The 65455-nt window shown below is 37.3% G+C and overlaps 6 protein-coding genes, 1 long non-coding RNA gene and 1 pseudogene across 10 annotated transcripts; 6 read left to right on the top strand and 2 right to left on the bottom strand.

Moving 5' to 3' along the window:
• Positions 1-8550: 8550 nt before the first annotated feature.
• LOC121987913 lies at positions 8551-10802 on the bottom strand. Its single transcript, XR_006113763.1, has 2 exons — positions 10626-10802; positions 8551-9044 (listed from the first exon to the last, which is right to left on the bottom strand). It is a non-coding gene; the product is annotated as an uncharacterized LOC121987913 (long non-coding RNA).
• A 6096-nt stretch (positions 10803-16898) lies between these two features.
• Positions 16899-23044, top strand: LOC121987103 (annotated as a pseudogene).
• A 7060-nt stretch (positions 23045-30104) lies between these two features.
• Positions 30105-30758, top strand: LOC121987101 (pathogenesis-related protein PRB1-3-like). Its single transcript, XM_042541004.1, has one exon. The coding sequence runs from the start codon at positions 30105-30107 to the stop codon at positions 30756-30758; it is 654 nt and encodes a 217-aa protein (XP_042396938.1).
• Positions 30759-31513: 755 nt separating this feature from the next.
• LOC121986224 (60S ribosomal protein L37a-1) lies at positions 31514-33849 on the top strand. Its single transcript, XM_042540089.1, has 5 exons — positions 31514-31648; positions 32099-32138; positions 32219-32307; positions 33406-33488; positions 33569-33849. Exons 1-5 carry the CDS (start codon positions 31646-31648, stop codon positions 33630-33632), a joined length of 279 nt encoding a protein of 92 aa, XP_042396023.1. The 5' UTR covers positions 31514-31645; the 3' UTR covers positions 33633-33849.
• Positions 33850-35550: 1701 nt separating this feature from the next.
• On the top strand, positions 35551-39913 carry LOC121987912 (transcription factor-like protein DPB). The gene is made up of 10 exons (XM_042541615.1): positions 35551-35609; positions 37132-37291; positions 37373-37440; positions 37745-37788; positions 38411-38464; positions 38569-38709; positions 38793-38858; positions 39018-39116; positions 39404-39474; positions 39567-39913. Exons 2-10 carry the CDS (start codon positions 37161-37163, stop codon positions 39709-39711), a joined length of 819 nt encoding a protein of 272 aa, XP_042397549.1. The 5' UTR covers positions 35551-35609; positions 37132-37160; the 3' UTR covers positions 39712-39913.
• A 3849-nt stretch (positions 39914-43762) lies between these two features.
• On the top strand, positions 43763-47979 carry LOC121986223 (ras-related protein RABA1f-like). Its single transcript, XM_042540088.1, has 2 exons — positions 43763-44193; positions 47396-47979. Exons 1-2 carry the CDS (start codon positions 43976-43978, stop codon positions 47820-47822), a joined length of 645 nt encoding a protein of 214 aa, XP_042396022.1. The 5' UTR covers positions 43763-43975; the 3' UTR covers positions 47823-47979.
• A 1591-nt stretch (positions 47980-49570) lies between these two features.
• On the top strand, positions 49571-54406 carry LOC121986221 (auxilin-like protein 1). Of its 4 annotated transcripts, none has more exons than XM_042540083.1 (9): positions 49571-49728; positions 49879-50277; positions 50538-52947; positions 53019-53088; positions 53217-53287; positions 53365-53430; positions 53504-53593; positions 53690-53866; positions 54080-54406. In XM_042540083.1, the coding sequence occupies exons 2-9, from the start codon at positions 49943-49945 to the stop codon at positions 54113-54115; spliced, it is 3255 nt and encodes a 1084-aa protein (XP_042396017.1). In that variant the 5' UTR covers positions 49571-49728; positions 49879-49942; the 3' UTR covers positions 54116-54406. The 4 variants fall into 4 exon arrangements, with proteins under 4 accessions (XP_042396017.1, XP_042396019.1, XP_042396016.1 ...); XM_042540084.1 differs by having other exon boundaries at positions 49580-49728; positions 49825-50277; XM_042540085.1 differs by having other exon boundaries at positions 49576-50277; positions 53220-53287.
• Positions 54407-54541: 135 nt separating this feature from the next.
• LOC121986222 (protein REDUCED WALL ACETYLATION 3-like) lies at positions 54542-60704 on the bottom strand. The gene is made up of 16 exons (XM_042540087.1): positions 60370-60704; positions 59612-59703; positions 58717-58851; positions 58572-58628; positions 58411-58483; positions 57441-57599; positions 56671-56820; positions 56318-56573; positions 56107-56228; positions 55918-56004; positions 55744-55832; positions 55596-55658; positions 55458-55514; positions 55112-55208; positions 54872-55039; positions 54542-54798 (listed from the first exon to the last, which is right to left on the bottom strand). Exons 1-15 carry the CDS (start codon positions 60400-60402, stop codon positions 54875-54877), a joined length of 1635 nt encoding a protein of 544 aa, XP_042396021.1. The 5' UTR covers positions 60403-60704; the 3' UTR covers positions 54542-54798; positions 54872-54874.
• Positions 60705-65455: the final 4751 nt, after the last annotated feature.

Here is a 65455-nt window from a genome sequence, read left to right as displayed (position 1 = left end):
CCTTACAGAGGTTTAAGCAAAGGGATTATCTCTGCTATGGGAGATTCCCTGCAGTCTTGGAGAGATATAGTGATGCTAGTTGGATAGCTGACACTGCCGAGTGTAAAGACGTTACTGGTTATGTCTTTATACTTGGAGGCAGTGCAGTTGCTTGGAGGTCTATTAAACAGACGATTATAACCCGTTCTGCATCTGAGGTAGAATTGTGTGCTTTGGATACCACAGTAACTGAAGTTGATTGGCTTAAGGGTCTTCTTTTTGAAATTCCCTTGATGATGAAGTCAATACCTTCTATTTCAATACACTGTGATAATCAAACAACAATAGCTCAGATTAGAAGTCCCAAGTATAACCAGAAACAGAAGAGACATGTACGAATAAGATTAAAGTCTATTCGTGAGCTAGTGTCTCTTGGAGTGGTGTCATTGGACTTTGTAAGTTCAAAGGACAATATTGCTGATCCACTCACTAAAGGACTTGATTCTGAGAAAATCAAGAGATCCAGTAAGGGAATGAGACTGAGGCCTATCCTGGTTTCACCTATAGCGGCAACCCAACCTATCTGATTGGAGATCCCAAGAAATAGGTTCAATGTTGTATAAACAAGTTATAAGGGTGAACCGTAAGCATCAAATTGATTGAGATGTAATCTCATAGTCTCTTCCCTGGATAGATGCTTGACTGCTAGTAAGGATGAGCTTAGGAGTTCTTAATGAGTTCAAGGTCTTAATGACAGGATGCTCGAAGTACATCCTTGGAGAACTCGCCTATGTAAGTGTAACTGTGTGGCCGCAGTGTGGGGGGTCTAGGCAACTCTCCTTAGCACTTATGAAACAAGATTCGGTGGTATGGCCATAATGCACCAACCCAGAAGGATTCAACCGTCGACCGTGATGAGTTGTTACCAATTGATTTTCACATATAAAAGGTTTAAGTTCAAGACTGAGTTCACTTCAAACTTATGTGAATAAGATTGATGTACTTAGGTAAAAATTCAAACCGGAAGGTATTTTCACTAAAAGCTCATTGCAACCAAGCCTCAGGACAAGTCTCTGTTTTTCGACCAAAATAATTTGAATTAGTGGGGGATTGTTGAGTTTTGAATTTAATTCAAAGTATTTTTCTTGGTTTTAGTTGTTATGGTAATACATATGTGTATGCATTTAGTCCCACATTGCTAAGCCAAGAAGGTTGGAAGAGCTTATATATGGAACCCTTTCATCCTACACACATGCGCGGGCCGAACCCAAATCAGGTGATTTCGGGGGGGGGGGGGGGGGGTTCGAGCCGGAAATCCATAAATCGGGCGCGACGCACGCGAACATCGCGCGCAGGGGGGGGTGAAAATCCCCAGCTCGTGGGCCTCACGCTCAAAGGCGGCCTGATTTGTTTTTGCCAGTCTTTTCGCTGGCGAAAGCAGTAGCATTGGTTCTGTCCGGCGAGTGAAGGAGGGAACTGACGCTTTGGTTCGCTCGCGAACCGTTAGTTCTGTCCCGACGTTTTGGTTCACTCGCGAAGTAGTGCTACTACTTCAGGGTGAAAAATACCTGCGCACTCAAGCAGTATTATTCATTCACTTTCAAGCAGTCTGCTTTCTCTCCTTCCCTCTCTGTGTATGCGTGCACTGTCTTCTTCTTTTCCAGGAGTTTTTCCTTGTCCTGAGGCTTGGTTTCCGCCATCTGAGGTTGAGTCCGAGTGTAACGTTCGTCTTGGAGTGCACCTACGAGCGACGCGAGTGGTTGTCGGATCTTGGAAGAATTTTACCGGAGAGCCTCTGCATCGTGGGCGGCAATAAATTCTCTAAGGATAGTCGGCACACCAACCCTTCAACCGGAAGATACCAATTTCTGAATCTTACTCTTTTATATACCTGTTTATTGCATGCTTACTATTTTGGTACAATTTACTACCGTGCTAGTACTCTCCTATCAAACAACAAAAACTTCGTCTTTGTCGTGTTTAATAATTTATATTTATCAATAAGAAAAAGGTAGATATGCTACCTTGACGACCTGCTAGTGTCGACCCATAGATATGGAAGGAGATAAATACAAATACACCTGTGTTAGGCGCATAGTGGGGCACCTTGTCACTTGCAAGTGCACGCTTGATGAAAAAGATGACAAGTCAAATTATTGCTACTGGAGGCTTTGCCACTTGGCATTTGTTTGGGTAGAATACGAAAGAAAAAGGAAATAATATTAAAATATTTATAAATAATATGGTTTTAAGACATTTTATAATTTATTATTTATTTATTCGAGTAACCATAAAAAATAATACTTTTGTCGGAGAAGACATTGACGATTGAGTGCTATCTAAATATTATCTACCGAAAATTTAATGCCTCAATGCTACCAGCTACTTCTCTTAGAGCTAATATTTACGGTCATGTGTTCAAAATCCTAAAATGTTCCCCACTTTCTTCTCACTAAAAATAAGTGAAGGAATATTTGATAGATACCTTTTAAAATGGGATGTGTAGTTTTAGGTCTAATTTTTCATTTTAAACATTGATTTAGCCCCTCTCCACCCTAGTCAATTTTTATTCGATAAACTCCACCCCAGTCCGAATCCCACCGATAAGCAATAATTCTCACGCTTCCCATCGCGACAGTCCCTCCTTGCCAAGCCACCGAAGCAACATTTATAACTGTCCCTCCTGCTGAGCCAATGATCCCCTCCCCCGTCACCGTAGTCCTCCTGCTGAGGAGATCGTCGTCGCATCCCCCCCCCTCCCCTCCTTGTCTAGGAGATCGTCGTCGCAGTCCCCTCCACTGAGGAGATCGTAAGGCCCACTCCCCCCTTCGCACCGAGGAGATTGTCACTATAGTTTCTCCACCGAAGAGATCGACACCATACCCCCCCCCCCCCCCCCAACCGAGGAGATCGTAACGGCCATTACCCCCTCCTGCTGAGGAGATTGTCGTCACAGTCCCCTCCACCGAGGAGATCATAACGGCCATTGCCCCCCTCCCCACGCCAAGGAGTACGAGTCTTAGAGAGTCGACATCATCATTCTCTTCTTAGTAATCATCTTGACAGCCACTTTAGTGGTGATCCCTGACCCTAATTTGTGTCTATCCGATCAACACTGCCCAGTCTATACCCAGCAAGAAGCAATGCTCCCCACACTCCCCCTTAAAGCAATCCTCCCGCCAAGGCAATAGTTTTTTTCTTTTAGAATTTCGAGATAACAAAAATATCAAAATACCGAATAATTTTGATATGAATGGTATGGAATTTAAACATACTTAAAATTCAGTATCATTCTTTTATGATAGTGCCAGATTTTAAAAACCAACATCACTATAGTGTTATTTATCGCTGTCTATAATGATATCTACTGAAAATTTTATGCCTTCGTGCTACTAGCTACTTTCTTAAGGCTAACAATTGCCCTCATGTGTTTAACATCCCAAAATAATCCCCTTCGCCTTCTCTCTAAAACAGGTGAAATACTATTTGGTAGATACTTTTGAGATGGGATGTGTGGTTTTATGTTAATTTTTTTTCACTTCAAACACTTATTTAATCCTCCTACACCCTAGTTCGTTTCTATCCAATCAACTCCATCCAATTCGAACCCCATTGAGACGCAATGATCCCCACTCTTCCCCTCACCCTCCCCCGCCCGCCTGAGGTAATAGTTATAACCATCCCTCTCGCCTAGATAATGATTTCGAAGCTCTCCCTCGTTGTAGTCCTCCCGATGAAGCAAATTTTTTTTCTTTTATAATTTTGATATATCAAAAATAACAAATAATTTTGATATGAATAATATGAAATTTACACATACCAAAAATTCATTATACCAAAAATTTGGTATAATTATTTAGTTGTGCTCGATTTTGAAATCAACACCACTATAGTGTTATCTACCAAAGACACTGTCGGAAGCTGTTTGGAACGTTATCTATCGAAAGTTACCCTCATGTGTCCAAAATCCCAAAATGTTCATCGTCACTTTCTTCTTCCCTCTAATATAGGTGAAACACTTTGGTGAATACCTCTTGAAATGGGATGTGCGATTTTATGCCTATTTTACTTTTTTCACTTCAAACACTTATTTAATCTCTCTCTATCCCAGTCCATTTCTGGATCAACTCCACCCTAATTTAAACCCCCACCGAGAGGTAATGATCCCCACACTCCCCTTCTAGTAGTCCCACACTCTCCCTTCGAGGCAATAGTTATAACTATCACTTCCGATGAGGCAAAGATCCCCAAGCTCCCTCTCACTGTAGTCCCCCCAATGCACCCCACTCTCCCCCTCACTGTAGTCCCCCCAATGCACCCCACTCTCCCCCTCACTGTAGTCCTCCAAATGCTTCCCATGCTTCCTCCCATACCCCATCAAGGAGATCATCACTGCCCCCCCCACCCAAAAAAAAAAAAATCGAGAAGATTGTTATGCCTCCATACTGAGAAGTACGAGTCTAAGAGGGATGCCAACATCATTCACGTCTTAGTCAACATCTCAGTAGTCACTTTAGAGGTGAACCCCGACCCCAGTCTATGTATATCCTATAAACTCCACGACAATCCGTACCCCACCGAGAGACAATGCTACTCCCTCTCCCCCTCACAACAATTCTTCCGCTGAGGCAATAGTTGTTTTCTTATATAATTTTAGTATTTAAAAAATATTAAATCAAACAATTTTGATATACCAAAAATTTGGTATACCAAAAATTCAGAATAATTCTTTTATAAATTATTTAGTAGTGTTGAATTTTAAAAACTAATACCACTGTGGTGTTATCTACCGAAGATGTTGATGGGAGCTATCTAAAATGCTATCTACCAAAAATTTGATACCTCCACACTACCAACCACTTCTCTTATGGCTAACAGTTACCCTCATGTGCCCAAAATCCCAAAATATTCCCCATCACCTTTTTTTCTCTAAAACAGATGAAGCACTACTTAATGGATACCTTTTGAAATGAGATGTGCAATTTTATGTCTATTTTTCACTTCAAACACTGATTTAACCCCTCCCCTCTCCCCTCCACCTCAATCTGAACCCAATCAAGAGGCAATGATCTCCACACTCCCTCTCGTAACAGTCGCCCTAGCGGAGACAACAATTATAACCATCCCTCCCTCTGAGATACTAATCCCCAAGCTCCCCCCTCCCCATACTGAGGAGATCGTCATTGCTATCCCCTCCGTCAATGAGATCATAATACCCTCCCCGCTGAGGTGTATGAGTCTAAGAGGGTCGACAACATCATTCTTGTATTAGCCACCATCTCGACGCCACTTTAGTAATGATCCCCGACCCTATTCTGTGTCATCGAATCAACTTCACCTCAGTTCGTACCCCATCGAGGCAATAATTCTTTTCTTTTATAATTTTAGTATATCGAGAATACTAAAATACCGAATTATTTTGATATGAACGGTATGAAATTTAACCATACCAAAAATTTGGTATATTGAAGTTTTGGTATACCGAAAATTTGATATAATTCTTTTATAAATTATTTAGTGGTGTGCTAGATTTTGAAAACCAGCAACACTATGGTGTTATCTACGAAAGATGTACCAGAAGCTTTCTAAACGTTATCTATTGAAAATTTGATACCTCCGCGCTGTAGGATAGTAGGCATGTGAGAGAGTGGTGAATCATGTGATTTTAGTCATTTGTCATAATCAAAATTCGAGTTTGATTATCAGTGCTAACCGTACCAATACACACTACCAATTACTTCTATTAGGGCTAAAAATTACCCTTATGTTCGAAATCTTAAAATATTCCCTATCGCCTTCTCTCTAAATAGGTGAAGCACTATTTGATAGATACCTTTTGAAATGGGATGCGAAGTTTTATGTTTAGTTTTTTTTTTCACTTCAAACACTTATTTAATCCCCCTCTACCTCGGGGCTGAATCCTTTGGTCCGCATTTTGCAGATCAGGGAATGGTCCACTTACATGCACTAGTGAGAATTGATGGTCCCCACCTATTTTACAGGTGGAGACCATCAATCCCCACCAATACATGCAAAGAGATCATCCTCTGATCCATAAAAGCGGACTAGACGATCTCAATTGCCTCTACTATATTCTGTTTCTATTCGATCAACTCCACCCCTATCCGAACCCCGCCGAGAGGCAATAATCCCCATGCTCTATCTCATTGTCCCCCTCCTCCACCGAGACAATAATTATAACCATCCCTTTCGCCGAGACAATGATCCCCAAGGTCTGCCTTGCCATAGTCCACCTAATGACCCAAAGCTCTACATGCTCCCCCTCGCCACAGCCCGCCCCCAGTTAAGGAGCTTGTAACACCCCCTCAACTTAAGAGTACGAGTCTAAGAGGGCCAATAGCATCATTCTCATCTTAGTCAGCATTTCAGCATCCATTTTTGCTCTGATTCCCAACCTCTATCCGATAAACTCCACCTAAGTCCTTAGCCACTAAGAGGCAATGATACTCACTCACTCTTAATTTCTCAACCGAGTAATTGTTATTTTAGAGATATCAACTAATTTAGTGTCTCCCTTTGAATTATTGAACTTGAGTTATGTTTAATTAAGATTAATTAAGTTTTAGTCAAAATTTAATTAATTATAATTTACATTCAATTTAAGTTTTTTTATTTTAAATTAATTAAGTTGGTTAAATTGTCCTTACGATCTAAATTTTATTTTAATTTTAAATTTATTAAATTGTTTGAATGATCTGTTTAAAAAGATTATATTTAATATTTAGATTTTTATTAATTTTAAATTTTAAATTATTTAAATTATCTTTCTTTAAAGATTTATCTTTAATGTTTAACTTTTTATTAATTGTTAATTTTGAATTTGCTAGATTTGGTTTTGATTTTATTAAAGTGTTTAATTTATTCTAATATTTTTTTATCTTTTATATTATTAGTTGAATTTATTAAATTAGTTTTATGATTTATCCTTAAGATTTTTTATTAAATTATTTTTATTTTAGATAGAAATTTCTAGATTGATATTATCTAGATTATCAAATATTTTATTAAGAAATTTATTAATTTTATCTATATCTATATTGAGTTTGTCAATTTTAACATTTGAATTTTTAGATCTAAATTATTATTTAAATTTTTAGATGTATTTAAATTCAAATTTTCTTAATTAATTACAACTAAAGTTTTATTAATTATTTTATTTTATTTTATTTTTTTTATTTAATTAAATCTAAATTTCTCAAATTTTATGAATTAATAAAATCTAAATTATTTAATATGTTTACAGGAGTATTTTTATGAATATCTAAATTAGCATGCAGATTTATAGAAATTGTTTCTAAACTATCATGTACATTACTTAAATTACTATTGATAGAGGTATTTTGATAAATATTACTAACTTTAAGTGCGAGCCCTAATTTTATAGGTTTTTTTGTTGGTTGGAACTCACTGTTTGAATTTGACTTTAATTTGATCCTTTAGTTTTAATAGATCCTTATGAAGTTTGGTTAGGTGAGTCCAGAACTTGTAAGCATCTTGGTGTTCTCCAATTCTGCACGTAATTTCGTTAGGTAATAAACTTAAAATTAAACTTATTACCTTTGTGTTTTCTTCTATGTCTTGATTGGATCGCCTTAGTGTTATGCCACAATCGAAGGCATTCATCATTACAAAGCATTCCTTTGATGCTTCCATACTATGTTGTAGTCCATTTCGTATAGAGGTGGTTCATTGACATTTCGCCCGATTATCTCTTTATGCTCCATTTTTCTTGCACAACACAATTAAAAAGAAATTCCAAGACTAGGTCTTGGGATAAGTAGTGTAGGAGAATGATAAGTATAAAAAGAAACTTAATTGGTGTTGCACCAATTTAGAGTATTTTGCAACGTGAAAAGCTTGTCCAAAAGAGATGATTGTACCAACTTAAACTAGGTCGAAAAGCTTAATACCCACTACAAGAAAACAAGGCTTCAGAGACGAAAAATTTCGTTTCTGAAAGTCATTTTTCTGTCTCTAAATAATGTTTGAAACAAAATATTTCGTCTCAAAATTCCGTTATTGAAAGCCCCGTAGCTAATTTTGAGACAGAATTATTCTGTCTCTAATTTCATAAACAGATTGAAAAATCATTTATATATCTGTTTTTAATTTGACCAAATGAAATTAATTTCAAATATAAATCTCGTCTCTAATTTTGTTTTAAATCCATTATTAGTCTGTTTCAAATTATATAACAAATATAACTTTAATCAGTTTATAATTCGTTTGCAATCCTGTTTATAAATTTGTATATAAAATTTGTTTATAATTTTGTTTTAACTCTTGCATTAGTCTGCACAAATTATATATTAAATATAATTTTAATCTATTTATAAATTTATTTATAAATTCATATATATATTTCATTTCTAATTTTGTTTTAAATATGTTATTAACCTATCTCAAGTAATATATCAAAAATAATTTTAATTTGCTTATAAATCTATTTACAAAATTCATATTTAAATTTATCAATAATTTTTTAATATATTATATTTTTATTTTTTTCATCTACATATTATTTTAGTAGAAACAATCACACATTTTAAATAAATTAAAAATATTTAAAACAATTAATTTTTAATCCAAAAATATCACATCATCCAAATATTTATCCAAATATTCATAAAATAATCCCACCTCTTGAATCATCTTACGAACCATCTCCATGAGATTTTCTTCTCTTTGTCTACCTTCCTCCATAAGTTTTTCTTCCCTTTGTCTACCTTCCTCGATAAGTTTATCTTCCCTTTGCCTATTTTCTGTGATACGAGTTCCAATTTGTTTTTGCTTTCAATAATTTCTTTCTCCATCCTCTTGCTAGTAGCACGCATATCTTCAATTTCTTGTGATAGTTCTTTGTTTTTTTCATTGGAGCACATTTCATTGAAAGTTACATTGTATGATCTTCCAAAGTATTGATTGCATCCAAATACATACACCCTTCCCTTATATCGGCCACCCACCACATCCCACCATTATTTGAGATTGAATGATGGATGTGTAGAGTGATCATCAACATTTTGTCGCTCTCTATATTGTTCCTGTACATATTATAATAACTTATATTAGTTTAATAAATATAAAAATAAATAAATGAAATGACAATATGATATTAATAACACTATGCAGTAAACACTAGCAGTAAACCTTACAATCAGCTATGCAATAACAATAAGCAATACATATTACAATACTAATATGTAATGGCAGTAAACAATAGTACAGATTACAAGATGTAAACAGCAGCAACACTAATGTAAACAGCAATAAACACTAGTAGTAAACGTGACAATCAGCCATGCAATAAACACTATGCAGTACATATTACAATACTAATATGTAATGGCAATAAACAGCAGTATATATTACAAGATGTAAACAGCAGCAACACTAATGTAAATAGCAGTAAACACTAGTAGTAAATGTGACAATAAGCTATGCAATAAACACTATGCAGTACATATTACAATACTAATCTGTAATGGCAGTAAATAGCAGTACATATTACAAGATGTAAACAGCAGCAACACCAATGTAAACAACAGTACATAATCTGTAATGGCAATCAACTATGCAATCTAGGTGACTAGATCATAGGGTTACCAACAAAGTGTAACACCAACACCAAAAAACAAAGTAACACCAATAGAACAGAATCAATAGCAGTATAAGAAAAAATACAGTACACCAATACTAATAGCAGGACACCAATAGAAGCAGTACACCAATACTAATAGCAGTAACACCAATGACAGCAATAAAATGTGTAAGGACAAAAATTGAATCAATTTAACTTATATCATAAGATCAAAAATAGAATCAATTTAACTCTCTGCTGATAACTGCCAAAAACAATAGTACACTATGAACCAAGTCATCTTATTATACTTTGTTTCAAACGAAGATCAAAATCAACACAAGAAGATAGAAGCTACTAAGAATTAAATTCCTAGAAAGTGAGTTATCTTTGCAAGATAGAAATCTAGAAATTGATTTTCTTAAGAAGATAGAAGCTTTAAAAGAGGAAATATGTAAATCATTGGTGAACATAAATCATCTTAGGCATACAAAAGATGGAGATGTTATTCTGGATTCTATGAAAGGAACAAAATTTCTTCTCTTTGTAAAGGCAAAGGGAACCAAAGAATATCTTATCTTCTCTTCTTGTTCTTGACAAGTCATATCTTCTATTCTAGAGTAGAATTGAGAAAGAAATGCAAAAGAGTGTCCGAGGTATCAAATCAAATATTAAAGCAGAATTTGTCGAAGCATGCCTCAAAATTTGCTGAAGCAACCGGCATTGCTCACAAATTATCCTATAAAGGATATCAATCTCACAAATTAGAAATTAATTTGTGAGACAATCTCACAAATTTGTGAGAAACAATGTAGGATAGCAATCGGCATGCCTCTTTGCCTCATGCTTCTCTCTGCCGCTTTTCCCTAAACCACATCAATCTCACAAATTTCTGCGATGTGGTCGCTTGCACGTCTAACATGGTTGCCCCCTCAAGTAATTATCTGGTGGCGAAGACATCTACGACAGTGGCCGCTGACAAAAGCAAGGACCTGCGGTGTGGCAGTCTACACAGCAAGAGGAAGAAAAATAAATTAGGAGTTACCTTTTGAGAGAGAGCAACAGAGGCGAGATACACAAAGTCGGCGACGAGCAGCAGAGTCGGCAACGGCGAGATACACGATGCCGGAAAGATATGCGTAGAAGAGTCGGCGAGATGCGAGAAATTAGTCGGCGAGAAAGCAAGAGTCGGCGAGGGAGGTAATGTCGCGAGGGAGTCGGGTTAAACAGGATGTAGCATAGGGTTTATTAAAATAAAATAAAATAAAAATAATTTAATACATTTATTTATGATTTATATTAATTAAAAACAGAATTTATTTTTGTTTAAAAATATATAAACAGATTGGTTGACAAATAAAATTTTGTATCATTCTGTTTAAAATTTGTATTTATTTTTGTTTATAAATATTTATTTTATAAATTTGTTTTTAGTTCGTTTTAAATTCCTTCTTAAATATTTTTTTTATATTATATTTAATTTAAATATAATAGATTAGTAATTCTGTATTAAATTCGTTTTTGATTTACTAAAATTTAAAACATATTTTAATTCTGTTTTAAAAATCTATTTCTGAAACCCTGTTTTCTTGTAGTGACCGAACGAGATTTAAAAAGTAAGAAAACAAAAAAACCCCCCTTTGCTCGATTGATGGTTGCACCAATTTAGAGCAGAACCTCGCTCTGATACCACTTATTAGATCGTTAATACGCTAGGGGGAGGGTTAAATAGCGTTCGTCACTTTTTTGAAAGTCACAAGAATATGCAGCAGAAAAGAACCATAAAAATACAAATGCTAACACAAGTAGTTTTACTTAGTTCGGAGCATTCGATAACTCATATTCCAAGGCCCACACTCGCTAAGTATTTTTGTTGGGCAATCACTATAATCACGAAGTAATTACAGAATTTAGGTACAATTGCAGGAATTAAATTATACAAACACTACAACTTTGAAAACTTGAACGCAAGTTGTCGATGCAACTTTTAGGTATTTCAGAGACCTTTTCGAAGCAGCGCGTGAGTACGAAAGTCGTAATAATTGATGTCCAGAAGCTGTTGGTCGAAACCTCCTTTTATAGCCCCGTCCAGGCGCCTGAACTGTGCTGACGTAGTGAGCTCTCTTTGAAACTTCATCCTCGAAGTTTATCCACCTCCGGGCACCCGGACCCCCACCGGGTGCCTGGGCCGTTGACGTGGGTTCGGTCAGCCGTCGTGCTTCAACTCAGCTTCTAGATGAGTTTTATTGATCTGGGTGCCTGGAGTAGCTTCAAGCGCTCGGATCGCCCGAGTGCCTAGCTAGGCACCAGCCAACCTCATCAAAGCTGGTTCGGGCGCCCGGAGTCCGAGTGTTAGGACCACTCTTTCTCGCCTTTCTCTTTCCTACAAAATGAGTTAGTTTAGACAACCATAATATGTTTATATGTAAAACAAAGTTAGCACATTAAGAATATGATCAATTTATAACTTAGATCCTGTCTTCCCAAGACTAGGATCTAATCATGGTCTCAATTTAGACTTCCCAAATGACTTTAAGCGGGACCACGCCTATAGTCCCACTAAGACTCATTTTCATTAAATCTCCCTCCTCCAGTGACTTATCTTACTTACCATTTGCAGACTTCCTTAATGTCAAGTCCCTTGATCCACCAGGACTTCCTGCCAAATTTTAACCAATTTGGACTTCCTCCTGCCAGATCTCAATCGATCTGGACTTCATGTCAGCTATCAACCTAGCTAGACTTTCTTTTGCCAGATCTCAACCAATCTGGACTTCGTGCCAACTATCAACCTAGTTGGACTTTAGTCTAGTGTTCTGGTCCTCTAGATTCATCAAGTCCTGCACACTTGATAAAAATGTTAAACAAATAATACATCTAACTTCAACCTATTTATCATACATCAAAACTTAATTATCAGTGTAACCTGCACCAACACCCAACTCCCCCGAGCTAGGAAGATATCGCTGGGAGTTGACATACGTCCAAGCCATAACACAGTTAGCCGACCAAAAATATCACATACACAAGCTGCTGTTGGAGGATATTTTGTATATGTTTGAGTTGCGTCATCACCCGGCTGCCCGACCCTTGTGGTGAGCAGTTTTTCCTTTCTTTGTTTTTGGATCTAACTGATTTTTCTCTCCTTGTTTAGCTAAAATGATGTTTAAGGCTCTACTAATTGCATCCACCAAGTTGACTGATGAAGAAGTCGAAACTTGTGAAGCCGCCGAGCTGGAGAGTCACGGATGTTAGAGTGTATACTAAAAGTCTAGCTTTTGTAAATATTTATTTTTGAAATAAAAGAATCACATTGGTCAAATGTCTACATTTATTTGCTAAGTGTAGTTGTTCAATTAATTTATATTGTAGATAACATGGTGTGTGGTGTCACACATAGAAGATCATATTATCAGTTATTTATAAATTATAAATAGATGCTCACGACTAAGATAGAAAGGAACAAACCGTTGGAATAGTCGTAGTGTAATTAGGTATTAGTTTATCTTGACTAATAAATTACACTAGTACACTCTTAGTGTATTGAATAGGACCATTTAAAGTAAGTTCTTTTTGTACTGACTTAATAAAAGAATAAGACCTTAGTTATTATGGAAGTGTGTGCTCTTAACCCTAATATAATAACAAACACATATATTTAGTATTTATTTCTTTGACTTATCAAAGGGTGAGATTTAGCTCGATAAATCAATAGGCTCGATAAGTTGGGAAATGATATTACTTATAGTGTGTGTTGTTGATTATAGAAGGAAACTGTGTCCTAGTCATCTAGGTTGAGAATGTCCCCAAGAGGAGCTCATAAGGATTGTCATGTTAAACCCTGCAGGTGGACTTAGTTCGACATGATGATGAAGTTGAGTGGTACTACTCTTGGACTAAGATATTAATTAAAGCGAGTTGTCAGTAACTCAATTAAATTAATGGACATTCGATATCTTAAACACAGAGAGACTAACACACTCATGATAAGAAGGAGCCCATAATGTAATTTGGGATTGATGCGGTAGTGTAATAATAACTCTCTAGTGGAATGAGTTATTATTGATGAACTTGAGTTGCGTGTTCAGGGCGAACACGGGATACTCGAGTTCATCGGAAGGCCAAAACCAATTTCTCCTCTAGGTCTCTGTCGTAGCCTCATTAATGCCTCAAATCCACTCATGAAAAACCCTTCTTGGTGTCCAAAAGGAGGTCGGCCCATGGCTTGGTGACCAAGCCATAAGGGTCGGCCACTATCTTCTCAAAGAGGGTCGGCCCTTTGCTTGGTGCCCAAGCAAGGAGGGGCCAACCACCATAATCCAAATAAGGAGAGGTGTTTTGAATTTTTAAAATATTCTCTTTGTAGATAACTACAAGTTTTAAAAGAAGGATTTTAAATTTACAAAATTTTCCTTTTTTAACAATCCTCATGGTTTTGAAAAAAAGTAAGGGAGTTTTAAATTTGAAATTTTCTATTTTTGTAACCATGTTAAAAAAGAAAATTTTAGAAGAGAAGTTTTAAATTTTAAAACTTGATTTTAATTTTTAAAACTTTCCTTTTTTAACATCCACATTAGGAAATTAAAAGAGAGCTTGTAAAATTTTATAATAGTTTTGCTTCTTTGCTTATAAATTTTTTACAAAGATTATTTTTCTTCTTTTAAGGGCCGGCCACCCTTGCTTGGTGCCCAAGCAAGGGGTCGACCAATCAATCAATTAAAGGAGAAAAGGAAAAATAAAAGGGGAAAAGGAAAAACAAGAGAAAGATTTTAATTTTTGTAAAAATCTTTCCTTATTTGCCTTGGGCAAGTATTATAAAAGAAGGGGAGAAGAGGCCTCATGATGTCTCAATTCTTATTCTCTTGTTGGAGCTCTCTCTTGTAGCCGACCCTCTCTCTTTCCTTTCCCCTTGCTCTCTTTTGTTCCTTGGTGGTGGTGGTGGTCGAATACTAGAGAAGGAGGAGGAGCTTTTGGGTGGTGTTCATCTTGGAGGATCGTCGCTCACACGACGTCCGAGAGGAGGCGAGGAATACGGCAGAAGATCTCGAGGTTATTAGCATACAAAGAAGAGGTATAACTAGTAATTATTTTCTGCATCATTCTAGTTCTTCTTTATATGAATTCCAAACACAAGAGACATATGATTCTAGAGTTTCGAATTTGTGATTCGAGTTTGTGTTTTTTTTTCCCCGAATTTGTGATTCGATTGTTCTTTTTGGTTAAACCTAGAGTTATATAAGGAAATTAAATATTAGCTTTCCTTAAAAGGCTTTATCTAGGCGGTGGTGGATGATCCCATATCCAAGAAGGACTAGTGCCTCGCCATGCAGTCCTGGAAGCTAATTTTGGAAATTAATATTTAATTGAATTTATAACATAGGTGGATTTGGATCAATAATGTTAAGTATCGTTTGCGATCCAAATCTAAATCATTAAGAACAGATAAGTTAAATTTGGAATCAATAATGTTAAGTTCCATTTGCGATTCCTAATTTAATTTCTAAAGAACACAATAGGTTGTTTAGGAAAGGTTCGACACTCGTACAAAATTTTGTACAGTGGAGCCGGTACGATCTTCCTAGGACCAACCAACAACGGACTCTTGCCAGTCGGACATTCTGAGGAGCAGACCGACGAGGAAGGAGCTAGCAGGGTGGCGGCTGGCAATGTCACCGCTAATATGGAGGAGCTCCCTCCAGAGTGCCCCTCATTAATCCCCATTGCGGTTCCATCGGAGTTCACTTCTGCCAAGCTACTGATCTAGCGCCAGCGTCGTAAAAGGCTCCGAATGGAAGCTTTTGCCCGCTTGGCGACCTTTGTTCCTCAAACTTATGTCGATGCCTCTGCCGTGCGACCTCCATCTGAGTGGGGAGAAAGCTCAACTTATGCTATTCCTAGGAGAGCGATTGGTCTGTCAACTCCTCCATCCTTCGATCAGACGCCTTCCTTATCCGAGTTGTTGTCCGGTGCTATCATTGTACAACCTATTTCTTATCTGCTACCTACGCCGGTTGGCACTGCGACCCCTCTCTCCACCATCCGCTCCACTCCGGTGTAAAAATCCAAGGGTAAGGCTAGCTCAGAGTCAATCGACTCCTGCCCACTCAAACACATTGCGGCCATCCTTAGACTACCCATCAATGAGTGGTGTTATCTCGATCTGGATGAGCCACGCACCCCCGAGCATAAAATCAGAATCCAAGGTCCCTTGGCCAAGAGCTAGGCAGATGCCAGAGCCAGGGCAGCGACCACTCTACCTAATGAGTTGGCTAATTGTTTCAACCAAAATTCCACGAGAGTGAGTTTGTTTGATATTTTAAATGATTATATTTCCCGTTTGGTTTGACCCAACTAATTTTTTCGTATAATAGTTTTGGGTGGAAAGTCTAACTATCTATCAAATGCTGACCTAGTTAAACCATGAGCTTAAATAGGTGCAAATCCCAGTCGGAGATGTGGACGCTTCCCAAGCCTTGATTGAAAGATTAACTGCTAGGGTGACCCAATTAAAGGAGGACTTAGAAAAGTAATTCGAGCATCTCCTGGGATCCGAGCAGGCATGATGATGGAGAAGGACAAAAATCATGATCAAGTCGTCGAGCTGGAGAAGCTAAGGAAGTAGGTCCATAATTTTGAATTAAAGATCAACTTGGCGAATGCTAGGAAGCTCCGGCTATCGAAGACCTGGATATCAAGAACAAGGAGACTCGGTCGAGTCCTAGCGAAGAAGTTGGAGGAAACGGAGACAGCTCTTGTCACGGAGCAAGTGGGTTGTACGGCAGAGCAGGCGAGCCACGAACTCCAGCTCAATGAGTGCCAAAGACTAATTGATGAAAAAGAAGTCGAGCTGCAAATACTAAGGGTCAAGCTAGAGGCCTCAAAGGTCCAACTTACTAAACTCAAGGAGGAGAAGCTCGGTCGGCTGAATGCCCATAGGATGGAGTATATCTGCTCAAGAGATTTCAACCTGTTGTTAATTGACCGGACCACTAAAGTATTCAGTTATAGTATTAATGGAATCCTCAAGCGGAGGGTGACTTAAAATTCTTCTTTTTAAAAATATTATCATTTTTCAATAAATTAAATGTTATCATTGTCGAATTGGCGCCACAAGGCCCATAACACACATGGTTAACAATCTGTCAGATTCTCGCATATGCGTTGCCCGATCTTTCTGCAGACACCATCAAAGATGCTCCCTATAAATTTCCTCCCCATCAATCTCCGCCTCCGCAGAGCAGGAGCACTCCCGGAGCTTCGACGATCCAAGTGAAGTGAAGAAGAAGAAGAACAACAACAACACCGAGAAGAAGCGGCGATGGCTGGATCTGCGGTGACGACGGTATTCGATTTCCACACGACCATCATCGACTGCGACAGCGACGATTGGGTAGTCGCCCAACTGGGGATCAGGGACATCTTCGATTAGCTCTGCCCCACAATGCAGTGGAATCCGCTCATGGTTGGTTCGTCGTCATCGATCCCAACTCTGTTCGTTTAATTTCGTGGTACATTGCGAAAATGTTGAGTTTGAAATTAGATCTGGTTCCTTTGTTTTAATGTCTTTTCCCATGTGCAAATCGATCTCAGGATCGGATGATGGAGGAGCTGCACTCGCAGGGTGTTGACGAGTGGCTCATATTTGGATGAAGGGATGTCATGGAAGAAAAATCTGTTAAGATTTTTCGTAATAAAATTCTGTTAAGATTTTATATAACAGAATTTTGTTACGTTTTTATCAGGTCTGGGGGTTTAGCAGTATTTATAGGGATCATTGTAAACCCATTGTAGATCAGAAAACACAAGAATCATTAGATGTGATTCTCTTGTGTAGAAGAGAATTCTAATAAAGCTTCGGCCGTTTTGTGGAGTAGGCAAGTCGCCGAACCACGGTAACTCTTTTCTTTCTCTTCTTCTTCTCCTTCCTGGTGTTTGCTCTCTTTTGTGCGTCTTTGTCTTGTTGTTCCGCGCGATCTCTTTTCTCTCTTCCTCTTCTTCCGCGGTTCAGAAAGGTTGAGAGGTATTGCCCCCTTCTTTGCACAACAATTGGTATCAGAGCTCCAGGTTTTTGGCAGATTTCTTCAACATGTCGGGGATGACTTCTGCGAAGTTTGATATGGTGAAGTTTGACGGAACCGAAACTTTGGATTATGGCAGAGAAGGGTCAAGGACTTGTTGGTGCAACAAGGCATGGCGAAGGCGCTAGGAGAAAGAAAACCGGAAAGCATGGAGAAATCAGATTAGGAAGAACTTTAGGCGAAGGCAGTGGTTACAATCAGGCTTTGTCTTACGAATGATGTGATGGATCACGTCATGGACGAGGAGTCACCGGTGGCAATTTGGCAAAAGCTGGAAAGACGGTACATGTCAAAATCATTGACAAACAAGTTGTATCTCAAGTAGAAATTATTCGGGCTGAAGATGAGTGAAGGAACCGATCTAAGCCAGCACATCAACGTATTCAACCAGATTGTAAGTGATCTGAAGCGGATTGATGTGAAGATCGAAGACGAAGACAAGGCGTTGATGTTGTTGAATTCTCTACCTTCATCTCCTACGTACGAGAATTTGGTTACTACTTTGATGTGGGGTAAGGAAACTCTTAAATTACAGGAGATTACAAGTGCATTGCTAGGTTTTCACCAAAGGAAGAAAACAAGCGATGAAATTTCTCAGGGAAGACTTGTGGTAAATAGCAACCAAGAAGTAGGAGCAAATCTCGACATGGATAGCAAACAACAAGACTCGTTCTAAGTCGAGAAGGAAGAAGGTGATCACGTGCTACAAATGTGGAGGTAAAGGTCATATCAAGAGAAATTGTCCAGAGATAAAGAAATATGTTGCAGAGAACAAAAGTAGTTCGGCAAAGTCTGCAAACATAGTTGAAGAAGTAAATTCAGAAAGCGGTGATGGAGATATGCTATCAGTTATGTCAAGTTCGGAGCAGCTGACGGATGCATGGATTTTAGACTCTGCATGTTCATATCACATAACTCTAAACAAGGATTGGTTTGACACTTATAGGGCAGTGGATTCTGGTTCAGTGTTGATGGGAAACGATGCATCATGCAAGGTTATCGGCATAGGGAATGTCAGAATCAAGATGTTTGATGGTGTGATCAGAACTTTATGTGATGTCAGATATATACCAGAGCTACGGAAGAACCTGATCTCACTAGGCACACTGGATGATATTAGTTGTAATTACAAATCAGTGAGCGTCGTGATGAAAGTCAGCAAGGGATCTCTGACGGTAATGAAAGGATAAAAGGTAGCAGGAAACATCTACAAGTTGATAGGAACTACAGTTGTAGGTAGAGCCACCTCAGTGGAGTCTGAATCAGACAGTACTGTCTTATGGCATATGCGGCTAGGGCATATGGGTGAATATGGGATGCTAGAACTTCACAAGAGAGATTTATTGAAGGGTGTCAAGACGTGTAAGCTTGAATTCTGCAAATTCTGTGTTCTTTGGAAATAAAGCAAAGTGCAATTCAAGACGACAACAAATAAGACGGAGGGGATTCTAGACTACGTACATACGGATCTCTGAGGACCAGCCAATGTAGCACCACGTGGATGGTACTTGTATTTTGTGAGTTTTACTAATGATTTTTCATGAAAGGTCTGGGTATACTTTATGCGTCACAAGTTAGAAACTTTTACAAAGTTTAAACTGTGGGAAACTGAAGTGGAGAACCAGACCGGAAGAAAGATCAAATTCCTTAGGTCAGACAATGGGACTGAGTACATAGATTCAAAGTTTCAGGAATTTTGTTAGCAACATGGGATAATGAGGCATTTCTCGATTTGCAGGACACCTTAACAGAACGAGGTAATGGAAAGGTTGAACAGGATAATCATTGAGAAGGCTAGATGTCTCAGGTTGAATGCAAGGCTTGCAAAGAATTTCTAGGCAGAAGCGGTTAACATGGCATGTTATCTCATTAATAGATCACCAAGGGCAGTACTAGAAGACAAAGCATCAGAGGAAGTATGGATAGGGAATCAAGTAGATTGCTCTCATCTTTAAGTTTTTGGATGTCCAGCCTATATGCATATATCTAGTGAGGAAAGATCAAAGCTAGATGTGAAGTCAAAGCAGTGCATTTTTCTGGGGTATCAGAAAGGAGTTAAAGGCTTCAAGCTTTGGTATCCTAAGGCAAACAAGGTGGTGATCAACAGAGATGTGGTGTTTGACTAGAAAACTATGTTACAGCGTACTCAGGAAGAAGGAAAAGAAACACCACAAAGCAACATGGAGAAAGATGTTATGCAGGTGGAGCTAGAGACTCATGACCCCGATTATTCTAGTTCAAAGCACACAGAGCATCGCACTATAGCTGGTGGCAGAACGAGGCGAGTCGTAAAACCATCCACTAGATACGGATTCGAAGACTTGGTATCTTATGTGTTTATCACTAGTAGTGGAAACCCTACATTTTTTCAGGAGGCGATACACAACTTTGAGAAGGACAGGTGGACGGGTGCTATGGCAGAGGAGATGGAGTCGTTGCATAAAAACCAAACGTGGGATCTAGTGGAACTTCCTGAAGGAGAGAAAGCTATAGGGTGCAAGTGGATATTCAAGAAGAAAGAAGCAATGTCAGAGGAGAAGAAGTGAAGTTTAAGGCTCGGTTGGTAGCAAAGGGGTATTCACAAAGAAAGGAGATTGACTATGAAGAAATTTTCTCTCCAGTAGTAAAATATACGTTAATTAGACCGTGTTGGCTTTAGTGGCACATCACAATTTGCAGCTGGAGTAAATGGATGTAAAGACGACATTTCTTCATGGAAATTTGGAGGAGCAGATTTTTATGTCACAACCTGAGGGATTTAGTCAGGTCGGACAAGAGCGGTTGGTTTGTAAGTTGAAGAAATCGCTCTATGGATTGAAACAATCTCCTAGGCAATGGTACAAACGTTTTGATTCATACATGATTCAAAACGGATATAGGAGATGTCAGTATGACTGCTGCATATATATGAAGAGCCTTGAAGATGAATCACTGATTTTCTTACTACTATATGTAGATGGCATACTCATTATTACAAAGAAAATGAAAGAGGTTGATAAATTGAAGAGGCTATTGAGTAAGGAATTTGACATGAAAGATTTGGGAGAGGCCAAGAAGATTCTTGGAATGGAGATTCACAGGGATAGAGCTACAGGGATATTATAGTTGTCTCAACGTAGCCATGTGGAGAAGGTGCTGGATAGGTTTAACATGAAGAATGCAAAGTCGGTGAGCACACCCGTGGTGCATCACTTCAAGTTATACAGTACACAGTGTCCAAAGATGGATGACGAGATCCAAGAAATGTTAAAGGTTCCTTGTGCCAGTGCAGTTGGTTGTCTGATGTATGCCATGGTTTGTATGAGACTAGATTTGGCGTAAGCAGTTAGTATGGTAAATAAGTTTCTCTCAAATCCTGGTCGACTACATTGGAATGCAATGAAGTGGATTTTCAGATACTTGAGAAATACAACTGATTATAACATCATGTTCAGTAGACAACTGGAAGATCCTTCAATTGTTGGGTACGTAGATGCAAACTATGCAGGAGATTTAGATAACAGGAGATCTACTAAAGGATACGTATTCACCGTGGCAGGAGGACCTATTTGTTGGAAATCTATGATACAATCTATTGTTGCATTGTCTACTACGGAATCAGAGTACATGGCAGCAGCGAAGGAAGCTTTATGGCTTACAGGGTTGGTCGAGAACTGGGTGTTCGACAAGGTGGAGTCAAGTTGTTATGCGATAGTCAGAGTGCTATCTATTTGGCGAAGAATCAGGTGTATCATGCGAGAACCAAACACATTGATGTGAGGTTTCACAAGATCAGAGAGTTGATTGTTTCCGGGGAAATTCAACTTGAGAAGGTTCACACTGCAGACAATGCTGCAGATATGCTGACAAAGCCAGTGACCACAGAGAAGTTTAAGCATTGCTTGAACTTGATCCATATCTCTAGATGCTAGAGGAAGGAAGCCCAGACTCAGAGATCCAGATGGAGTTTTGTCCAGATATTCGTATTCTTCGAAGGGGTGAATATTCGCCAAGGTGGAGATTGTTGACGAGTGGCTCATATTTGGATGAAGGGATGTCATTGAAGAAAAATCTGTTAAGATTTTTCGTAATAAAATTCTGTTAAGATTTTATATAACAGAATTTTGTTATGTTTTTCATAACAAATTCTGTTACGTTTTTATCGGGTCTGGGGGTTTAGCAGTATTTATAGGGATCATTGTAAACCCATTGTAGATCAGAAAACACAAGAATCATTAGATGTGATTCTCTTGTGTAGAAGAGAATTCTAATAAAGCTTCGGCCGTTTTATGGAGTAGGCAAGTCGCCGAACCACGGTAACTCTTTTCTTTCTCTTCTTCTTCTCCTTCCTGGTGTTTGCTCTCTTTTGTGCGTCTTTGTCTTGTTGTTCCGCGCGATTTCTTTTCTCTCTTCCTCTTCTTCCGCGGTTCAGAAAGGTTGAGAGGTATTGCCCCCTTCTTTGCACAACACAGGGCAAGTCCATTGGAGATATCGCAGTGCCTGGTAGGGTTTTAATTTGTTCTCGCTCATTTTTGATGGAACCCTAGCTAAATAAACAAATGGTACCATTTTTCTGAGAGATTGTCTGGGATCAGGTGTGAGCTCAGGGTGGTGAGAGATGCAAACGTGTTCTTCGTAGAGACAATACTCAAGCACCATGGATTGCTGGAGTGCTTTACAGAAATCAACACAAACCCCAGCTATGTTGACGAGGAGGGGAGGCTAAGGATTCTACCCTTCCATCATTCTACCACTTCATCTCATGGTTGCAAGCTCTGCCCTGCCAATATGTGCAAGGTAACTCTGCTAGTGCCCTTTTTGTGTTAAAGAAACACTTTTCATATTAATTGTGATGATGTTTGCAGTGTGACATTCGTTTCTCTCTTTTCCTGATTCTGATAAGAATGATCTTGTGTTTTCATAGATTTAGAGTTTTGGTTCTTTAAACTCTTGGGGAAGAGTTTATTGTACATAATCATATTTTATATTACAAGAGATTGTTTCCACAACTTGAATCCGTTACAATAACAAATACCTAATTGTCTTAGCCTTTCCCTTCTCATCCTCTTAACTTTCCATCCAAGTAAACCCAACTAAGTTTCAGAATTAGGCAAAGCATATCTACTCGGCTACATTCTTACAGTCATCTCTTCCCGGAATGCAGGGAAAGATCATCGATCGAATCAAATACACCTCTTCTATCAAAGGAAAGAACCGATTCATCTACCTGGGCGATGGCAAAGGTGACTACTGCCCGGGCCTTAAGCTAAATCAAGGGGACTTCTTGATGCCAAGAAAGAACTACCCCCTGTGGGATCTCATACTTAGCAATCACCATCCACTCGAAGCTGAAGTGCATGAATGGAGCAATGCTGAACGGCTGAAGATGAAGTCTTGCTCGGGGTGATGCAAAGAGCTCGAAAATGCAAAAGCTAATAAGCACTCCAAAAATTCTACTTAAAAATGTTAGAATTTTGGGACCATAATTGTAATTATAAATGTCTAATGTCATCAAATTAAATAAGTCATAATTTAATGTGATCAAATTATGATTAAGTAATATGACTTAAGGGTTTAATTGTTATGAATAAATTAATGTGGATACCATGTGCAATTTCTAATTTGTTGAGGGGCCAAATTAGAAATAGGCAAACTTATATTTCTATAAATAAGGGTTATGGTCCCAGTTTGCAGATGACGCTTTTGTTTTGTTTCCTCATCGACAAAACTCTCTGGATACTAATTGTTACCCAAATCGACTGCATACTATGGATTCTGGTACGCTTCTGTAATTTTCTGTCTATCCAGTTTATAATTTCTTAAGAATTTGAATAGAATGCATAAGTTTTGTGTTGATATTTCTCAACCCAATTTATTCTATCAATTGGTATCAGAGCCTTTTATTCCAATTTCTTAGGAAAACTTTTTTATTTTGGGTACAAAGTTTTATCTTTATATAATCTCGATTTTGGTTCATGATATATCATGTTGCGATTTTATTTTATCATCGCGATTTTTTGGCATTGCTCTGTGTCGCAACCGGCTGGGAAAAAAAAAAATTTTTAAACAAACCACGTACATGGAACGTGGAGTGAGGCCACGTTTTGAAACCAGTTATGCCAAACTTCATATTTTGAATTTTGACATTACGAAAAAAAAATAAAATATTGGTGTATTTTTTTCTTACAGAGGGAATTAAAATATAACAGTTGAGTCATATATTTTATCCCATTAATTTGATAATCCATTAAATTTATTATTTGAATAAAATAATTAATTTGAATGGATTATAATAGTTCAGTTAATATCTATTATTTTAATTTCAATTAAATTTAAATTATATGTCGCCAAAGTGACCTCTATTATTTGAATTTAATTTTAATTAAAATATTATTGAAATATTAAATAAAGTATAAATGTATATATTTATGTGAGTATTAATCGGCCCAAAGGAAGATTTGTACTTACAAATTATACATTTACTTGTGATAATAAACACGTAACAATTATAAGGTTTTATCTGTTATAGTTCATGCATATAATAAATCGATCCAAAGATAGGTTTATTATTTGCCATGCATTATTGTTAGTGTTTGATTATTACAGAAAAGAGTACCACTTGCAAATAATATTACTGTCCAAAGACTTGATATTATTGTTGCACTAGGTATCTTTAGATGAGATTTGTCATTTGTTTTTTTTTACTTAATTCAAAATGAGCATGTTATTTATGTTATAATTCTTGTGTTCTCTTTTCAGCAAATGTTGTTACTATTTCTGCTAACTTAAGTTCAGTGTCGATCCTTAATGGTACAAATTTTAAGGATTGGAAGGAGAACATTTTAATTGTTCTTGGCTGCATGGATCTGGATCTTGCGCTTAGGACAGAGCAACCCACTGCTCCTACAGATACTAGTTCCTCTGAACAGAGAACTAAATATGAGAAGTGGGATCGCTCTAACCGCATGAGTCTTATGATCATCAAGCGCGGCATACCTGAGGCTTTTAGGGGCGCGGTGTCTAATAGTGTCACCAAAGCTAAAGAATATCTCGATGAGATTGAAAAGTGTTTTACCAAAAGCGATAAGGCGGAAACAAGCACAATTCTGAAGAGTTTGATTTCCATAAAGTATAAAGGCAAGGGAAATATTCGGGAATATATCATGGAAATGTCCCACCTTGCATCGAAGTTGAAGGCACTTAATCTTGAATTGTCGGATGACATGCTTGTGCATTTAGTGCTTATTTCTCTTCCGAACCAGTTTAGTCAGTTTCAAATCAATTATAACTGTCAAAGGGAGAAATGGACTCTTAATGAGCTCATTTCATACTGTGTTCAAGAGGAAGAGAGGTTGAAGCAAATTAAGGCTGAAAGTGCCTATTTGGCAAGCACCCCTAAATATAAGGGCAACAAAAGAAAGAATGAAGCTACTAAAGGTCCTTATGTGAAGAAACAAAAGCAAGATACAGACAAGAAAGGTTGTTTCTTCTGTAACAAGCCTGATCATGTCAAGAAAGAATGTCCTAAGTACCATGCATGGCGTGTGAAAAAAGGGTACATTTTTCACTTTGGTCTGTTCAGAAGTAAATTTAGCTTCAGTACCTAGAAACACTTGGTGGTTAGACTCTGGTGCTACTACTAACATCAGTGTTTCAATGCAGGGTTGCCTGAGCTACCGAAAGCCAACTGATGCTGAAAGATGCATTTATGTGGGTGATGGCAAGTCGGTTGAGGTGGAAGCAATAGGGCATTTTAGATTGTTGTTAAGCACTGGTTACTATTTAGACTTAATAGATACTTTTGTTGTACCGTCATTTAGACGGAATTTAGTTTCTGTTTCTCATTTGGACAAATTAGGTTACTGTTGTTCATTTGGAAATGGTCAGTTCAGTTTATCTATTAATTCTACTGTTGTTGGAACCGATTCACTTATAATTTATGACAATCTATATATGATTGATATAAATGCTTCTTATATTGAAACCCTGAATGTGGAATCACGTGGTACTAAACGTAAATTTAATAATGAAAATTCAGGTGCCTTATGGCACAAACGTTTAGGACACATCTCTAGAAATAGAGTTGAACGACTTATATTGAATGGAATTTTACACTCCATTGATTTTACAGACTTAAATGTTTGTGTTGAATGCATTAAGGGCAAACAGACCAAAAGAAAGAAAGAGGGTGCATATAGAGCTACAGAAGTATTGGAATTGATACATACAGATGTTTGTGGACCATTTCCAACACCTTCTTGGAATGGTCAACAATATTTTGTATCATTCATTGATGATTATTCTCGATATGCATACCTATTTCTTATTCATGAGAAGGCTCAAACATTGGATGTTTTCAAATCATTTAAGGTTGAAGTTGAGAACCAACTAAACAAAAGAATTAAGAAAGTCAGATCTGATCGTGGTGGTGAATACTACGGTAGATATGACGGTTCAGGTGAGCAACGTCCAGGACCTTTTGCTCAATACCTAGAGGAGTGTGGAATCATCCCACAGTACACCATGCCAGGCTCACCAAGCATGAATGGTGTAGTTGAACGACGTAATAGAACTCTTAAGGAAATGGTAAGGAGTATGATTAGTCATTCAACCTTACCAATGCCACTCTGGGGAGAAGCATTAAAGACAGCAGCTTACATTCTAAATTGAGTACCCACTAAAGCAGCTACTAAAACACCTTTTGAGCTTTGAACAAGGCGAAAGCCAAGTCTCAAACATTTTCATATTTGGGGATGTCCAGCTGAGGCTAGACCATATAGGCCACATGAAAAGAAATTGGACTCCAGAACAGTAAGTAGCTACTTTATTGGATATTCTGAGCGATCACGGGGCTATAAGTTTTATGATCCCAAAGTAAAGACCATCTTTGAGACGGGAACTGCAACGTTCTTTGAAGATATTGAGTTTGGGGGGAAGAATAAAGTAACAGATCTTGTTTTTGAGGAGGAATGTATTCCCACTACTCTTCAAGAGGAAATGATTTATATTCCTATGATTGCTTCTAATAATGATCAGGATTTGAATGCAATACCAGAACAACAAGACATTGTTAATCAACTCCCAGAAGAACAAACTCAACAACCTCAAGAACCAGTGCATGCAGAACAAGTGCCTTTACGAAGGTCCACTAGAGAAAGGAGGAGTGCTATTTCGGATGATTACATAGTACTACTTCAAGAACATGAGGAAAATGATGGTATGGCGGAGGATGATCCAATCAACTTTCGTCAAGCCATGCAAGATTCAAATTCTCAAAAGTGGATTGAGGCAATGAATGAAGAGTATAAGTCAATGCAAGATAATAATGTTTGGGAACTTGTCCTATTACCAGAAGGTGTGAAACTCATTGGTTGTAAGTGGATTTTTAAAATCAAACGGGATTCAAATGGTAATTTGGAAAGGTATAAAGCACGTCTTGTAGCTAAAGGCTATACTCAGAAATATGGGATTGACTTTAAAGAGACCTTTTCTCCAGTTTCAACGAAGGATTCTTTAAGGACAATCATGGCACTTGTCGCACACTTCGATATGGAACTTCATCAGATGGATGTCAAGACAGCTTTTCTCAATAGAGACATTGAGGAAACAATCTATATGGTGCAACCAGAATACTTTGTATTAGGAGATCCAAGGAGTATGGTTTGCAAACTTAAGAAGTCCATCTATGGGTTAAAACAAGCATCTCGTCAATGGTACCACAAATTTCATCAAATAATAATCTCATTTGGTTTTGAGGTAAATATGGTAGATGATTGTGTGTATCATAAGTTCAGTGGGAGTAAGCATATCTTCCTGGTTTTATATGTTGATGACATTTTGCTTGCCACAAACGATATAGGTATGTTGAACGATACCAAGAGATTTCTATCTAGATATTTTGAAATGAAAGATCTTGGTAACGCATCTTTTGTATTAGGAATCCAAATACATCGAGATCGTTCTTGAGGTATTCTTGGATTATCGCAAAAGAACTATATCGATAAGGTGCTTAAAAGATTTGGCATGCAAGATTGCAAACCAGGTAATACCCCAGTCGCTAAAGGAGACAAGTTTAGTCTTAAACAATGCCCTAAAGGAAGCCTCGAGACTCAAGAAATGCAAAAGATTCTCTATGCTTCGGCTGTAGGAAGTCTTATGTATGCTCAAGTTTGTACGCGTCCGGATATTGCGTACATTGTTGGAGTGTTGGGCAGATATTTAAGCAACCCAGGAATGGATCATTGGAAAGCAGCAAAGAGGGTAATGAGATATTTAAAGAGAACTAGTGATTACATGCTCACATATAAGAGGTCAGATACTCTTGAGATAATGGGATATTCTGACTCTGATTTTGCGGGATGTCAAGATAGCATGAGATCCACTTCAGGTTATGTTTTTCTGTTGGCTGGCGGAGCTATCTCTTGGAGAAGTGCTAAACAGGCATTGACAGCTTCTTCCATCATGGCAGCAGAGTTTATAGCATGTTTTGAGGCATCTAATCATGGAATATGGCTGAAAATTTTTGTCACTGGGCTGCGTATTTTGGGAAAGGTTGAAAGACCACTGAAGTTATTTTGTGACAATCGATCAGCTGTATTGTATTCTAACAACAATAGGAGCTCGACAAAATCGAAGCACATCGATATCAAGTTCCTTGTTGTGAAAGAAAGAGTACAAAGTTGACAGATTTCGATAGAACACATAGGCACAAACTCCATGATTGCAGATCCTTTTACAAAGGGTTTACCACCCAATGTCTTCTATGAGCATACCACTCATATGGGTGTTATTCAGTTTGGTGAAATCTAGATCTAGTGGGAGTTTGTACTATATATATGTTTTTTATATATGTTTGGTTATGTTAAAGAAACATATGTATTTGGAGATTATCTGATCAGATATAAAGTTCAATGTTTACTTCATTACACTTTGTATAACTTAAGTTAAAGTTTTGATCTCACTATGGTTATAAGGAGGACCAGTTGAAAATTGACATGAATAGATCACCTTGCATGTAATTTTCATGCCACATATTCATAATTGATCTATGTCATTTGATTATATTGATGTACGTGACCATTGATAGTTTAGTTGTGAAAGATACAACGAAGACTACATTGATCCTATGTCTATATAATTAATGGACGAGATTGTTAAGGAAACCCTACAACTATGATGACAAAAGTTATGAGCTCATTAAGGTTAACATTTATAAGTTTACACATATGGTCCAGTGGGAGATTGTTAGAATTTTGGGACCATAATTGTAATTATAAATGTTTAATGTCATCAAATTAAATAAGTCATAATTTAATGTGATCAAATTATGATTAAGTAATATGACTTAAGGGTTTAATTGTTATGAATAAATTAATGTGGATACCATGTGCAATTTCTAATTTGTTGAGGGGCCAAATTAGAAATAGGCAAACTTATGTTTCTATAAATAAGGGTTATGGTCCCAGTTTGCAGATGACGCTTTTGTTTTGTTTCCTTATCGACAAAACTCTCTGGATACTAAGGAAGATCTGCAAATTGAAGATCTTACCCAAATCGACTGCATACTATGGATTCTGGTACGCTTCTGTAATTTTCTGTCTATCCAGTTTATAATTTCTTAAGAATTTGAATAGAATGCATAAGTTTTGTGTTGATATTTCTCAACCCAATTTATTCTATCAAAAAATAGATAGGATTGAAGATAATATTTTTCTTCCAAAACCTATTAAATTACATGTAATAGGGATGATTTTTTTTTCTTTGCAATTTTTATCCAATAGCAAATCCTCCCACCGTATGAAACCTCTGTCAATAATATCATTATATTATTATATTATTGATAATGCCCGGAGGTAAAATTGAGTTGGCTATTGCAAGATAGAACTTGCGGTAGGGGTTGATTTTTGGTAAAGTCGAATGACCAACTCTCTCCTACAGTATCTAACTGTAGCTTTTCGATTTATCTTCTCGCAAATGATTATGTGGCCGATTGTGTGGAGTAGATAATGATATTACCCGATTCATTTTTTACCAACTACATGACGATTGATTATAAATTAATTTTATAATTTATTTCTCTTCGTATAATTTAGAGACGAACTTTAAAGAACACTTAAGATGACCTTTTACTACAATTATATAAATTTAGAATCCTTTAATAATAGATCAAATATTTGAAATTTAAAATTCAACTATAACATATTATTAAATTTTTTCTCTCAAATAAGTCAAAGATCAATTCTGCACATACCCTAAGAAAAAAAAACCTAAGGTGAGTATAATCACCCTACAATATTTGAAGCGGTCACTTCTAAAATTAACCGTTTAAAGAATTCGATACATGTATTAATGAAGGGATTGGACGGCATTGTCCGTATCGTTGGCATCTCTCTATTCTTAGCTGTTAAAACCGTTAAAAGTGCGCGCCTTCCTTATTTCTCTTCCCCGGGTTTGCGCATGACCCACCGATGGAGCAGAGTCCGTCGCCGTCACGTCTCTCCTTCCTCCTCCTCCTCCTTCTCCTCCCTCTCTCTTTCGCCGTAGAAGTCCCTTCGCCACCGTCATCCGGCAAGGGCAACGCCCCCGTTAATGGCGGCAGAGTCTGCGAGAACTTCACCGTCCCTTTAGTCGGCGGCATCAGCGTTTGCATCACCCCGAAATCTCGGCCCCCTCCGCCCACTCTTTCTTCATATTTCGAGAGGCGCTCGGTGCGGGAATTCCTTCTGGCCCACAATCGGGTGCGGGGGGCGCTGAGGGAGAAGCCGCTGCAGTGGGACCGGAATCTGGCCCGGTTCGCGCGGCGGTGGGCGAACCAGCGGCGACGCAACTGCGACATGGTGCACTCCATGGGCCCCTACGGGGAGAACCTGTTCTGGGGTGGCGCGGGGGCGGATTGGACGGCGGTGCAGGCGGTGGAGGAGTGGGCGAAGGAGGCGGAGGACTACGACCGCGACAGCAACGAATGCGCGCCGGGGAAGATGTGCGGTCACTTCACGCAGCTGGTGTGGAACGAGACCGATAAGGTCGGGTGCGCCCTCGTCAACTGCATCAAAGGAGGCGTCATCATCACCTGTAACTACGACCCGCCGGGAAACTACGTCGGCGAGAGCCCTTTCCAATAATTACATATATGTGTAACAGGGGATGAACCATTAAACCATATGTACTGTACGGATGATCAAAAACTACAAGTTCGTACCTATTAAACCATTCCAGCCATAAACCAGATGCAACATCAATGATTTACCCTGAAAAATCGATGCAAAAACTACCTCAATCTAACATCCATTCGCCAAGGCATAAATTCAAATTCAAGAAGTGTATAATTAAACATCCTATTCCCGCATCAAACTTCGACGTCTCCGGTGTCTTCAGAGATGATGAACTAGCTCTCCTTCTAGTTCAATGATCCGGATGCGGTGGGAACGCTAGGAATCACGTGGCAAATCCATAACTCAATCAGCGCAAAGTCAGGTTAGTCCGATTCAGGGCCGAGCTCAGATCCAATCAGTTCCACCCATAGTCGAGTTCAAATCTAGCCAGCTCGTGAGTCAGTGATCCTATCCGAAAGTTGAGTCACGTACTGGAATGGTGGGAGTGCAAAGGGGATCAGTTCTTCTCCGGTAAAGCAGAGATCGTTCAGATTCAGCGACGCACGTGACTGCCGGAGCGGTGGTGGATCTTATGGTTCATTAACACAGTGAACGAAAGCTCTAGGTGTCGATTTGCGTCTGTTACCGGCCAACTGTAATGGCGTTCGAAGCAATTAATAATTTTAGGCTCAGGTCTACGGCATGGGCCCAAGTTGTAGAACTTAGGCCCCATTATATACGGGGACGGCTGCGATTGATTCACCATGGTTTTCAAACAATCCTCCTCCGTCCGAATTAGGGCTTCGGCTATAAATTCGATCGAAATGGCTGTCTGTCTGCGCTTCGGCTCTTTGGGATTTACCTCATCGTGTTGATCGCCGGAGCAAGGCCGCATCTTAACTACCTGCACCGGCAAGATGGTAAGCGTCTGCCTCTCGGAGTTTGCTTCATTCTGTAGAATCCCTTTGTATCAGTTGAATTTGTTGAGGGATCAAGATGTGGTGGACGGTCCATTTGTATTTTGGTTTGAAGAAAGCAAAACGATTATTTTCGATCGCACTGTATCAGTTCGAAATTTCAAGGAACCATTTTTGAACCTTAATGTCTAGCAGATTTGTTGCACCAGAGTTTCATAGGTTTTGCAAAGTTAGTAGCAAAATGGGGGTTTGTGTTAGAGTAGTGAGTTTACAGCATCCGTCTCTGCCATGGATAGTTAATATTCGGCACATTATTTGCGAGATGCTTGTACGTTTCGTGGCTATGCATTCAAATTCTCATTGGATCTGGTACTGATTTGTGAAATGTTGCTCTCCTTCTTTGACTATATTCCTTCTAGTAACTGTGGTCATTTTTCTCTGATCTAAATACAGACGAAGCGCACCAAGAAGGCTGGAATTGTTGGCAAATACGGTGATCAAATAGTTCAGTAGCTCAATCTATGTTCGCCATGAAGGCTGATTCTGAATTTGTCCTTTTGTCGTGTCTTATAGGTACCAGATATGGTGCAAGTTTGCGAAAGCAAATCAAGAAAATGGAGGTTTCTCAGCATGCCAAGTATTTCTGCGAATTCTGTGGGAAGGTACAATTTCTTGTTTTGATTTTTCTGCTTGATGTGTTAGCTGATGTTGGATATAAATTTGAACTATGTTATATTTGTTGATGCTGTTTTGTGTCAACCGCTGCATATAATTTAAGCATTTAGGTGTTGGATTTTGTTTAGATCATAACTATTTGAATATTTACTCAGCGACGCTATGGATCCAATAAAATTATCAAGTCGGTGTGGCAATTTAGTGTGAATATAAAATTTAAAATATATGGTTATGTTGGTGAAATCTTAATCATATTTCAAGATGCATCATTGAAAATTTGTTTTGATTAATATTTTCTAATTTGTGGTCTCAATCACATAAATATAATGAGCTCAAAGTTGAATTTCCACGACTACCCTAGTACAATATCTAGAAAATTCAAGTGTTGGGTAGGATCAAATAACCCCACTAGCTTCTACCTTACTCTTCTGCACCTGCTACTGAGTAAATTTGAAGCATTGGAATCCAATAGAAATCTTCTATTTTTCATATTTTATAAGCATTGTGTGGATGCTACATTTAGGGTATGCTTGCTTTGTATAAAATGTTTGTGTTTTTTCAGAATTCTTTCTCCATTTTCATCTATGGCATGATGGAAGATCATGGTCAATGAAACCTTTTATTGCACAATGGAAAATTGGATGGGGGGAATGAGTTCAGCTAGAGACAAGTGGAAGTCATTCTTCATGCTTTCATTTGGAGCGGAACAAGTTATTTCCCCCATGCTTTCCCTTGGAGTGTAACTCATTTCCTCATTCTTTTGGGGCTCCTTTGCCAGCCTTTATGAGATGCTCCAGCAGTCCCTTTGTGCTCCTCGCAGCTCATCGGCAAACCCCTTATTCCTTTGGCATCCCTCACAAGTCATTCTGAGTGACCTTTTCTAACTCTGTGTCAAAATTATTTTACCCTCCATGCACCAAACTAACCTAAAATATGTTCCCGTGTAAAAAAATTTGTTGGAAAATATTTTACACTTTTCATTTCTGTAAGTTGTGATACACAAATGGATTGTTTAAGAGATCGACGTCTGATTGTTTAAGAGATCATTTCACTGACTTGGTTAATCACATTTCTCGTTTTGCTAGTTTGCTGTGAAAAGAAAGGCAGTTGGAATCTGGGGCTGCAAGGATTGTGGCAAGGTCAAGGCTGGTGGTGCTTATACATTGAAGTGAGAACAAACGTTCTACCATCGCGCATGGTTTCTTCATTCGTTTCTTTTGCTCACAACTTATTCTTCATTTTGCGCAGCACTGCTAGCGCCGTGACCGTGAGGAGCACTATTCGTCGGTTGAGAGAACAAACTGAAAGCTAAAGGAAGTGAAGAATTGTGCAACTATGCAATTTAAGTTTCAGCTCGGACTAGTTATGAATTTTCCTATTTTTGCAGGCAGAAGTTTTTCGAGGCGTTGTAAGCTAAACTCAAATGTTTTTTCCCTGATGCTTTTTAGGCTTTAAGTCAGACTTTTCGGTTCTCCAGTTTGTTCTTTGTTGGTTTGCAGATTGCATTTTCAGTCTCTGGAATTTACTAACTAATGTGTCCCTGAACAGAAGTAGATTATTATGGAGTTCACAGAAATGATTCCAAAGTTTTCTTTTTTCATTTTTCAGAAGAATGCCGAATTTATAATTTAAAAGAAAACTTTATAAAATATTATTTATGCAAAAGTAACATATTAATGGTAATTTATAAAAGACGGATTTAAAATTTAAAATTATTTATTAAAAGGGGTAATTTTTTTATCATGATTTTTTCATTTTATTCTCTTGAGAAATTTAATTGTTTTTATTATTATTATTATTATTATTTTTTACATTTCCCTCTCTCTTCTCTTTTACTTGTAATATCTTTTCTCTTTTTATTTTTCCTCTCTTTTACACGTCTATTCTTTTAAAAATATTTTAACGTCTCAAGTTGAAATAAATAATGGATAGTATCGTTTCTAGAAACTGAAATTAGTGCGATCGAAACTATCTAGGTGGATTAGTGAGTTTTGATCATTCATTATTTATTAAGACTTTTCGGGATGTTAAAATATAATAAGTAAGAATCCTAAAAATTTTCACTTTGAGCTTGATATATATCATATCAAACCTAATGTGACCCTGATATGAATTACATCAGACCCATCATGGAGAATTTTGACGATTCTTCTTTATTATATTTTAATACACCGAAAAGTTGAAATAAACAATAGATAGCATATTTGAATTCTTTGCAACCAAAAAATTCACATGAACTGAAATGAGTACAATCGAAGCTCTCTAAGTCCATCAGCGAGATCAAAACTCACTGATGGACCTAGAGAACTTTGATTAAAATCTATTAATGGACCTAGAGAGCTCCAATTGTACCCATTTTAGTTCTGTGGATTTATGAGATTTTAAGAAGTTCAGATATGTTATTCATTGTTTATTTCAGCTTCGCATATGATTCCATATCAGGCCCAATGTGGAGAATTTTGACGATTCTTTCTTATTACATTTTAATACATTTGAGAAGTTAAAATAAACAATGGATAACATATTTGAACTCTTTGTAATCCTAAAAATCCACATGAATTGAAATGAGTGTAATCGGAGCTCTCTAGGTCTATCATTGGATTTTGGTCGAAATTCACTTATAGACCTAGAGGGCTATTATTTCATTCATTTCAGTTTCTGTAAATTTATGGGATTGTAAAGAGTTAAACGGTACTATATATTGCTAATTTTGATTTCTTAATAGTGTTAAAATGTTTTTAGAAGAATTGACTTTTATTTTTTAAGTACATGTTATCATTCATGTATGTATAAGAGGAGCATGTATAAGAGTAGAATTGTAAGAGAGATAAAAGAAAAGAAATATTATAAGAGGAAAGAGACTAGAGAAATGAGATAGAAAATAACAAAAAAAAGTAATTAACTTTATCAAGAGATAGAATTAAAAGATACATCCTTTAATGAATAAAAAAATAATATATATCTTTTCATAAATTCAAAAACCTAAATACTTCACTCCTGATATATATCAAATAGAAAAACGACTGCAGAACTCGACGACTACAGAACTCGCGTCCATTCTCCGTACTTCACTCCTTTTCAGTCTCGTGTTTGGGATTCCAACCGACCAAATCCAACGCTTCAAATGATCAAATCCAGCAACGTGCACGGTCAAGATTTCCCCTGGCCAAATCTTATAGTCTTCTTCGCCACTCTAAATTTCGTTTCCCTCCTCCTCTCTTCCTCTCAAAGCAAAAGGAAGGGAAGAAGAAGAAAGAAGAAGCATTTCCTTTCCTCTTCTCCTTCCCTGGTTCGTTTCTCCTCTTCTTGATTTTCTATTAATGCCTCGCTTTAATCCTGTTTTTCCCTTTCAAGTAGCTCGGTCCCGCGATCTCTTGCTTCCCTTTTCCTCCTATTCGCTTTTTCAGAAATCAATTTAGGTTTTTTTTTTTATATCTTGCGGCAAGTTTGATTATTTCTGATTCATCTTGTTGTTTGGATGTTATATTTCCTGTTTGTTTGTTCATGACTTGTGGAACAAGTTCTGAGCAAAACGTTGGTGTTAATTACAGTCGTAATGGTGTCAACGTACAGCTTACATTCGCCCCAATCTGTTCGAGGTAATTGCATGTTAAAGTTGGGTGTCTCTGGCGTGTTCTTCTGTTTCGACAGATGCTGTGTTAAGAGATTAACACGTCTCATTGTAATGTAGTTGGACCATCCAGTGGTCGAGATGTGAATTTTTAGTTTGGGAATGAAATTGGCAACGTTCTTTGAATTGGAGCGAGAAGCTCATTCCATCCTGTAATAGGAGGCGACACCTTTTTAATATATGGATATAATGAACACTGCGCTTCAAACTAATAGACACGGATCATCCTAGTTTTAGCATGTCTTCTTACGCCCATCGTGAGTCAGTGTCATAGATATAATGGATCGCTACAATTGTCCATATGAGATTAATGGGTCAATATACCCTCTCAGCTCTCAAAGGTAGAGGCCTAGCTTTGGTACCATGTTAAGTTAGGGTGGAGCCAATGGATAGTCACTCAAGAGACGGGACATCTTTCTGATAAATGGATGTACTAGATCACCGAACTTATCCATGTGAGATGAATAGATTGGAGCATCTTGGGGTTTCATGACCCTCTATGATGCCATCATGACTCAGAGATACAAATCTAGCTTTGACACTGTTTAGTTGGGGCGAAACCACCCATTTGTTCAGTTGGAAGAATGCTCATTCAATTTTAAAATGATCTCTAATTTGATAGTGGAACAACCCTTCAAATACATAGATCTCAATGATTTGTTGATGTGTGTCTAATCGGTGTGGAGCATCTTAACTTCAACAATATTCTATGTTCTTTGTAATTTGTGATTCATTTTAATGGCAAATGGTAGAGTAGAATCATCCTATACGATTGGGATTTGGGATTCACCTTTGGCTATTTCTTGCTCATAGTTTATTTTTCCTTGTGTGGACTACTTCTTCCCTATCTAATAGAGGAATTTCATTGGAATTCTTATGTGACACCTTACTTTAGTCTCACACGGAGATTTGTTATAAGTTTTATTTGAGTGTGCAATTGTTCACTGACACTTAAGCACTTAGGGTTGGTAATCAGTTATGCTATATTAATGCATCAGTCCTCACATTGACTCTAAATATGTACATAGAGAAAGCTTTACGGAAGGGATTTGTTCTGTTTTTATGGCATTCTATCTTATGTTACCATAACTGCCTTATGCTTTTATAGTAGTACAATTGCATGTAGCATATGTGCTTTCTGTACTGAACCATCAGTGACTGTTCTAAATTGGCAATGCAGTGGCTTAATTCACTGAGAGGTCGTGGCAAATGCATGTGAACCATAGCAGTGAGATTTCTTTAGCAGTTACTGATACAGAGATGAGCACAAATTGCAAGAATACTACAAATCTGGATGACTTGTGTGAGCAAGAAGACAAGAAAATAGAAGCTTCTGTTAGGTTACGACTTCATGTTTTTTTTGATATCTAGATCACATCTGATTAAGGATTAGGAGGCTCATTTTGTTGTCTTATAATCAGTCCTGTTGAAGAAAAGAGAAAAGCACCAAGGATCAAAGGGTGGGGCCTTAGAAAGTTCAGTACAATAGGTAAGGAGGCACAATCTATCTGCTTTTGAGATTCTTCCATCATTTCTATGCCATTTTACATCGATAACTTCTTACCTTGTGCTTAAGTAAGCATTCTTTGTCTTGTATATATTTTGGCATAGTTTACTCAGAAAGTATGTGTGTGTTTATTTGCATGAAATCTCAAATTAAAGTAGTTGGCAGTGTTATAATTATAATTTCAACCCCGAATCTTGCACACATACTTGCAATGCATTCTTGCCAAATCAAATAAGTGATTATATTCATCTACTCATGGCACACTCTAAATTGTCTGATTTTTCAGTGTGTGATAAGGTTAAGGAGAAGGGAAGAACTACTTATAATGAGGTAATGATGAAAACACTATTGATTCTCTTCCTCCAAGCAAGTTATTTTGTATGCTTAAGTGAGAAACCTTCAAGGATTTTTTAAAGAAAATGTAAACATTTTTTGCATTTGAAATGATACTTAATCCTAATTTTGACGTGCAGAAGGCATTGGACACTTCTCTCCATGAAATATTAGTTTTATGATTTATGCATGTTAAAAGAGTTCCTTCACAGAAGTTCCCACATTATTGTTCTATAATCTTGGGAATTTTGCCCTCTGTTAAAGTTGGTTTGGTCCTTTACTAAGTTTTTAGTGCATGCATGGGTACAAAGACTAACCTTTGGCTAAGACTTTTGCATAATATGATCCTCATGGACAGTGAAACATCGAACTATCCACGGTTCATTAGGTTCTTATAGAAGATGAATTCTGTTAAATTGGTATAAATTAGTATAGCTAGTAGTTGCTAGACAGGCAAGAAAATAAAAATGTTTGCTTCTTTCAGCTCCACACAATAGATCTGTCATCTCAATCAAAATGTTGTTAAGGGATGAATGCAACTGTCAAAGTTCAAACATGACACTTTTTATATAACATGAGTTCTATGTACTTTTCAAACTGTTTGTAACTTGTCTGCCAGGTTGCAGATGAAATAATTTGCGACTTATCATCCATGGAGAAAAAGGATACTAAGGTTGTGCTTTATCACAAGAAGCATTCATTTCTAAGCTTTATGAAACTGTGCCATTTTTGTGTGCACTGTAGTGTTAATCTAACCGTTTCTTTTGTGTGGGATAGTTCGATGAGAAAAACATACGAAGGAGAGTTTATGATGCATTTAATGTTTTGATGGCAATTAATGTTATTGCAAAAGACAAAAAGGAGATAATTTGGGTTGGTTTTCCTTGCAATGGACTAGACAAGTTGGCAAAAACTGAGGTTTGCTTTACAGTTTTGCTTATACAGACATAAGATCCAAAAAATATACAATGTTTATGATTCTGATCTACTTATTTGTGCAGGAAAGAAGAAAATTGTTACTTAAGATCCAAGAAAAAGCAAATTCTTTACGAGAGTTGGAGAACAAGGTGCATTTTTCTTTATTTTTGTGCAAAATCGTTATCAAAAGCAAAACCTTCGGGGTTCATGTTTGAGTCAATTTCTAAATATAGCTAACAGATTGAAATTCTCAAAAAGACACCCAAGGTTGTGATATAGCTGATGGTGTACTGTTTTGGTTCTTCAAGTATAGAGATATCAGCAATCTTATACGCCGGAACCAACTGTCACACAAGTTAGGGAGTGCTTCTTCCGACGGAATAGCTCTACCATTTTTGTTGGTTCGGGTATGTTGATTTTTTTTTGTTTCAGGTAGAATGCATTCTTTGTTTTTAATATTACATGGTACTAATATCTCTTAAGCTCGTTGCACAATCACTCTTTATTTTTCATCTTCTTCTTTGAAAGGTTGTTTTAACCTTTTCAACAATTGCACTTCTTTCGGATATTAAAATATGTTAACACTGATCTAGAAATTTAAAGATATGATATTTCTTAGTATCGTTACTTAATGGCTTCACCTTCACTACACCTCTTATATTTATTTAAGCTTGGGTTTTTCTGTGACTGACAGACGAATCCTAAGGCCACAGTAGAGATTGAGATCTCAGAAGACATGCGAATGGTGAATTTCGACTTCCACGGGTAATCTGGTTATCTTCTCAGCTTTTACTGACTCGAGCTCTGCATTTCCTCTCCTAGTTAGCTTTAATGTCTTTGTGTTGTCTTCCTGCTAGAGCACCCTTCCACTTGCATGATACTGATTCAATACTCAAAGCTATGCGATGCGCCAGGTCTTCTGAACAAGATCAAAACTTGGCAGATACTTTGACGGAACAAAAATCTCAGCAGCAGCAGTCTGCATTGGTGCCAAGGGATTAAGACACAGGAAGAAGTTTGGTGAACCGAAGCATCAAAAAGATAGAAGTTTGAGGTGTTATGTCCTTGTCAACCCTTTCATTTTGTAAGAACTTGATGGATGTGTTGGATTTAGTCTCCATTAGGTGGGCTGATATATTAGTAACACACGGATTTGTCATTGTAAACAAACCCATTAAAGTTATCTAATTTGATATTTTAATCATGGATTTGTGGTATTGGATGTGGACTTATGTGTAGAACTTATTAGTTTGTTATCATCAACACTGATGGACTACTATATATATATAGGTGTAGTCGTCTTAGGAGAGGTAATTCTGGTAGCTATCTTATTTTTCTTGTATTTCAGAATTGTCACTTTCGCACCTATAGAAGATTAGACTCTATGGCTAATTAAATTTTAATCTTCAGTTTTTTCCAACGATAATGGAAAGGAGAATGTCTTTGGTTTCAAGCTCGGATTTACAATTTTCTGTTTTTCAGAATTGTCACTCTCGCACCTATAGAAGATTAGGCTCTATGGCTAATTAAATTTTGATCTTCAGCTTTTTCCAACGATAATGGAAAGGAGAATGTCTTTGGATTCAAGCTCGGATTTACAATTTTCTGTTTTAAGATTTTGTTGTTTTTCAGCTTTGCATATTTGTTGCAGATCTCCGACAATATTCCGTGTTGGATCGTTTGAATTGTTTTGTTGATTCATATGCTATAGCGTGATCTTAAAGAGTGTAGAATTGTAGAATCGATGCATTTGGGGCTGATGGCTTTTCACGTTTTTCATAAAACGCAGTGAAATTAAAAACATAGGAAAACAAGCAAGGTTAATAAAGTCAAGTTTTATTTGATTTGAAGCCTGTGACAATTGGTTTGTACTTAAGAGTGTTTTCATTGATCAATCTACTATCAATTTAAATTATTATAAAATATATCTCGATTATAAAATAGATGTAAATATTTAAAAGTTACTGACAATTATAGATCTAAAGATTCTTGACTTTAATTGTCAAAGCAGTGTTTGGGCGTTTGTGTTAAAAGTGATGGTTGAACCCTCCTTTTGTAGCCCACTCCGAGCGCCCCCACTAGGCTGATGTGGTTGCACCTCGTTGAAACTTCATCCTGGAAGCTTATCCATGTCCGAGCACTTGGACCACCTCCGGACACCTAAACCGTTGGCGTGAGTCGACCAGTCGAAGTGTGTCATCGCAGAATGAAGATGAACTTTTATCAATCCGAGCACTCGGACCGTCCAGGTGCCCTCGGCAGCCACCCGGCCGCTCCCTCTTCGTTGCTGACTCGGGTGCCTGAGTAACTCCGGGCGCCTGGACTCCTCTTTTTCAGCCATCAACTTTCTGCAACACAAGGTTAGCAAGCACAAATAATATATAAAGCAAAATAATTTTGACAGTCTCTAGACTGATCGATCTTGACTTTGAGTTTCGCTGAAACTCTAAGTCGAATCAACTCCTATTGTTCTCTCTACGGAGAACGTGTCCTCGCCTACTCACCTCAAGAGAGATTACTTTTTGTCAAATCAGTCCTCCAAACTGTTTGGACTTTTGCTTAGCATCCGAGACCTTAGAACTTTCCACTGGACGTCCGAACCTTGATCAGTCTAGTCTTCCGCTTGATATCCCTAACCCCAGGAGTTTCACCTATTGTCCTCGACCTTAAGATTTCACCTAACGTCCTTAACCTGCCAAAACTTTGCCCAATCTCATGGACCAAGACTTCATTGCCTAACCGCAACTAGGACTCTCTACTTGTCTAATGTCTACTAGCACGAATAATAAATATACGGTAAAATTATTTACAATAAATTTAGGCTACGTTTGGTTGGGTGTAATGTAATTTATCTTGTAATGTAATCAAATTTGTAATGTAATGTAATCTTGATTACATTATTATGTTTGGTAATATAATGTATGTAATATTTGATTACATGGATGATTAAATTCTTTTGTTTGGTATCTATTATTTTTTATAATGAATGTAATTCATATTATTATAAAATGACAAAAATATCCTGCGACTTCTACCGACGACCGTTGCACCTCTGTCGGAGCTTGTGTTCGATGACCGATGTCGGCCAGCCGGCGACCGTCGGCCGGTGATCGGGGAAGACTAGCGTCGGCGGCGCCGCCGTCGGTCGCCGACCGATGGCGGTGATCAGCGACAGGCGACGTCCGGCGGCGCCGCCGTCAGTCGCCGACTGATGGCGGCGATCAGCGACAAGCCGACGGCCGGCGACCGGCGGCGGCCGACGGCCGGCGACCGGCGGCGGCCGACGATCGGCGACCGGCGGCGGCCGACGGCCGGCGACCTGCGGCGCCCGACGGCCGGCGACTTGCGGCGCCCGACGGCCGGCGACCTGCGGCGCCCGACGGCCGACGGGCGGCAACTGGTGAGCGGCGACGGCTGCAGCCGGTGAGCGGGCGACGGTCGGTAGGCTGAATAGGGGTATATTCGGCATTCAATTTTTGGTTAAACAGTGACCTCGTAATGTAATCGGATTACATAATATTTGCTTTGTAATCCAGATTACAAAACTTCACTACCTTTTGTAATCGAGATTATATTACATTACAGGTTTAAAGTTAAAACAAACAAAATAATCAGCCAAAATAATCAGCCTTGTAATGTAATCCTGATTACATTACAAGGTAGATTACACTCTACCAAACGTAGCCTTAATGTGATCGGATCCTCCTCAAGACCTTCACTGATGGAAACTGAGTGCACCAAACTACTGAGTTATTGATAGGGATGAAAACGAGCCGAATCGAGCCGAACAGTATCAGGCTCGAGCTTGGCTCGTTTAAGTTATATTTGGGCTCGAGCTCGAATCAAGCTTTTATCACAAGGCTCGAGCTCGGCTCGTTTCAGAATTATCAGGCTCGCGAACAGTTCGAGCTCGACTCGTTATTAGCTCGATTATCAAAGTTAACGAACCTAACTCGTTAAGCGAGCTCGGACTCGTTTTCGGGCTCGTTTATAGCTCATTTTAAAGCTCGTTTTTTTGCTCATTTTAAGGCTCGTTTTAAAGCTCGTTTTTTGGCTTGTTTTAGAGCTCGTTTTTTTGACTCGCGAACCTATAAACGAACATGTTCGCGAGCTCACGAGCCGAATATCCTTAAGCTCGAGCTCGGCTCGATAAAATTGTCGAGCTCGAAATCGAGCTCGAGCTCGGCTCGATAAGATAAACGAACGAACTCGAATGAACTTTTTACTGAATCGAACTCCAAATAACTCGCGAACCGTTTGATTCATTTACATCCCTAGTTATTGAGTGAAAGAAGATACCAGTGGAAGAAAACTTATACAAAGATTCTCTAGAATTTTAATTTATAGTATTAAAATCTACTCTTAACGTTTTGTTTTATAAAATTGATTGTTTTCTAAATAAATAGATGTATGCAACTCCATTAAATGATTCAAAGTGTTTAAATAATTTTCAATCGCTTTAAAGCAATTAATGTTTAAATTTATTTTATTTTTCTACTTAGAATGCCTTTTAGATTTCAACAAAGCCTTTTGGTAAAATGCACAAAAGTCCTCCAATTGTTTCAATTAATCTCGAGATTTGGAAAATTTAACATTGACAATTATAACATTCTCAATTCCACGTGCATAAAAATTAAATTTACAACAATAGCCAAAGTTAAAATTTGACCCTTGACTTTTTGAATTTTCAAGTTGTCTTTTTAAATTTGAACTCTTTCTATTTGACAATTGAAATCAAATTTGTATTAATTTGAATAGTAATAGAATCACATTTTTCTATATAGAAAAAATAAAGATACTCAATGGGCAAGTTGAAATTAATAATCAACAATTAAATTATATTTTATAATAAAGATATTTTGAAAAGGAAATGAAAAAAGAAGGTTTGTTTTCATTTTTATTATGTGATAAGAATAGAAAATGCATTAATCATTATCTTGTAAAAAAAGGTAAAATTTTATTTTATTTTTAAGTTCAAAATGAGAATAAAGAGCGCCTTATTAATAATTATTTATTAATATTTATTATTTTTCCATTTTAAGCACCAGAAAGGGAAGAAGACGACACGTTACGCTGCCCGCCTCGAAACGTTTCCTTTCGAAACTCCCCCCATTCCTACTCGTTTCCGAGGCCGAGGCGGCGCAGACCCGGGTCTCTCGGGAGCTCCGGTCTCTAATCGCGCTAAAGAGAACTTGGATCTAGTAATCAGGCCGGAGAATTCATCGGCTTCTTCGGCGGTGGTGGTTGTTTCTGTGGCGATCGCGTAATGGAGTACAGGTCGGACGACGACTATGACTACCTCTTCAAGGTGGTGCTCATCGGGGACTCCGGCGTCGGGAAATCCAACCTTCTCTCTCGATTCACTCGCAACGAGTTCAGCCTCGAGTCCAAGGCTACCATCGGGGTCGAGTTCGCCACCCGGAGCATCCGCGTCGAGGATAAGGTCATCAAGGCACAGATTTGGGACACCGCGGGCCAAGAAAGGTTCGATCTTTAAATCCAGCTAGTATTTTTTAGCCGATCGCTCTGTTTTCACTGTTATTTTTCGTCGGTTTGGGATGGCAATGCTTCAGGTCGGATCTAGGACTTGGATTTCTCGTGAAATCTTGTGCACGCTATTTCCATTGTAAACAAAATTAGGTTTTGCTAGATCAGTCCTTATTGCAATTCATGTTGTTGAGCTTGTTGTCAACGTTGAATCGCCTAATCGAATACTTTTTCTCTTGAATCTGCTTCTTTTCAGAATGGTTTAAGAAGGTTAAGCCACCTATGACTGCCGCAGTTGTATAGTATGATAATGATGCGCAACTAAACATGTAGGAGGGCGTACCTATCCTTGTTTTGGATGTTAAAACATCTCTTTCCTTTAGAGGGAAGTAGTTCTTCAGTTCCTATCCTCTCCGAGTTGGATATATTCTAACCTTCATGAGTCATGACAGATGGGTAATCAATGCCCCATATGACTTTGTCGACTTGAATGATTTTGATGCATGTATATGTGGTTCTATGTTTTATCATTGTTGGCCATATGCTGATTCAATTATTATGTTGTGTTCATAAACTAAATATCAGCAGCAGTTTTCTACAGAGACACCTGCTGATCGTTTGTCATGAACTGGACCAGATCCCTAATGTAGGAGATTTTTCAATCATATATCCATTGAGAATCACTATAATGACAACTTTAGGATTACAGCTTTATGTATTATTTGCTTCAACGACCTATAGAAGGATATGGGATGCAAGTCGTGGGGATTTCTCCATTATTTTTCAAAGCTTATAAACTTTTGAAAACTGTCATAGTAAGTAATATCTTCCTTGATAGATGGTCTCGACATTTATAATTGTGTTTAACGTCTATTCATTTTTCCTCTTAGGAAGCCATAACAAGGCTTGACTGTTTAACCTAGATATTTTCCATTTTGTTTTCCTATCTTCCTTTTGTTAATTTCATTCCATAAATATCTCTCATTATTGTAATGCATTCATTCACTTGTAAATTCCCAATATTGTGACCTGACATGGCTTTTGGCCTTTTTATCATAAGCAAGTGTGTTTATTAACATATTTGAGAGTTTTTCATATTAGATACATGTCTATAAAATGGAAGCAATATGCTCAATGAAGACAAAACGTTCATGCAGGTACCCTAATGGGACATCAATCTTGTATTGGTGGGTTAGAAAAAACAAATGAATAAGATGAACGGATAGTTATTATATATTGGAAACTTTCCATTCATTTCTAATGTTTCTAGGTATTTATTTATTTTCCCCCATAGCAATGTATGCATGTATGAGAACCATTCTTACATTATATCAGAAGATTTGTTCATGGTGTTGAGTATGACATAGTTTCCATTTTTACAAAATTAATTTGAGAACTGATGCTGAACAATCATACTTATTTCAAACTAAATTTATAACACTTTAAATTGTAGTATTTGGGGGCTGGAAATGCCGTAAATTCCTTTGACCGTGTATTTGCATCTAGTTATATTGATTTTGATTTGAAGGTTTCTGTCACATTGATGCTAGGAATTATGACTGACTAGTGGCAAGCTTCATTTTTTTCAGTTGGATTCTTCATGTCAGGTTCTCATATATGGATTATTTGGATTTTATGGATGTAGTCATTGATGCTAGGAAGAATGAATGCTTAGTGGTGAACTTTCCTTTATTTCGATCAATTAGGTTCCTCTTGCATTTTAAGAAAGCGTGTTCATTAATGCTTAGCCTGACTTATTTTTGGTTCATCAATGTTAAATAACGATTCCAACTAGAATCTTGCTAGCAGGTCAATATATCTTAAGAGGAGATAGAATGAGAAAGAAGATGGAAAAAAAAGAAGAGCTCCATTTTTCTTTGACAAATAGGCCAGCATACGTCGACGGTTTTCCAGAATTTTTTGTAGACCTCATTTTGATATAAAAAAAATATTTTTTTGTGCAATTCTAAATGTGAAGTTATCTTATTTGTGAAACTTAATACTTGAAGTTCAACATAAGCTCTGTTTTCTTGTGAAATAAGTGAGCAGGGTAGAGAGAGAGAGAGAGAGAGAGAGAGAGAGAGAGAGAGAGGTGAAGAAGACAATATGATTAGAAAAAGAAAGAAGAAAATAGGTGATCCCCTCGCATAGTTAAAAGGAAATTAAAAATTGACTTATATTACAGCAAGAAGGTGATAATCCTCACTCGGGGCCCTTCCAGGACGGCCTCATGCGATCTGGAAGAGAGATAAATCACAAGGGGCTTCGCCCAACACAGTGACCCTTTGCATGGGGTCAAGTGACCTCCGATACATTTTGATACGTTGGGAATCAACGCATGACCTATTGCAACAACACCACATGCAAGTACCAATTGTGCCCGCCTGTGGGGACAAAAAGTGACTTATATTGGTCATGAGAGAGAGAGAGAGAGGTGAAGAAGACAATATGATTAGAGAAAGAAAGAAATTAGGTGATACCTTCGCATGGTTAATAGAAAATTAAAAATTGACTTATATTAGTCCTCTGCCCACTCTTAAGTTCAAAGGATCACAATATGATTAGAGAAAGAAAGAAATTAGGTGATAGCTTCGCATGGTTAAAAGAAAATTAAAAATTGACTTATATTAGTCCTCTGCCCACTCTTTAAGTTCAAAGGATCACAATTTGTTTTAATTCCTTCATCTTCTACTGAAGTGAACAGAACAAATCTTGCATTATTGTCATGTTGAGAATCACCCAACAAACTGTATGCAGGCTATACTACTAGTAATCTTCTGATCACTATAATTATGTTACAGTTTGCTTTGGGTTAATGAGTTCGCTAATTCATCTAATTTTTTATACCACTATAATGTGACCTATGTTTCTTTGATGCAATCATATATACGATTGAGGTTGTATCACTGCTATGTTTATGGTTAAAGATGTCCATGGAGGGCAATGACTACTGCTTAGGAATGTTCAGCTGCATGAATGGCATGATAACATAGAAGTAATCTTTTGCACTCTCCTTACGTATTTCTATACAATCTTGTATTTTTTTTTTCTACAGAAATCTTTTCATAGTTTAACGAAGTTTATTCTCACTATTTGGTGCTACTATCTGGTAGCTAATTAAACTTGTGTATCTTTTCATAATAAAAAACTTTGTATTTCTTCAATTTATGATTCTCTTTTCCTACCTTACCTCTATCAGGTATCGAGCAATCACAAGTGCATATTATCGGGGAGCTGTTGGTGCACTTTTGGTGTATGATGTTACTCGGCACATAACGTTTGAGAACGTGGAGCGTTGGTTGAAAGAGCTCAGGGATCATACTGAATCTAACATTGTGATTATGCTCGTGGGCAACAAAGCGGACTTGCGTCATCTTAGAGCAGTTTCAACCGACGACGCAAAGACTTTTGCTGAAAATGAGAATACTTTCTTCATGGAGACATCGGCTCTTGAGTCTACAAATGTCGATATTGCCTTTACAGAAGTGCTCACTCAGATACACAACGTAACAAGCAGGAAGGCACTCGAAGCAAGCGACGATCAGGCAACATTACCCAAGGGACAAACAATCAACATTGGTGATGATGTATCAGCTATCAAGAAGGCCAGTTGTTGTTCATCTTAAGAAATAGTGGTCTCCGATTCACTTTTCAATTTATTGGCCGAACTACTACTTACTACTTTCATATGCTGTTGTTGTACTAATGATTGTTTTTGTACAAACAAAAAAAAAAAAATCTTCCATATAGCTGGGAGCAATCTGATGATTTTAAAAACTTAAACTTTGTTGTGCTCATAGTTTTTTGTTCTTCCATAATTTATTCACATTTTTTTTTTTTTGCATATTTTCTGATAATTTTGTAAAAAGGTTGCCGACCATATATTCGATTAATATTTTTTTTTTAAAAAAATATTAATCTTTTTTTATTAACATCTGAAAAAAATAGTCAGTAATCCATATTTATCAGCCAAAATAAGGGATTCTTGGCAATTATTTTGTCCGCAATCTTTGTTATCTTTGAACTGCTTTTTTCTTAGTTTGTTTGAGTGTTTAACATGTTCGACCATTAGAGCTGTCAGACGGGTCAATTTGTGACGGAGCAGATCGGTTCGTGATGGATCAATTATTTGGTGGGTCGGGACGGGCCAATCCGTCAACTTGACGGGTTGAAAAATTTTCAATTCAACCCAATCTAAGGCGGGTTACGAGTTTGGTGGACCAATCCGCGGATCCATCCAAATTTTTTAAATTTAAAAAATATTTCATATCTTCACGTTTTACTTTGAAAAAGTTTTATGAATCAAATGTATTCATAAATATGTATTTTAAATATAAATGGACACAAATGAATATTTATGTTGGATGAAAAATATTATTTTTATTTTAAAATTATAATAAAAAAAGATAATAAATTGATATAAAACTTAGTTTATATGTGTTTGACAAGTCAGTTCACAATGAACTTAGATTGATAAAATTCTAATCTATTCTACTTAAATTATTTGACGGGATATATCCATCCAACCCAAATTCATTGTCCCAACTTGAGGAAACAGTCCTAAATTATCATGCAGGTTATAAATTAATTAGTTATTTTAGAAAATTAAATATTAAAATTTTAACGGTAAATTAGAGAAAAATCTCTAATCACAATGTTAACTTTGCATGCAATCCTCATGTCCAAAAAATTTTGTTTCCACTCCCTGCATGCAAAGTATTACTTATATCAACTCCCTCATGCAAATATTGTTACCTAAATTGCCCCTCAGATTTTTTAGGTACAAAAAGTCCAAATTTGAATACAAAAAGTCCAAAAACGAGTATAATTTTTCTTAAAGTCAGCACTTTATATTAAAATCGAGTATATTTTCTATCAAAATTGTCCATCTTATTTTTTAGATATAAAAAATCTAAAAACAAGTATAATTCCTGTTAAATTCAGCACTTTACACTAGAATCCAGTACTTTATATTAGGATCGAGTATATTTTCTATCGAAATTAATCCTCATATTTTTCGGTACAAATAGTCTAAAAATGAAATCGAGTATATTTTGAGGTGAAAAAAAATCGTACTCAATTTGATAGAAAATATACTAGATTCTAATTTAATATACTAAATTTAAGAGGATTTATACTGATTTTTAGATTTTTTATACCTAAAAATATCATTGACAATTAGATAAATATATTTGATTGGAGAGTAAAAATAAAAATTTTTATAGATAAGGACGATAAAGATTTATTTATCAATAAAGACTCCATACAAAATTACCCAAATTTTAATTGGGACGTGACTGCCACAGTGCCACGTCTCATCTTCTTCGGATCTTTCTTCTCTCTCTCAAAAGCATAAAAAGCCAAAGCCATCCAAAGCTGGCTCTTTTCTGTTACGCTCAGCTGATCACTGACCACTGGTCACTGGCCACTGGCCACTCTTATCGCCGGTTGATCTCCTCGCACTTTCCTTAGCTCGCTCACTCGAGGAGGAGCTGGATCATCGCCATTGCTCTCTGCATACTGCAGCAAGAAGTGACATCTTCTTTCCCTTTCTCGATCTTGCTTTCTTCTCCTTATTTCGCTTTTTTCTCGCCCCTCCCGTTCGAAAAATGTGAACTTTTAAAGCAGAATGTGAGAGAACAAAGCTGCAATAGAGCCCTAATTCTTTCGCTTTGGGAGCAGAATGAGAGAGGGCGAAGCTCCAATCAAGCCCTAAATCCAGACACCCTCCTTCCTCTGCGCCTCGATGGACGAACCTCAACGGCGAGGAGGCGGCGGCGGCGAGCTGCTGTCCAAGAAGATCGCTTGCGCCACCTACGCCGACGTCAACCGAGGTACGCCGAGGTACTCTACCCGGCTGGAAGACTACGCCGAGATATTCGGCGATGTCGCTGGTGCCTGCTCCATCCCCTTCCTCGACCTTCCCCCAGCCCTGAGCTGCCGGGTTGCTGATCCGGGCTCCGGGGGCTTTGACTACTCTGAGGTGTTTGGAGGCGTGGATTTCGGAAAGTTTGCTACGCCGTTCGAGGAGTTGGTCGCGGTGGCGCCGACGAGGGAGGATCCATCTTCTTCAGATGGAAGGTAGTAGAACTCATGGAAATTTGCCACTTCAAACTTAATTGATCGCGAGAGATTTGATGCAAACTTCTCATGATGAAATAATCTAGTTATCAGCATTTGTTGAATTCGTAGATTACTAAAGAGTTTACTTTTATTGTTTAGTCTCTTTGAACTTGAAGAACATCGGCTGACTATTTCTATCTGTGTAGTTTGACTTTTGCTGCATCTGTAAGTGTCAAAGTTGTAGGAACTAACTAATGGCGTTTGCGTGCATTCATCAGAAGGACTAAAGGGGAAGCAGCCAACGACCGGCAGGCTATGGGAGAACTTTTCTCGACGAGGCATTCGAATGGAGGCCTAATGGCATCTAGACATTGTGATCCTCTGCCATCAGAATTCAACCATTCAGGATATGTTGCCACAGAGTTCAATTTGTCGAATAAGAAGACTACGAACCGAAAGAAAGAAGGGCAAAGGAATGGAACAGTACAGGCAGAAACTGGGGAACAACAGAAGAAAATTCCAGTCTCAGTTTCGAGCAAGCATTTAAGAAGTTCAGAAAATCACTCGGGAACAGACAATTGTAACTCATGCTCTTCCGGAGGTTCCATATCGAGTGGTGATGCATCTTCCTCTCGCAAAGCGTATTTGACCGTTTGTGACATCAGTCTTAGAACACAACCATTACGAATGCCACCACCATCGAGGCCGCCTCCGAGGTTAGTTGAGAAAGAGGGATATCCTAAAGCAAGAATATTTTCAAATCTCAAAGGTAGTTTGGATGGAGAAGGTCTTCGTGTGGATGAAGAGGTCGAGAAGGGGAATTCTCGTAGTTTCCTTGATGTGAAGGTTGATGTTAGTTCATCTACTGCAGTTATTCAAGAAGCAATGGAACTAGCTCAAGCTAAACTAAAAGGTACAAAAGAGTTGATGGAGAGGAGCGACTTGAAATCATCTTGGCTAAGTAAATCGGCAGATAAATCAGAGAAATGGAAGATCAATAAAGAATACCACGAATTGGTAAATACTGAAAATTTTGAAATGGCTGAAGAAGTCTCTGAGGAGGAGGAGGTTTCAATGAAGAAAGCAAAACTGGCGACGATGATCTCTGAAGTCGAACAAAATAAGAGCATGCAGGATACATTATCCTATGAAATTGAAAGCAATTGGAAATTGAAAAAAGATATTGTAGCTCCGGTGGCTTGTGCTCGTGAAGAAAATGCTAACTTCGAAACCCATGATATAGATCTCGAAGAAGTTGCGACGCAAGGAGTGGTTCAGAAGTTTGAAGTACAATATGCCAGTGAAAAGGTTCATTTGTTTTCAGGAAGTGAAAAGAATGTGAATGGCAATTCAGTGCTTGACTATGTTCTTTGTAATAAACGAGGTAAGAACAAATTAGACTCTCTAGATGCGTGTAGAGGTGAAAACTCTTCTAATTTTGTCGAGATTAATGTGGAAGAGGAGATCAAAGAGGAGAAATGGAAATCAGCAACAGCTGTTCATGAAGCAGACATTCAAGTTTCTTGTCGATCATGCATATCAAAAGTTGAAATGGAGAAAACAGCCCGAATGCGTGAGCAGTTGTCGGCAACAGAATTAAATAGGAACAGTTTATCAGTAGAAAGTGATTTAAGAGCTAAGGTAGATCGAGAAGTTTATACAGACGAAGAAGCTTGGAAGGATAATAGATCAGCAGTTGGAGCAACAACATGCAAAGAACAAGATTGCAAGGGACATACAACAAAACAAGCTCAAAATGAACTCGTGCAGTCATGCAATCTTGAAAAGTTTGAAGGTCATAAAATGGACGGAAGACATCTCTGGAATATTGGAATTGAAGATACTATTGAAATTCAAGTTGAACCTTACTTTATGGATAAATATATGTCTGTCAATGGAGTTCCGGGGGTTAGTGCAGGGCCTCTTAACGATACCGCAGACGCTCTTAACACTGATTTGCTTGGCCATCCAACTACTTTATCAGACTTGTCTATGTTATCAATGAAAAGCGAAGACAAAGAAATAGAACAAATGGAGAAGGAACTAGAGGAAGTGGCAGAAGAAGAAAAGGAAAAGGAAATACTACAAGAAGAAAAAGAGAACATAGTGTTGCTGCAGAGTAAATTAGTGGAAGATATGCGTAACGTAGGGTTATTCGAAGAAAGATCAGAAATGGAAGAAAAGAAAGAGAGGGAAGTAAATTTGAAAGAAGAAAAAGAACAAGCGAGGTTGATGGAAGAAAGTAACGACTCTGAACAAGCAAATGGGAACCAGAAAAATTTACAAGAGGAGATATTACTAGTAGAAGCAAAAGAGAGGGAAAGGAAACTAGAAGAAGAGAAAGAGAGAGCAAAGCTTGTAGAAGAACAAAAGGAGAGGGAGAGGGAAAGAAAAAAGGACAGAATTGCCATAGAAAGACCATTTGCTGAAGCTACAGAGAGAGCTGAAAGGATTGCTGTGGATAAGGTCACCACTGGCTCAAGTAAAGTCAAGGAGAATGCTTCTTATGAAAGTTCTGAAAAAACACTAACAGAGAATGCCTCTAGAGATTCTAAATTAACGACCGAATGTGCTACAGATGAGTGGGCTACTGCAGATGCCAGAGAAGATTCTGAGAGGGATAATACCATGTCGAGGGACAAATTTAGAATGGATATTGCAGAAGAGCATTTACAAGACGACGATAAGGTAGATGAAAATAAATAAATAATAAACTAATTCTGAAATAAATGAATGCTAATGAAGCATGCACTCCTCAGGATGGACATGATGCACAATTTGGAAATACTGGTTCTTCAAAAACATGTCTGGTAAACTCAGATTATCAAGGTAATTATAAAGTTTGTGAAGTTTTTCTTCTTTTTTTTCCCCCATGGGCTGATGGTCTTCCAATTGTAACATTAGAGATGCTATTTTCTTTTCATTTTTTTTTTAACTATTCTGGTGTGTAATTGAAGCAGGTGAAGGTGAATCAGTTTTAAGGTGTAAAGCTCGACAGGAGAGACATCAGCGAATAGCTGCACGTGCTGTATGTTCACTTGGGGCTTCACTTATGTTTTGTTTTTGTGAGGTTTCTTGTTTATGACATTACTGTGTGTTCTCCAGGCCAAAGCTCTTGCAGAAAAGAACATGCGAGATGTGCTTGCTCAAAGAGAGCAATCAGAAAGAGATGTAATATTTACAACATGCTTAAAGGTTTAATCCTACTTTCTCTTGACCAATCTCAATCAAATTATTGCTGCAGAAAATGGCAGAGAACCTGGACGCTGATCTCAGGAGATGGTCCAATGGAAAAGAAGGAAATTTGCGTGCATTGCTATCGACACTACAATATGTGCGTAAACTTCAATCCATTCGTGTTGTCCTTTGATCATTTTATTTCCCGAGAAATTCTCCTCAGTTCATTCACTTGACATTTTTCTCCATGCAGATCCTCGCCCCCGAGAGCGGTTGGCAACCTATTCCATTGACAGAAGTTATTACAGCCTCAGCAGTGAAGAAAGCTTTCCGGAAGGCTACTCTTTGTGTTCATCCTGATAAATTGCAGCAACGGGGTGCCAATATCCAGCAGAGGTACATCAGTGAGAAAGTGTTCGATCTTCTTAAGGTGAATTCTCATTTTTCTTGATCAAGTAGCAGTTCTTGATTGTTGACTTATGGTAAAAGAATTTATTAGCCTACAAGTGGATGTTAACCTTGGATCATCTTATCGATCTTGCTATCATTATTATCTTCTGCATTCATATGCATTTTTATGCTTCTCATCTTGACTTTGTGAGAATCTCTGCCAAAATTCACCACCATCATTATCTTGACACAGGAAGCTTGGAACAGATTCAACTCAGAAGAAAGGTAGTGACAGAAATGAAAAAGGTACAAATTTGCCTTCAATCTTTCAGTGGGAATGTCGCGAAAGGAAGAATGGTACATTTAGAAAGAGAATATCAGATTTGTGATGTCTCTGTGAACATTTTTCTAGCAATGTATTCAGATGTAAAATTTGTAGTAATTCTCAAAGAAATTCTTCACTAGAGTTTCAAGCTCCTTCCTTTTGTAATGTTATTCTCAAACAGTTTGAGAAATTGGCTCTGCCTTTGTTGTTGTAAATTTAATGTGCAGGATTAGTGATCCTACCTAAGAAACATAATATATATATATAGTGATCTGGTTTGAGATCAGAGATGGGCTGGCTCCTTGATGTAACATCGAATCTAGGGCGATCAGTTCGATACCACAGAAGTTTCCCATCAGAAAAGAAAAGGAGCTTTGGCATATGATACAATGAATGAAATAATGACGTTTAGGATATTGTTTAAAGAAGGATCATATTGTAAGCAACGAATGTTCCATATTCCCTGACAAATATACAAAATCCTTAGATTTTTCTTTTGGTCGTCTCTTGTTCTTTTCGATAACTGAATCAAAACCAGTTGTTTAATCAAATCCATGAATGCTGACAGCGGCGTTTGGGACCAGCTTCTCGCAGACGGACTGACAAAAAACATCCTCATTTTCATTACTAACTGAAAATTGCTCACCCTGTTACAGAGATTTGGTTCGATGATCAGCATCCAGAAGTTCTGCGTGAGCAAATCCATATCTAAAATGTTACCTGTCAAACTGATACTCCAGGAATGTGAAGAAGAACCCATGAGATGCAGTACAACGAGACACAGATGGTTGCTCCGGAAATGAAGTTATGAAAAAGGCGCTTGTTGTCTTTACTTGGGATGAATATTGTCCTCAATAGATTCGTCAGGTCGAATATTCTGTAGGATATCTGCGAGAATAGTGTGTGAGTGTTTGAATTGGAAAAGCATGTGGCATTCAGATTAGTTGAAGTGTGACTTACAAAGAGATAGATCGCTGTAGTGAGCAAGAAGTTAAGCAAAGGGTAATTGGGAATGAAACAAAGAAGCCATTTCGGCTGGCCATTTGGCATGTTTGACCTGTAGAAAATGAATGACGGATGTTAAGTTCATTACGAGCAGGAAACAAAACTTAGTACGAAGGACATGTTCTTAGCTACATATTAGTATTTAACAAAAGTTCATGTCAGGTTTAAGAAACCCAAAGTGTCATGAGTTTGTAAGGTTTCTCCAGAAAATAGTGAATTGGCAAACTAAGCATGACTGTAAAAAGATCATACAAGATGAAGTAATATATAAAAAAAGAAGCGACATTAATCCTATCGATACCTTAGCCAAATATGGATCTGAGAAATGTAGGTCTCTAGTGTGATCTTGCCGAGCCATCTGCCAAATGGAAGAACAAAAAAAATGAAATTCACTGAAAAAACATTTCTGTAGAGAAGGTCCAAAGTAAATGTAACTCACGCAAAGAGAGTGAGGGAGGAACTGCGAAGCTGCTGGGTAAAATTCCGTAGGCAGATGTAAACACTACAGTTAACACAAGATAATTTCACAATCTGTTTGAATGACACCAGTTTAGCGAATAAAGTTTGACTGAAACTGCTATACGCACGTAATTGGGATCCAAGATGTGTACGGATGAAACTTGTTGTAGGAAATTTTGTCTAGCTTGTAGATGTATTCATACCACAAATAACCAACCTGCAGATGGTAAGTACCCTTGTATCTCAATGTCATATACCACAAGGTACGCTCGGGAATATCGAAGAATATTATCATGACTCACCAATAAGGAAACTGAAACTATGCTTGTTTTGACATAGAGTTTCCTTTTATTATCAGATTCTTCAAGCTTCTCCATCCATCTTTCAACCTAAAATGTAGAAGAAAAAATAAGCAGCCAAAATAAGTATGAACCAAGTAGATTACATTGAGTATCAACAAGGTCACAACAGATTACGACAGCAAAACTTACAGTAGGGTGGTAATATGCATATATCATCCCGATAATCCAAATGTAGCGATCAAGGCCAGATCTAAAGTGCCACTCATGTAAGAGTGGTAGATTTGACTTGGAAGGCTCTGGATCCTTGTATCCTGCAGTAGAAACCTTTAGAAACTTTGATAGATTGAGCTTTGAAAGATTGAGCGGCATAAGGTAGCTGATGCATCTACAATTTACTAACCTATCAGGAATGTAAAAGGAGTCCAGAGGATATCAAATACCCCAGGTACTTCCCAGACTAAGATCACTACAAGAAAACAACAAATAATCTTGATGGCCATTACAGGTCCAATCTCATTATACTTGTTAAAGATACTGAGTGCTCCATACACCATGACGGTAAAAAGCGTATGCATGGGGCAGATATAATATAGGGTGAAATCGTTGTTCAGGACAATGCAACAAAAGGCCACAAAGAAATTTAGCCGCCACATCATCTGCATCACAATGGAGAACATTTAAGCTTCTAGGTTACTAACAGAATATTATCCAGATAAAATCAAGTGATAACTTATCAAGAGATCCTCTAGGCACCTGAGTAAACCGAGCAAGGCTAAAATCCTTCCGTACATAATAGTAAGAGAAGTTCCCAAAGCCAGTCATCCACACGTAAGCAGCAATGAATATTCGTATTGCATTGTATATCTCAGTGGCAGCAAAATAGTGGTACATTAAGAATAAAACCTGATAAAGAGCACATAAAATTTTCCTATCAAGGACACAATAATGAAAATAGTGCTTTGCCAATTTGGAACAGTAAAACTTTGTGCTGCATACAAAGTCAGCAAGATGAATTGTTGACATTGCCAGATACAATGTGTTCATCACTGGTTGCAACTGAGAATTTAGGTATGCACAATCTTCAAATTTAGAATCGCCATGAGAAATAACGAAAGATGAAGATTTAAAAGTACTTAGAGTAGGCAAAACTATAATGGAAATGGTAAACTACCAACAGTGTGTTTCTTAGTCAATGTATAGACATTCTTTTTTTCATACAAGCTAAACTTCTGCAATGCAAAGGAATCAGTCCATCTTCCTCAAACAAATCTATATCAATTCTGTTTGCAACAAATTTTGTTAGTTAACTTCTGTTGAAATTTTACTCGTTAGTGTAAGAAGTACAGTGCCTAGCTAACTACAAACACTATATTACAATCAGTTCTTGTTCACATTCAAGGTCATACCAGCTTAGGGCGTCCTATTCATGATTATCAACTAAAAGTGAATATGGTGTGCAATTTACAACAGAGTTGGTAATGTGAGGGACGATATTATGACGAGAAAGGTCAAAAGACACCAACCTGCATCCATCCTTTCCATTCTTCAGTTTGATGACGATTAAGGAAAAGTATTGATTTTCCTGTGAAAGCTGATTTGTCATGGTGCTTCTTTAGAGACGTCAAGGTGGAAGCTATAAAAAGAAGAATATAGAGGAAAAGAAATAGGTCTCGGCTGTAACTCTGAAAAATTAAATAATGGATCAGGAAAAGATCAAAAAGGGCAAAAATTAACGAGAGAGATCAGAAACATAAATTTATTCACAAAATGCAAATCAGTAATGATGGTTCATAAAGTGTCACATGCTAAAGCTATAGCCAGAGGAGAATGTACAGATTTTAATACATAATAATTGGGGGACATGACTTAAAAACATAAAAACTAATAAGACAAGAGCACACACTGGTAGAAGCGAGTCGCTCTATAAAAGCTCAACCAGAATTAGTAGACGATACTTAAAAGTTAAGTATTTTTTACAACATTATCATGTCATGTTCATCTTGATTATTTTTACAATCAAATTATGAGTGAGTTGATGTTTTATTAATTTTCCTTTCAAATGAAAACAACGCAAAGAAACATCCAACAAAAGACCCTACTATTTGGTGTACGTATGAACAAATCATTCTTACTTAAAAAATAATCAACAAACATGGGCATCAGACACAAACACAATCCACAGTTTTATGCTCTTGAATTAACTACAAAAGCATTCAAGAATGTGTTTCTAATTGTTTCTTCTGAAGATACCTAGGAAACATGGTATAGATCTGGTTTGACTACAGGATAACATTTGACTATTTCATTATGTTGTGAAGGAAATTATGCAGAGAAATTCAATCACATGAGTAATCTTTATGTTTATAAGTTACACAAAATTTGGCTTTCATTAAGATCCTTGGCATTCTATAGAGAGGGAAAAAACAGAGATTTTTAGATCACCAATCTGTTACAGCCATACACCATAGTCATAACAAAGTAGAAGAAAAGAACCTTGGTAGTTTGTGAAAATATATTGGTTCGATCACAAACATAGAAGTATACAAGAATCGTTCCAAATTCTGCCCTGCATTATTTTGGCAACATAATCAGGAGTTGATGCTCATACTACCTAAACATATAAAATATATGTATATCATATCACAAGAACTCACATGGCTCTCAGCAATTTTCGATGTTCAAGCAAGAAAGATTCATCCAGTGATATAAACCTAGAAAATATCCAATGCCAAAATCAATGGAACCATGGAACATATGGAAGGCTCATCTAACCTATATCACATGGAATCTTTAACTAACCTGATTAAGTTTGTTCGGGCTGATGAACTAGACCCTCTTGATGAAGATCTTGGCAGGCCTCCCTCAAGCAAAGCAACCCGATCATCATCCTTTACAGTTTCTTTATCCAGTTCAACCAGATTCACATCTGAATGACTGGACAACAGAAGACAAACTGATTTGAGTGCATGACTTTAAACACTGATGATTCATGTATACGAATTGGAAGTTGCAAGTAATCTAATGAATAAAAAAAAAAAAGGGTAGCCCACTGCACTAAGCTCCTGCTATGCAGGGTCCCGGGGAAGGATCCAAGTAATCTAATGAATATAAAGAAATAAATTTTTAAAAAATGATTTGAGCTTAAATGAGTTCAATCCATCACAGATATTCTGAAGTGTTATGGTCCAATAGGAAATCTTTGAAGAATCAAGAAATGGGTACACAAAATAATTCTATGCCACATTAAGACTACATGTTACATGCTCGATACAGAATTTGACTTGTTTACTGAATATATGTGATCCTCCATAGGTAAAGCAAACCAAGTTATCAATTGTGAAAAGTTTATTTGTGCCTTTCACATACAAAGTTTCATTGCTTTCTGCAATTAGCATTCTCAAACAACAATAGTCCAAGTATCTGAGAATGTCTGAATTTCTTCTTACATGGCCAAACCTAGTTAATAAAGATATGTCAAAAGTAGCTAACTTTTTCCCTTTTTTTTAACTCCACTCAAATAAGTGCATGATTTAAGAGATGAATGATCTTGAAAGAGAAATTATGAATAACCAAGAAGCAGCCTAGGTAAATAGTTGATTCAATAGGGCATTTAATCAATCATGGCTTTCATGTCTTAACCTATGTGTTTAAACAAAGTTTTAGATAAATTATCTATTTCAGATAAAATACTTACACTTTTGTTAGAGATGAAGACTTTCTGTACTCCAAAACTTCTGAATATAACCATGCAATAAAAACAGGCAAAAAGCCAAGCAAAAATGACACCTGCAATATAAGTCAAAAAGAAATCCTTATATTATTTAGGGCAAACATGCAAAAATTGTAACTAAATATATCTGTACTCGCATTTTCTGGGTAAGCTCAGGTATCATGGGATAGTTAGATGAAAAGTTTCATTTCCGAATGTCACATGAGGACTATGTTTCTCTACAACCACATCCAGAGAACAGATGCATATGGTTAGTTTGGTCAATTATCTGATTTAACAACAAACTTGAACTGCATCAAAATGGATCTTGTGCATTTACCAATATGGACCAGGGAGAAAATTCCCAGTAACATTAAAAACAAAATGCAAGCTGCAGTTCGTTATCTCAAGCTTCCATCTATTTGAACTCTAAACGCAAAGGCCATAACTTTGAAAAGGTTGATAAGTTAGAATGATAGTGAAGCACATGATTCCCACACAAGTTCAACATTATCTGAGAGAAACGTAACTCAAAAAGAAAGAACTTTTATGGACGGTCAACACCACGAATTGTCATAGAACTTCTCATACCAAAAAAAAAAAAAAAAAAATGAAAGATGAAAGATGAAAGAGGATCTGGATCTAACACCATGCCCACAAAATATTAAGTGTGTCAATCAAAATTCCACCCAAGAGAAACAGAAAACCAAAAAGGGATCCAGAATCACAATGATTTCGCGCACCTGACCAGGGGTCACCGGACCGGAGACCGCCATTCTCTGCGGAGTCCAGGAGACTGAAAGGAGAGATGGTCCAATGTATCCTGATCAAATCCAAACACGATCGAAGAAGAATGAGGTGAAAGGGTGGGAGGGGGAGATCTATCGCATACCAACGATCCAACCACCAGAGAAAGTAAGATGGAATTTTGAAGCCGCGGATGAGCAAAGTAAGAGGAGTAAGAGGAGGAGGAAGGAGTATAATGGTGGGAAGGACGGAGAGAAGTTGCTGTCTCAATATCGAAGTCGGAGGGAGCGGTTGGTGAAAGGGAAGGGGAAGCAAGAAGACTGCTTCCTTCCCTTCCATTCTCCGTCATAATAATAATAATAATAATAATAATAATAATAATAATAATAATAATAATAATAATAATTCATTATTTTTTAAAATTTTAACAACTTTTGTAAAATTTCTTTAAAATTTTTCGTAATTTCAAAATGCCCCCTAAACCTTCCAATTTATTGTCAAAATACTCTTCATCTTATCTAGAGATATTTTATAGCAAAATAAAAACGCTGGAAGTTGTTGACATTAATAAAAATTTAAAATGCCTTTTCTACTCTAATAAGATATATCATTTGACTTAAAACTTATTTGATTTGTTTAGAACAGTAAATGAGTCAAATCGAGTTAAGTTTTGTTATGTTTAAACTTATTTGATAGGATAAACGAGCTGAACATAAAGTGAATCAAACCCTTAAAATGAATGTTAAAACTTTGTTTGATTTTTTTTTTTATGAGCTTGAGTTTAGTTTGAGCTTAGTTTGTTTAGATGTTATCGAACTTTTAATCAAGTTTATTTGATTATTTAAAATTTTTAAATTTTAAACTTATTTGATTAGTTATTGAGCTTGATAATACAAATTTATTTGTTCATTTTATAAATTATTTTTATTTATTTAATAAATTGATAAAAATTTTACTGATGAATATAGTTCACGAATATTATTCAAAAATATTATTCATGAACGTCATTCACGAATATTATTCATGAATGTTGTTCATGAACATTATTCACGAATATTAACGAGTTGAACATATGTATTCAAACTTGTTCCTATTATTAAACGAGTTGTTCAAAATTGTTCATATTATTAAACGAGTTCTTCAACCTTATTCATTTAATTGATCTTATGTATATTGAACAAACATAAACAAATTTTTATCAGACTGAACATCAAGCTTGTTCATGAATGTTCAGTTCATTTATCGTCTTGGATTTGTTTAAAGAGACATATTTCACTTTGCCTCCAAAAGTTTGCTAAATTGCTAAATTACCTATAAATAAAAAGGAGTAAAAGTTTTTGCAAAGATTAAGCGCGACATATAAATTCTCAATTTTGTGGTGTCAAATGCAAAAGTCATATTCGGATTCAAAACATGTTTTTATTTATAATTTCTCTAGATTATATAATAACCAAAATAAAGCATGTCATTAATGTTTTTTTAAGCAATCAAAAACTTAGTATTTGTACACCAAATTTTCTATAAAAATTAATATACATGTGTCTCAAATTTGGATGCTCGGATTCCAAGTTATGGTATGTCTTCAAACATATTTGTCGTGCCATATTTATTATTATTATTAATAGCACAATAAAAAAATAATTTAACTTTGAAAAATATTAAAAAAACACTTTATATCTTAAAGGGACAGTACTAAATAGTTAAAATCTGGTTAGAATATACTTTTTTTAAAAAAAATAATAAAATCATTATATTGTTAAGGGTGTTTAAATAATATCATATTTTATAAGTCAATTATATCATTTTCCATATATTTTCATATTTAATTTTTAAAAATTTATTTCTCTATATATTAATGATTAATTACATTTTTAAAATGATATGCATTGATTAAATCTTAAAATTCATTTGTTAGCTAGCCAGATACTTTCATCTAAATTTATTGATTCTAAAAATACTCTTGTTTTAATATTAGTATAGTAATTTTGGATAAAGTTGCTACAAGATATTCAAAATTAAGATATTAAATAGGTCAAGAAAATCTTGACAGTATTTAAATTTATTTGATGAGATAATCAAGTCGAACTATAATAAATCAAACTATAGAAACGGTTATTCAAAATTAACTTGATTTCTTTTTTATTAACTTGAGCCGGGTTTAAACTTGCTTTGAGCTTAGTTTATTCAAATATTGTCGAATTGCCCATTTAAATTTATTTGATTATTCGAAAGTTTTATATTTTAAAACTTATTTGATAAACTATTAAACTTGATAATACAAGTTTGTTTATTCATTTTATTTATTTATTATATTAATAAAAGTTTATTAATGAATATGGTTCACAAATTTTATTTGTGAATATTGTTCATGATCTAATTTATAATCTTTATTCATAAATATTAACGAGTTAAATGTATATATTCAAGATTATTCATTTAGTTTAAAAAGTTATTCAATTGGAGCAAAAGATGAAGTTATCACCTTATCGACCTCTCTAGGGTGGCTTTGTTGGCGCTACTCGAAATTCCGTTTTGTTTCCCCTGTACAAAAATTTGTACAAGTACAGAACTTTTCCTAGCAACCCATGTGTTTTTCAGAAGTTAAACTTGGGTTGCAAACGAAACTTAACATTATTAATCCAAGTTCAACGCATGTGTTCATTAGAAGTTAAATCATATTACAGAAGTTGATTAAATATCTATTTCAAGGATTGACTTCCAGGTCGTTGGCGAGACACTCAACCTTCTTGGGTATGAGATCATCCACCACTTCCTAGTCAAAGCCTTTCAAAGAAATTAAATATTTAAACTCTTTATAGTAAACCCTAGGTTAAACTACAGAGACCTCAATCAAAGCACAAGATCACTAGCCTCTTGTGTTGGTACTTCAAGATCCATACAAAGGAAAAATAAACTAGTACACAGCGGAAATAATTAACTAGTTATACATTTCTTTGTTGCTTAAAGACCTCTTGAGCTTCTGCTATATTCCTTTCCTTCTCTTGGGCGTCGTGTGAGCGACGATCTACCAAAACGCAAAAACCACCCAAGTCCTTCTTTCTTCTAAGATTTTCGGTCACCAAGGGATCAAAACTAGGAACACCACCTCTTGTTCTTCTTTCTTTCTTACAACTCGCCAACCACAAGATGGTTGAAGCCTCTTGATGTCGTCGGCTTTAGGTGAGAAAGCAAAGGGAGAATAAGAATATGAGGGGGCCGACCACAAGGATAATAGAAAAGGAATATAATGTTGGGGTTTTCGGGCCGCGAAAACCGCTTTTCGCGTCGCGGAAACCCCGAATCACCCAAAGCCGTAGATCCGTGCAAGGAAAAATTTCGAAAACACAAATACGAGTTTTATACTACGATCTACAGTAGATCTACAAAGGAAAAACCATTTTACCTTCGATGCGTGCCCTTGCAAAATCCCGCTCGTCCAAGGTACTTGTCGGATCTCCAAAGTGTCAACGTAGACACTCTTCTAATGATATCCACACGAACAAGGAGTGTCTCCCACACTCAAAGGATGGAGAAGAGAGCCCCAAGTGTACTAGCACTTTCTAGAGCTCTCGAATGGGATTGGAAAGGAAGAAAAAGAAGAAGGTATAAAAGAAATCTTATACACTCACTAGTAGTTGTTGGTGCGGTTAGCACTAATGATTTAACCCAGGTTTTGATGAATGACAAATCAGGTTAAGTTAGTTTTGTTGTTGTCTGACACTTTGATCCAGTGTGCAGGAGAAGTCCAGACAGGTCGACGGGCTGACCGGATGTCTGGCACGAAGTCCAGCTAGGTCGACGGGCTGACCGGATAGCTGGCAAGAAGTCCAAGCGGGTCGACGGGCTGACCGGACGCTTGGCGAGAAGTCCAGCTAGGTCGACGGGATGACCGGATAGCTGGCGAGAAGTCCAAGCGGGTCGACGGGCTGACCGGACGCTTGGCGAGAAGTCCAGCTAGGTCGACGGGCTGACCGGATAGCTGGCGAGAAGTCCAGACGGGTCGAAGGGCTGACCGGACGTCTGGCAGGTAAGTAAGGTAAGTCACTGGAGGGGAGTGACTGCGAGGACGCGTTCCCGGGAAGGGAACATTAGGCGTCGATCCGGCTTAGATCCATTTCGGATATCTAAGTCGAGATCGTGACTAGATTCCGGTCTCGGAAAGACGGAATCTAAGTCATACTATTTTTGCTAATTCATACTCACTTTGCTTTTGCTAACAATCTATGTTGCAGGGTAAATTTGCCTCCGGACTAACGTTTGTCTTGCAGGACAGATTCTGCGGGAAAACAGGGTCCAGGCGCCCGGGAGGGAAATTTCATCCTGATCGCGCGTCGCCACGTGGAGCTTGCTGGTTGGACTTGCCACGTCTCACCAGGGCGCCCTGAAGGCATCCAGGGCGCCCCGAGCCTCATATAAAAGAAGGGTCAGAGGAGAGCTTCAGTACAACAACGAAAAGAAAAGTCTTCCACTGCTCTGCACTTCTGCGACGCTAACAAAGCTCCGACACTACGCTCCTTTCTTGTCTTTATTGTCGGTATTTGCTTTTCATTTTCATTAGCATTCATTGTACTGTTTTTTGTAATCATTATTTCGAACTGCTAGTGAATTGCCCAACGAAAGTACTCACGGAGTACGGGCCTTCGAGTAGGAGTCGTCACAGGCTCCGAACGAAGTAAAAAAATACTGTGTCTACTTTACTTTTCCGCTGCGTTTATACTCTAAAATTTCTAATCGATATTCACCCCCCCCCCTCTATTGAATCTAACGGTCCTACAAGTGGTATCAGAGCAGGTACCGCTCTGATTTGGTGCAACCACCAATCAGGCAAAGGGGGGACTTTTTGAAAGAAAAATTAGATACTCCTTTCGTTTTTTTTCCTCCAAAACTGTTTTTGAAAAATACATCATCATCTTTTCACCGTTGCTTAGTATTGATAAAATATTACATTTTCAAAATTTTGGAATAATATTTTTTTATTAATATTTTAATAATATTTTATTATTTTTTTTGAAAATAGTGAAATATTATTTTTTTTTCAACACTGCTAATCCAAGACCAAGTCTTGGGATTTTTTTCTATTTC

Source organism: Zingiber officinale, chromosome 5B (assembly GCF_018446385.1).
Source record: "Zingiber officinale cultivar Zhangliang chromosome 5B, Zo_v1.1, whole genome shotgun sequence".
NCBI classification, from domain to species: domain Eukaryota; kingdom Viridiplantae; phylum Streptophyta; class Magnoliopsida; order Zingiberales; family Zingiberaceae; genus Zingiber; species Zingiber officinale.
Note: the sequence above shows the minus strand (reverse complement) of the source record. Positions and strands in the feature narration are given on the sequence as shown.

Bases quoted from the DNA above. Each gene is read 5' to 3' on its own strand.
- LOC121986222 (XM_042540087.1), bottom strand. From the start codon at position 60,402: ATGGCGGTCTCCGGTCCGGTGACCCCTGGTCAG. The intron at 58,484-58,571 runs GTGAGTTCTTGT...AAAATAATGCAG, and splicing joins CGAAAATTGCTGAGAGCCAT to GGCAGAATTTGGAACGATTC. The intron at 55,040-55,111 runs GTAAGTCACACT...CTATTCTCGCAG, and splicing joins CTACAGCGATCTATCTCTTT to ATATCCTACAGAATATTCGA.
- LOC121986221 (XM_042540083.1), top strand. From the start codon at position 49,943: ATGGACGAACCTCAACGGCGAGGAGGCGGCGGCGGCGAGCTGCTGTCC. The intron at 52,948-53,018 runs GTAGATGAAAAT...TGCACTCCTCAG, and splicing joins ATTTACAAGACGACGATAAG to GATGGACATGATGCACAATT. The intron at 53,431-53,503 runs GTAATATTTACA...TTATTGCTGCAG, and splicing joins GAGAGCAATCAGAAAGAGAT to AAAATGGCAGAGAACCTGGA.
- LOC121986223 (XM_042540088.1), top strand. From the start codon at position 43,976: ATGGAGTACAGGTCGGACGACGACTATGACTACCTCTTCAAGGTGGTG. The intron at 44,194-47,395 runs GTTCGATCTTTA...TACCTCTATCAG, and splicing joins GACACCGCGGGCCAAGAAAG to GTATCGAGCAATCACAAGTG.
- LOC121987101 (XM_042541004.1), top strand. From the start codon at position 30,105: ATGGAGCAGAGTCCGTCGCCGTCACGTCTCTCCTTCCTCCTCCTCCTC.
- LOC121987912 (XM_042541615.1), top strand. From the start codon at position 37,161: ATGCATGTGAACCATAGCAGTGAGATTTCTTTAGCAGTTACTGATACA. The intron at 37,292-37,372 runs GTTACGACTTCA...TCTTATAATCAG, and splicing joins AAAATAGAAGCTTCTGTTAG to TCCTGTTGAAGAAAAGAGAA. The intron at 38,710-38,792 runs GTTTGCTTTACA...TTATTTGTGCAG, and splicing joins ACAAGTTGGCAAAAACTGAG to GAAAGAAGAAAATTGTTACT.
- LOC121986224 (XM_042540089.1), top strand. The intron at 32,139-32,218 runs GTGATCAAATAG...CGTGTCTTATAG, and splicing joins TGGAATTGTTGGCAAATACG to GTACCAGATATGGTGCAAGT. The intron at 32,308-33,405 runs GTACAATTTCTT...TCGTTTTGCTAG, and splicing joins TCTGCGAATTCTGTGGGAAG to TTTGCTGTGAAAAGAAAGGC.